At 37.4% G+C, this 60,948-nt stretch overlaps 1 protein-coding gene and 1 pseudogene across 3 annotated transcripts; one reads left to right on the forward strand and one right to left on the reverse strand.

The window, feature by feature from the left end:
* Nucleotides 1-7,861: 7,861 nt before the first annotated feature.
* Nucleotides 7,862-8,051, reverse strand: LOC125086665 (ATP synthase subunit ATP5MJ, mitochondrial-like; annotated as a pseudogene).
* A 3,841-nt stretch (nt 8,052-11,892) lies between these two features.
* On the forward strand, nt 11,893-60,528 carry DHX40 (DEAH-box helicase 40). Of its 3 annotated transcripts, XM_047708027.1 has the most exons (19): nt 11,936-12,076; nt 12,409-12,544; nt 12,943-13,110; nt 14,110-14,255; nt 16,303-16,422; nt 16,617-16,844; nt 17,053-17,119; nt 18,274-18,405; nt 26,997-27,096; nt 28,906-28,992; nt 29,120-29,302; nt 34,404-34,484; nt 35,471-35,628; nt 50,985-51,099; nt 51,934-52,042; nt 53,188-53,282; nt 56,012-56,081; nt 56,583-56,811; nt 59,215-60,528. In XM_047708027.1, the coding sequence occupies exons 2-19, from the start codon at nt 12,427-12,429 to the stop codon at nt 59,352-59,354; spliced, it is 2,346 nt and encodes a 781-aa protein (XP_047563983.1). In that variant the 5' UTR covers nt 11,936-12,076; nt 12,409-12,426; the 3' UTR covers nt 59,355-60,528. The 3 variants fall into 3 exon arrangements, with proteins under 3 accessions (XP_047563984.1, XP_047563983.1, XP_047563985.1); XM_047708028.1 differs by lacking the exon at nt 12,409-12,544 and having other exon boundaries at nt 11,893-12,076; XM_047708029.1 differs by lacking the exon at nt 34,404-34,484.
* The last annotated feature ends 420 nt before the right edge of the window (nt 60,529-60,948 follow it).

Here is a 60,948-nt window from a genome sequence, read left to right on the forward strand (position 1 = left end):
TGGTATGAGGTGGTATCTCATTGTGGTTTTGATTTGTATTTCCGTTTTGGGAATTTTTAATGTAGCATCAATATTTCAGATATACAGAAAAGCATAAAAAATAACACAGTAACCATCTATGTATTCAATAGCAAATCTTAACATGTTGTCATATTTTTTCAGATTCTTTTAAGAGAAACACAAATTATTAATGTATTTGAAACAACCCTCCTTCATTCCCTTCCTACTTACCATAGGTAACTAGTATCCAGAAGTTAGATATTTTACTTCTTTGTAAATTTTACTTTGTAGGTATAGACCCATAAGCAATGCTATTATTTTTTGTGTTTAAATTTTTATTTAAATGATATCATGTCATAAATATGCTTTTGCAATTTTACTAATACAGTAGAATTTATTCTACTATCTTATTTTATGTTTTCCATTTACCACGCTTTTTCTTTATTTCCTTTTCTATACCTTCCTGCCATCTACTGAGTTATTGAGTTGTTTATCTCTCATCTCTACTGCCTTGGATGTTATACTAATATGTATTAATATTTAAAATAAATATTAAAATAAATATTAATATTTAAAAATATTAACCTTTATTTACTATGGGATTAAAAGGAGTTTCTCTGGTAAACAGTTGCATTTTCGGGTTTATTTACAGGAAAATTTATCTGACATAGAAAAAGTATCAGAAAACAAAACTTGCTATTTTCTTATAGGCTTATACAATTTTAAGATTGGTCTTTTCTTCATCATAATTTATATAGTCTTTAAACTTTTTTTTTTTTTTTGGTTGGTTGGTTTTATCCATTTTCCTTGGTACTTTCTATTTGTTGAGAAGTTCATGGTTGTCAAGTATATATTCTTTCTTTCTTTTTTTAGAAAGATTTAATTTATTGGGGCACCTGGGTGGCTCAGTGGGTTAACCCTCTGCCTTTGGCTCAGGTCATGTTCTGAGGGTCCTGTGATTGAGCCCCACATCTCACTCTCTGCTCTGCATGGAGCCTGCTTCCCTCTGCCTGCCTCTCTGCCTACTTGTAATCGCTCTCTCTGTCAAATAAATAAATAAATAATCTTCCAAAAAAGGATTTAATTAATTAATTAATTTTTAAATTTTTTAAAAAGATTTTATTTATCTGTTTGACGGAGTGAGAGATCACAAATAGGCAGAGAGGGAGGCAGAGAGAGAGCCGGAAGCGGCTCTCCGCTGAGCAGAGAGCCTGATGCGGGGCTCTATCCCAGGACCCTGGGATCATGACCTGAGCTGAAGGCAGAGGCTTTAACCCACTGAGCCACCCAGGCGCCCCAAGATTTAATTTATTTATTTAAGAGAGAGAAAAAAAATAAGGGGGGAGGGGCAGAGGCAGGTTCCTGGCTCTATCCCTGGAAGGGAGACATTTAACAGACTTTGCCACCCCAGGGTGCCTAGTATATTTTCCTTACAGTGTAAAATCAACAACTTACTTTGCTTCTTTTTTACATTTATGAAAACAATACACACTTTCATTTTATTTATTCAATATTTACCTTTAAATTTATAACATGCACATTCAACTGGGTCTAAGATATTGTTAGCCTCTTTTGAACAATACACAGTATTAGAAGATTTGCCCTCTCATTATTTGTTATAATATTTTGGTTTCACCTTTCAAAAATCTTCTCATCTTAGAAGTATTTATCAATTTTGCTTTTTAAAACTCAACATTAATTTATATTTACCAGTATTTTTACTAAGTTTTCTGTTCACAATTCATACTTAGAGAAAAATCCTTTTTCCTGGGTTCAATTTCCCTTATCTTGAAGAACACGCTTGAGTGTTTTTTTAGGCAATGATTTATTATTAGTAAACTATTTTAGTATTTGTCTGAAAATATCTTGATTTCAGTCTCACTCTTTTTTTTTTTAAAGATTTTATTTATTTATGACAGAGAGAGAGATCACAAGTAGGCAGAGAGGCAGGCAGAGAGAGAGAGGAGGAAGCAGACTCCCTGCTGAGCAGAGAGCCCGATGTGGGGCTTGATCCCAGGACCCTGAGATCCTGACCTGAGCCAAAGGCAGCGGCTTAATCCACTGAGCCACCCAGGCGCCCCTTCAGTCTCACTCTTGAGTGACAGTTTTGAGTATAGACTTCTTGATTATTTTCCATTAACAATGTGGTGATTTCTACTATTCTATTGTCTTTTCTCCTCAATTTTTGTTGATAAGAAATTTGATAATGTATTATTGTTCCTTCATAGGAAATCTTTTTTATCTTGTTGCTTTTAAGATTTTCTTTCTTTCTCTTGTGTTCTCTTTCTATTGTGTTTTACTTTGTTTAGGTGTATATGATTTTTATTTTTTCCTTTATAGGGCCCAGAGATTCTTAACTCAAATATTATTTTTTTCCTCATCTATTCCATCACTCTGGAACTCCATTTAAACATATAGTGGGCCTTTTTATTCTATTTTCCATATCTCTTATTTTCTTTTTCATATTTCCCATCTCTTCATAGTTAAGTGCTACATTCTAGGTGATTTCCTCAGCTTGGTCTTCTACTTCATTACTTTCTCTTCATTTGTTTAAACTCCATTGAGTCTTCAAATTCAATGAATTTTCTAAAATTTTTGAATGTTTAATTTTATTATTTTTAAAATCTATTTATTTTTATAATGTTCTCTTGTTTCATTATAGTTTCTATTCTTTCATCTTTTTAATATTTTAAAACACTCATTTTATAGTTTCCTTGGGATGTTCTTATTATTTCTAGTTCTTGGGGTACAGATTTCCTGTTTGCTGGGCTCCTGATCTCTCTTAACGATGGTTTATTTCTTCATGTGATGTGCACTTTTTGTTGTTGTGAACTCATCTTCAGTAGGGCATGCTTACTCTATGGAAGTTATATTGCACTCTGAAAAGAATCCTCACAGGAGGCTGTCCCAACATAATAGTTTTTAATTTTCCTATAGATTTGCATTTCCTATCTGTTTCTGTTATCTAGGGATTTCTTTTTCTTATGTTTTATCAAACATATATATGTTTTTGTTGCATAAGGCAAGACTGGACCACTCAGATTTAATTCACCAGCTTGCTGAAAGTCCCATGTAGTGAAAAAGATGAATTTTCTAATTTACAATTGAATGAAGAAGCATAGCTAACTTAATGTAAAGTAAAAACTATGTTTAAGTGTAAGTCTTAGAAATATCGACGACAATGTCAGCATTTTAATAATCCTTAGATTACCAAATTATATTTGTTTCCTTAGTCTAGATTATGTTTTTTGTGTGTGTGAGATTTGTAAACACAGATTTTTCTGTGATGAGATTTGTAAACATGGTGGCACTGGATAAGTCTTGGCAGTATTTTGTAAGAAGTGGGTTTAATTTTCCTTAGACAAATTTCATGTACTGGATGGAAAAGCACTGAAAATGAAATTTTAGATAAAAGCCTACTGTTGCTGCAAATATCCACATTTAATATGTAGGAATAAAACTAGTGACACATTTCATAAGGGGACCACACACAGTTGGCAGAAAGAGCAATGGCCTAGAGATTTGGAAAGCTGTACCCTGGGCTTTGCTCTGCTTCTTTCTAGTTGTATGACCTTGGGCAACTCACTGAAGATCTTTGAGTCTGTTTCCCCATCTCTAAAAAAAGGGGCACTGGACTTTAAAATCCCATAATTCTAGACAGTGCAGAGACAGATAGTGTCATTTGAAAATGCCTTAGAATCCTACCACTGCCAAATAAAATAAAATAAGAGGCAGAGAAACCCTGACACAAATTGTTCTTTTTAAAAATAGAGTGTAATATTTGGAAAATAAAGGGTGCCTGGGTGACTCAGTCGGTTAGGTGTCTGCCTTTGGCTCAGGTCATGATCTCGGAGGCCTGGGATCAAGCCCTGCATTGGTGAGGGAGGGTCCCTGCTCAGCAGGAAGCCTGCTTCTCCCTTCCCCCCCTCGCCTCTCCCCCAACCCCAACAGATAGTGGTTGGCTCTATCTCTATCTCTCTGGCTTTATCTGTCTCTCAAATAAATAAACCAAATCTGGCTCTATCTGTCTGTCAAATAAATAAACCAAATCTTCAAAAACAAAAAGAAGATTTTCTCTTTGGATGACATAATTAAGAAGACAAGCCATAGACTAGGCCAAAATATTTGCAAAGCACCTACCTGATACAGGGCTTGAGTCCAGAATCTATAAGTAATTCTCAAAACTAAATACTGAGAAAATAAGCAATCCTTCCCTCTCTAACGCAAGCGGACAAAAGACTTGAATAGACGCTTCATCAAAGATACACGGACTACAAGTAAATACATAAAACGATCAACATCTTTGCCATAGAGATATGCAGATTAAAACCATAATGACATACCACTACTACCTATTTGAATGGGTAAAACAAAACAAACAAAAACCTGATAATACCAAGTCCTAGGAAAAGTGCTGGGCAACTGGAATTCTCATACATGGCTGGTAAAAGTGCAATGCTTTGGTCCCTTTGAAAAAACAGTTTTGCAGTTTCTTATAAACCTTCATTTATCTGTCATTTAACCCAGCAATTCTACTTCTAGGTATATACCCAAGAGAGATGAAAATGTATAATCACTCAAAAACCTGTATATCAATGTTTGTAGTGACTTTCTGCATGATCACCAAAAACTGGAAACCACATAAATGTCCTTAACTAATGAGTTGATAAACAAATTGTGGAATACTAGTCAGACAAAAAGGATTGAACTATTGATATATATTACAACTTATTCAATTCTAGATGAAACTCAAGGTAATTATGCTGAATGAAAGAAAAAGCCAGACTTAAAAAGAATACATATTATATGAGTCCATTCATATGAAATTTTGGAAGAAGCAAAACAATAGAGACAGAAAACAAGTCAGCGGTTTCCAGGGCCTAGAGGTGAAGAAGGAGGCCGACCCCAAAGGAGCACAAGGATATTTGTCAAAATGATGGAATGTTTTATATCTTTATGATAGCAGTGGTTACAAACCGTATGAACTTGTCAAAATTCATAAAACTCTCAACTATACACTAAAAAAAAAGGATGAGTTTTATCATTTGGAAATTATGCCTCAATAAACCTAACTACTCTCAAAAGATTTATAAACAGGGGCACCTGGGTGGCTCAGTGGGTTAAAGCCTCTGCCTTCTGCTCAGGTCATGATCCCAGGGTCCTGGGATGGAGCCCCACATCGGGCTCTCTGCTCTGCAGGGAGCCTGCTTCCTCCTCTCTCTCTCTCTGCCTGCCTCTCTGCCTACTTGTGATCCTGTCTGTCAAATAAATAAATAAAATCTTAAAAAAAAAAAGATTTATAAACAATGTTGATCACAGATTTTAATGTTAATACTTAAAAGTGTAAGCTCTTTTTAGGGGCACCTCACTGGCTCAGTTGGAGGAGTGTGTGAATTTGATCTCAGGGTCATGAGTTTGAGACCCACTTTGGGTGAGAGATTACTTAAAATAAATAAACTTAAACAAGTATAGTCTCTTTTTTCTTATTTTTTTCAAATGAAAAAGTTGTACCATAACTGAGAAATTAATAAGGAAAATAAAATATTAAAGTATAAAATATCTAAGTATCTAAATTAAAAATCAAGATATCTAAAATATATGGCCTTAAAGTAAGTAATACTAGGGGTGCCTGGCTGGCTCAGTTGGAGGAGCATATGACTCTTGATGTTGGGTTTTGAGTTCAAGCCCCACAATGGTTGTAAAGATTAGTTAAAAAGAGTCTTAAAAGTATCTAAATATATACAGATTTTAATATAATAATATAATGTTAGTAAGTAATGTTAAGATTAGTAATTTTTTATCTTTTTTTCACTTTTTGGTTTTAGAGTTAAATTGTCAATGAAAAATTGTTTTTCAGAGAAATACTGTTTCATTTTTCTTTCAAATAATATTGATTCTAAAGTTTCAAATAAACCCAGCTTGCCACCTTCAGGCAAGTGAAAGATTTACAGAGACTATGACTGGTAATAGAACATTAATTTTGTAGATTTCTCAATAACCCATAATTAACTATATCTTGATCACTCCGTTATTAATGCCTTTGTGAGATTTCCTCTATATGGGATCTTTCCCTGGCATTTACTGGAATATTACCAAATTTCAAATCTCAGTTCAAATGCCACTAACTCCAAGAAGGCTTCCCCTGATTATTCTAGCTAGTTTTTCCTCCTCTAAATATTTTATCTCCTTGAATACATGTAATGTCATTGAAGGTAGGGATCATGTCTTACACATATTTTTATGCTTCTGTATGGCTATTAAAAAGGATACATATAAGAGTTGTGTATTCTGATATTTATTGAATGAATACAAAAATGAATGAATATGAAGTTAGAGTAATCATTGAGCCTTCCTTTGAAAGAGGCATTATTTTACTAATACAATAATGGAATTCTACACTTTTATTTAAGATTATATGCATACGTGTAAAGCATCACTTTTCATTGACAATGGTGTGAAGTGTCTCAATCCTTACTGATTTCTCAATTGAATTATATCACTGATGAATGATTTCATGACTGCGTGGTGAGAGGCTCTGTGATACTAACTCAGATCTTAGTATCTGGACACCAGAAACATGAGATTAAAAAGATAAGGAAGTGTGATGATTTCTCTTATTATTATTATTTTTTAAAATATTTTTCTTATTTATTAGAGAGAGAGAGAGCATGAGATGAGAGAGGTCAGCGAGAGAAGCAGACTCCCTGCCGGGCAGGGATCCCGATGTGGGATTCGATCCCGGGACTCCAGGATCATGACCTGAGCTTAAGGCAGTCGCCCAACAAACTGAGTCACCCCAGGCACCCTCTCTTATTATTTTTTATATAAGATGGACTTAGACCTCTATTTCTTTTTTTTTTTTTAATGTATTCAATTGAGAGAGAGAGAGAAAGAGGAAGTGTGAGTGGGAGAGTGGGGAGGGACAGAGAGAGAGGGACAAGCAGACTCCCTGCTGAATAGGGAGACTGATGCAGGGCTTGATCCCAGGACCTGGAGATCTGATCTGAGCCATAGCAGGCACTTAACGGAGATGCCCCTCCCCACCCGACCCCACCGCCCTTTTTAAAAGATTTTGTTTATTTACAACAGAGAAAGAGAGAGGAGAGAGAGAGTGTGCAGGTATGCACGAGCAGGGGGAGGGGCAGAGGGAGAAGCAGACTCCCAGCTGAGCAGGGGAGAAGTGCGATGATTTCTTTTACCTTGAACTGAAAGGTGGATACTTCTCTAAGTTCTATTATATGTCCATCTATTATTTTCCTCCAAATCTCCAAATTTCTAACATCTTTACAGGCATATTAATAGAATATATAACAGTGGCATTGGGTCTACCAGCACATTCCTCATAGAAAAATTCCCAATTGTTTCTGTCTAGCTCTACCTAGTTTAGGGAGTGAGGTTCTTCACACTTCCTTCCTTCCAGGATGTACAATGTATCAAGACTGTTAAACAACAAACTGGTAACAGGTTTTGGTTGTTTTCTTTCTTTCTTTCTTTCCTTCTTTTTTTTTTTTTTTTTTTTTTTTGTGGTGCCCCTCAATTACATTTATTCATGCCACAAAGGAAACAACGTGGGGTGCCTGGGTGGCTCAGTGGGTTAAGGCCTCTGCCTTTGGCTCATGTCATGACTCAGGGTCCTGGGATCGAGCCCCACTTTGGGTTCTCTGCTTGGTCCAGAGCCTGCTTCCCCCCCACCACCCGGGCCACCTGCCTCTCTACTTACTTGTGATGTCTCTGTCGAATAAATAAATAAAATCTTAAAACAAACAAAGGAAGCAACGTGTCTACAATTGTAAGTCTTCCCATCTAACAGACTTGCTGAGATTTATAGCCAGACTGAGGTTCCATCTGAGGTGTACTCCAAGTAAAGCTGGTTAATGACCTGGAGCAGGTGCAGGACTCAAAGCTTTCAAAACTTTACTTCTCTTATCAGCAATCCTGATTTTACAAATGAGGAAGCCCCTCAACCACATTCCTACCCAAATCTCCTTGTAAACCTGGGTATACTAGGGCCTCATTGGGATGCAAACATTTTTCACAAGGCTTTGAAGCATCTAAACACAGGACCCCTGGCTAATTCCCACATGGCCAACAACTTGGAAAGGTCACTTTGATTTATTTACTTTAAAGATTGATTATTTATTTATTTATTTATTTGAGAGAGAGCATGCGTGTACACATGTGGTGGGGAGGGGCAAAGGGAAAGGGCCAAGCAGACTCTGTACTGAGCAGGGAAACTGAAACAGAGCTACATCTGAGATCTCAGGACCCCAAGGTCATGACCTGAGCCGAAGGTAGATGCTTTACCACTTAACCAACTGAGCCACCCTCACCTGGGTTTATTTTTAAAGGAGGAGGGTTCCACGTTTGAGGATGGTTCATTTTTCTGAATTCCTTCCATAAGAATGTTCAAGCCTTTTTCTCTTGCCCACTTTGAGGGCTCTATTCCTTCTCTTATTCCTCCCTTCTCATTACATTCTTCCTTCTCCCTTCTTTCTTTCTAGATCCAGTCCTCACAGTCTTGAGAGAAAAAAATAATAGTTCTTCATGCACAGGAGGCTCTGGTCTTGGCCCTTAGGTCAGCAGTGTCCTTGGATCTCTGTTTCTGCTCTGGTGAGGGCTGGAGAGGAAGAAAGGCCCTTGGGTTACAAGTAAGATAGAAATAGGGAAGGTAAATACAGAGAATCAATCAGATTCATATTCTGAGATACAAATATGCCACAAATGCTGATTTATAATGCTGCCTTAACCCAAAGTTTTTGCTGTCTCTTCCAACCCTGCATCCTTTCTCAAAATGTGAACTTTTCCTCCTTCATCAGTACCTCTGTGTTTCAACTCTCACAAACACACTTTCTGATTGTGCCTCAATGATTTCATGACCACGTCTCTTTAAAATTATCATACATACACTGTAGCAGTGGCATCTTGTTCTGGCTATTCTTTTCTTTCCCTTTTACTTACCTTGGTTCATTCCAACCAAACATCTCCAAATACATTGCACATATTTTCAATTTGCTCTCTAATTCTCTTCTCACCCACTTGCAATCTGGCTTCTCTCTGCCTTTCTTTACCAAGACAAATATTGGTTTGGTCAAATTCACGAATTAAAAAAAAAAAAATGCATGTACTTTGACATTACCGCTCATTCTCCTTCTGTGACTTCCTGTTATGATTAGCTTTCTACAGATCACCACTTGTCTGGTGTTTGTAACTTTCTGGGTTTTATTGTATTAATATGTTTGATAATTTTTCTTATGCTCCATTAATTTAAGTTGTAACATTGATTCTATAGTCTTTCTTTCCTGAAGATGATTTTAAAATTCTATTCCATTTTTGTAAATCTCCAATATTGAGCCTCCTTCCTGTCTTTTGGAGGATCAGAAACAAATTGCTTGGATTCAAGAACATTTTGAAAGGCTACCTATGAAATAGCAGCAGAGTGCAATTTGTACTTCTCACACTTCCTTAAATATCACTTCTTTCAGGTTTTTCTTGTGACCCAAAAATAACAGGAAATTGATTTAATGTTGCTGCACTACTAAAATTTCTTAGATTCAATGCATTCCCCCCTCCCCTGTTTTTACTGTCTATTTGTTATCTTCTTCGCCATTGTAATTTGTAAACTCACTGGGCAGGAAATAATTGTTGATCTTTTAATCTGGAGTAGCCTGGAGTACATGGCTATTAATGGTAACATGTTTTGAATGTCCTTGGTTTTAAAATCAACAATGTTAAACAACATTTGAGCTTTTCACTTTTACTTTTCCTCATTCTCGGTTTGAGGTTTTTTTCATGGATACTCTCATTAGGTGATTCTTAATCAAGAATGGAGCCATTCTACAATAGGTGACTTGCAAACATTGAAATAAAATATATTAGGCACCAAGATATAGATAACTTAGATAATTCCATCTCCCATTACAGTATAGTGTTGTTCATGTGGCAAATCCTGGTCCTATTGCTTGTTTTGTTGTCTTGAGTGAATTTGTGAGCCTTGATTCTCTCGTGTGAAAATTAAGTGTAATAATAACCTACCTGAGTTTTTGTGAGGAATAAATGAAAAAATTCATATTAGATGTTTGTATATTAAGTGCTCAATAAACATTAACTAATTGGTCTGAAATTATTCTATTCATTTCTTATAAAGCGACCTCAACAGAACTGCCATGTACCAAATAACTTGCTGGGTACTTACCAATACTATGCCTGTACTACAAATATTTTTTGCTTTTTTATTTTTTTGGTTTGTTTTTCTGATTTGTAATATTTCAAATTTCTGACAGAATCCAGAAGGTTGGGAGATTCCTTTAATGGATGAGAAAAATCTGAGATGTACTCCTATTGCCAGGTTTATTCCTGTAGCCCCCAGGTTTTGGAGATAAAGAGCTGTTAGCTGCATTTCATTTGGTATCATTCAAAACCCAACAAACTTGGATTTTAGGAGATGCTAATCAGTCCCACATAAAATCAATTGATACTTTTTTTAAAATTTTAAAGATTTTATTTAATTATTTGTCACAGACAGAGATCACAAGTAGGCAGAGAGGCAGGCAGAGAGAGAGGGGGAAGCAGGCTCCCCGCAGAGCAGAGAGCCCGATGCAGGACTCGATCCCAGGACCCTGAGATCATGACCCGAGCTGAAGGCAGAGGCCCAATTCATTGAGCCACCCAGGCGCACCGATACATTTTTTTTTTTTAAAGATTTCACTCGTTTATTATTTGACAGAAATCACAAGTAGGCAGAGAGACAGGCAGAGAGAGAGGGGGAAGCAGGCTCCCCGCTGAGCAGAGAGCCCAATGCGGGGCTCGATCCCAGGACCCTGAGATGATGACCAGAGCAGAAGGCAGAGGCCCAACCCACTGAGCCACCCAGGCGCCCCTGGTTGGTACATTTTTAATGAGCCCAGAAAAATCTTGGGGAGTCCAATGACATCTTTTAAGCGGGGTTGAATAGGAGCATGCTGGCCTTTAATTAATGGTGAAGGGACAACTTCGAGTTGTCTCCTTTGGCACTAAGTGTTGGTTAATCCTAATAGTAGGGTTGGGTTGAAAAGACCAAGAAACAATCTTCTAGGATTGATTTTGTTACAATTGACACTATATACAAAATTAGAAGGTTCTACAATAAGATCTGTCCCCTCAAAGTACCTTTTCTGAAAACGCCGCCCCACCTCTGACTGTTGCATATTTAACTTTTCTGCTGTAGTGGTTTCCAAAAAATCCATATCCATCAAGTGAGCTGGTTTCCTCTGAAGATCAATAATTCACTCACCGTCCAGAAAGTTCAACAGGTATTGATGGCCCATTCAGAGTCACATTGCAGGGCTGAGTGTACCGTGGTTTTCTAAAGTTCCTGCTCTAGCTGGGGCAAAGGGGAATAAAATAAAATAACTTGAAATGCAGGGCCCTATGGAGGAAATGAAGAGCTGTGGGACGTAAGCTTTGGGCACTACATAACTAGAAGTTCAGCTCTGCAACTCAGTAGTTCTGAAATGAACAGGTCATTTCAGAAGGAGCAAGGTGAGAATGTTTTGTGGAACGATGCACTCCAGGAAGGTTCCAGCTCCTGGCGAAGGGTCACATCACGTTAGGTGTGTGAGGGCAGAACGGGGTTACGGTGACCAGAGTTTAGTCGAGGAGGGTGACCTTCCTCTTCTGCGCACAAGGTAAGTAGGGAGGGATCCTTCTGGACCTTGGGCATGGCGTCAACGCCCTAGGTGCAGCGCATACCTGCGAAGGTAGGAAACCCTCGGGGCTGGGCCCTTGGCTGGTGGCCTTGCCGAGCCACGCCGGTGGTGAAAGCTTTCCGGCGGCCGCGCGCCACGTCACCTAACAGCTCCCCCTCCCCTTGTTCCAAGTCGCACGCGCGGAAGTAAACACCTAGACGTCATCAGGGCGCGTCTTCGCCTTTCCCCTCCCATCTCCCCTGATCGGTGGACGTGCTCACCTCTGCTCCGGGCCAGGTCTATGTCCCGGTTTCCCGCCGTCGCGGGCAGGGCGCCAAGGCGGCAGGAGGAGGGTGAGCGGTCAATAGACCTTCAGGAAGAGCGGCCTCCGGCTGTTTCCATCGCTGATAGAGGTGCGGTCCGCGGGACGCTGCGGAGGCCCGCGGGAGTTTCGGCATGGGGGTTTTGGGGGGATAAAAGTCCGCCTTTGGCGGGCAGAGAAAAGTGAAGAGGAGACCGCAGCGTTCTCCTCGCCCTCCAAGCCGGAGGAGAACTTTGCGTCCAATGAGCACTTTGGTCTAGAGGGGGGCGGTCCCAGATCCAAGTTGGGTGAAGACCTTGCTGGGGGACAAAAAGTGAACCCCAACGCCTAGACGCGTTCTTCTCTTAAGGAGGCTCATAAAGCCTTTGTTCTCTACCCATCCATCCCTCCCCCCGACCCCCCCGCCACTCGTCGGGCCGCCAGCCTGCCTTTGGGTACGGTATGAAGGGAGCCAGTTTCCAGGAGCCAGTTTCCATGGTTACCCACCACTTGGCCTTCTGGGATATCAGTCACTCTGAACAGGGACCTAACTTGAACCATGAATCAGAAGCAAACACAGGTGGCTTTTTTTTTTTTTTTTTTTTTTTTTTTTTTTTTTTAAATTCAGCTGAGAGTCTCCTGCTGTGTTCTAGTTTTTGGTCTATAGTTTAATAAAATTGGGTTTTGTGCTTCTCTACAGGTATGCTTGCATATACATTGCCTTGTGCTAGGCTTACTTCGTCAAGTACTCTGAATCGCATCAGCAAATGCTCATGTTGTTAGATTTTACCAAAAAGTTGTTCTGGGCTTGTGAACCCTCACATACAAATTGGACATAGATGATATATCTGAGAAGTAATGGACTGATCTCTTCCAGTCCTAAAATTCTATTGTCTTTTTCTGTTCAGTTCTGGGAAATTGAGTCAGAGATAGCTTGACAGTCCTTTTAATTGCAAAATTGTTTCTCTCTTATTACAGAAGAGAAAGGATGCACATCACAGGAAGGAGGAACTACTCCAACTTTTCCTATTCAAAAACAAAGAAAAAAGCTTATTCAAGCTGTGCGGGACAATTCGTTCCTTATTGTTACTGGAAATACAGGAAGTGGTAAAACAACTCAACTCCCAAAATATCTATATGAAGCAGGTAATTTTATTCTGGGATAATATTGGGAGTATTTAAGAATAAATCCTCTTAAAAGCTAATAGGACTAATGTATTGCACAGATACCCACCATTTGTTCTACAGTCCCAATTCTTCTCTTGGTATAGCCCTTCTACATCTTCCCTGCTTTTTTATGGTCTTATTTCATGTTCGGGAATTAACTCAGATAACAATTTTTCCATTTTTAATTACCATAATCTTAATTATAGGTAGATATTGATTCTTTGCTATAGAATGAGGTTGACTTGCAGTAGACTGTTAACCATTGGGTATTGAAATAATTTACAGAAATATGGTGATACCTCTTGCTGACATTAGTATTTCTTGGTTCTTTTTCCAAGTATTATCAGGTAAATATTTATTCCCTGACTCCATAACCCAAGTCAGCTAACAAATTATCCCTAAAGTGTCTTTTCCTTCTATATGGTAAACTTTCTATCATAAGGGTGGTATAGAGCAAAATTATATTGGATGTTATTCATTTAAAAAATAAAAATTTCTTAGCGGATACTCAGTCTCATGCATCAGATCTAATGTGCCATTTATTAAGACATACCACTATTTTACGTACTATTGATAAAGGAAAGAAATACCATCAACTGTAAGACACATCTTACAGAGACTAAAGTGGTAAAAAATGGATCTGTGAAAGGTGGTATATTTAAACTGGGGGGAAAAGTAAATCCTTAGGAAGTCTATGAAATTTTATGGATTTCTAGGAATTAAACATTTTGGATTACTCTTTCAAATAACTCTTTAGACTGAAACTGGGAAAACCTAATAAAAACATATATATTTTGAGTGGAAAATATGTATTCTTGTTTTTTATTACCACTTAGATTTCCATGGTCATGTTGTTAATTTGGAGAGGTTTTTTTTGCAAACACTTGAAACAGTTTGTGTTGATTGGTCTGAAAGAATTTAGCTCCAATTGGAAGCAATTGTTAATAATTTTGTGTTTTTTTTCTCTGGTTTTGGTAGGGTTTTCACAACATGGTATGATTGGTGTGACTCAACCACGAAAAGTAGCTGCTATATCAGTTGCTCAGAGGGTTGCTGAAGAAATGAAATGCACTTTGGGATCCAAAGTAGGGTACCAAGTTCGTTTCGATGATTGCAGCTCTAAGGTATAAAAGTTTTATTGCTGTTCAAGTCCTGTAAACTTATAGAAAGATTGGAGAAAGTTATGAAAGATTTTAACTTCAAATTTGCATTTATATTTTAAAGAAACAAAGCCCCAGATTAGGATTAATTTTTGTTGTTCATTGTTAAATGATTTAGCTTGGAAGTGTTTAATAGTTTTACTATTTTCTCCCTTCTCAACTAGTTTATAAGTGACAGTTATTAAGGATTCTCTTGTGTTTTTTAGCTGTAAGACTCCTGGACCTGCAACTTAGATTTATAATATTTAAAACAATCTTTAATTGTACTAAAATACATATAACGTAAAATTTACCATTTCAACCATTTTTAGGTGTTACATTTCATTGGCATGAAATACAGTTACAATGTGTATCCATCAACACTGTATTTTCAGAATGTTGTATCATCTCAAACAGAAACTATATCTGCTAAACATTAACTCCCCCATTCCCTCCTCCCTCCAGCCTGCAGTAACTTCTGTTCTACTTTCTGACTTTACAAATTTGCCTTTTCGGTGCTCCTGGGTGACTCAGTCGTTAAGTGTCTGCCTTTTGCTCAGGTCCTGGGATAGAGCCCCACATTGGGCTCCCTGCTGGGTAGGAAGCCTGCTTCTCCCTCTCCCACTCCCCCTGCTTGTGTTCCCTCTCTCGCTCTCTCTCTGTCAAATAAATAAATAAAATCTTTAAAAAAAAATCAACCAAACAAATTTGCCTTTCCTAAGTACCTCAAATAAGTTGAATCGTACAGTATTTGGTCCTTTGTGTCTGGATTGGTTCATTTAGCATAATGTTTTCAAGGTTCATCCATATTATATATTTGTATTCTTTTTTTTTTTTTTTTAAGATTTTATTTACCCATTTGACAGAGAGATAGATCACAAGTAGGCAGAGAGGCAGTCAGAGAGAGAGGAGGAAGCAGGCTCCCCGCCGAGCAGAGAGCCTGATGCGGGCCTTGATCCCAGGACTCTGGGACCATGACCCGAGCCGAAGGCAGAGGCTTTAACCCACTGAGCCACCCAGGCGCCCTATATATTTGTATTCTTGAAGTCAGTTGAAAATAGACAACTCAGCAAAGTCAGTAAGCAAATATTTATTGAGTATCTTCTATATTCAGGGCACCAAAAAATTTAAAATTGTTTTCTTTTTAATAGTTAATGGTTATAATTTATATTCCTTCAGGATTTTTTAATCCTATACCAAATACAGAACAATTCCTAATTAAATACTGTCCCTAATAGGAATGGCCATCAATTATAGCACATAGTTACTCCCCAAAATACTATGTTTGCATTCCCAGTGGTTACTGCTGGGGAGTTTTTCTTTTTTCTTCCTTTGTTTTCTGTGTGTACTGTTGTTAACTTTTAGCTTTTGGACCTTATTCTCACCTTGTTTTAATGTGAGGCAATAGACACAATTTTTTTAAGATTTTATTTATTTGTCAGGGGAAGAGAGAGCTCACAAACAGGGGGAACAGCAGGCAGAGGGAGAAGCAGGCTCCTTACTGAGCAAGGAGCCCCATGTGGGCCTTGATCCCACGACCTTGCAGACGTTTAGCCAACTAAACCACCCAGGCATCCCTGACAGACACAACTTTTAAAACAAGCAAATAGGGAAGAAGAGAGTGATAGGAAATTGTGCACCTATTTCCTCTGCCTTTTCTTCTGAGTCCTCTAAAACAGTGGCTGAGACAGGGAGATGGATCCCATTTCATTGTTTCTCACAACTTGATCATGGGAATCCACCACATTATCTTACCACTTTCTCCAGACTACTTTATATCTCATTGTCCCGTTCTATTGCTTTATCCTGGAACATCCACCTTAGTTCCTTATCTCTGTCCCTGTATAGATCACAAGTTTTATAATTTATCATCCTTGTTATTAGACTAATTTATGTACTTTTTTATTTAGTCAGATTAGGTGAATCACTTAATGTCTGCACATTTTGGGGGGAATTAAGTCTGCGAAGCAGGGGTGAATTTCTGTAACACTGTATATATATAAGTTGATTCACTCTGCTGTTTGAACATTAGGAAACCGCAATCAAATATATGACTGATGGATGTTTACTGAAACATATTCTGGGAGATCCAAATCTTACCAAGTTCAGTGTCATCATTTTAGATGAAGCCCATGAGAGAACTCTAACTACAGTGAGTATTTTAATATGCTGGTTGTTACTAGTTTACTTATTTGGGGTAGCTTTTACCCTGTAGAGAATTTCCTGGTCTTACTTACATTTTAATCTATTGACATAAGAATTCTTTAGTTAGGAAAGCAAAATATTTAAAATAAATTGGTTGGTAGGTATACTTGTCACTTATTAGAAATTTACTTTTTTTTTCAGGACATCTTGTTTGGTTTATTGAAGAAGTTATTTCAGGAGAAGTCTCCTAATAGAAAGGAACATTTGAAGGTTGTGGTGATGTCAGCAACCATGGAATTAGCCAAGCTCTCTGCATTCTTTGGAAATTGTCCAATATTTGATATACCTGGAAGGCTTTATCCAGTCAGAGAAAAATTCTGCAATTTGATTGGCCCACAAGACAGAGAAAATACTGCATATATTCAAGCGGTATTACTTGGCATCCTTTTTATGTCTTTTTATATTTATGGTTCCAGTTGATTGAGTAGTTTAGTAATTCATTTGTTCCCTTTTATTTTAATGGCAGCCCTTATAGGTCATATAACTTTTGAGAACCAAATTTAATTTTTCTGTGGAATAAAGGGAGTGGGGCGACTGTATCTCCATCAACATATTATGCTTGTGTTTCTTGCTTTAGATTGTGAAAGTGACCATGGATATCCATTTGAATGAAATGGCTGGAGACATCTTGGTTTTTCTGACTGGTAAGTATTCAATATCAGTTTTAAGAATTTTACTATTTATATAAGAGCAGAATGTGGCACCACAATAGAGTGTTACTTTTGTTGGGAAATCTGGGCTTTAACTCATATTGCCTTACTTTTGTATGATTATCTAAAAGTTTTAGATATTCTATCTTATATAAGATACAGAAGATAATTCTATACTGCCATAAAAACTGCCAGTCTCATGGGGAAATATATGTAACACACTGACTTTTTAGTAAAAAGATATTAAATGGTAGAGTATTAATGTTTTTATTAGTCTACCTTATATAGAGCTGTTACCACACTAAACAGTTCTGGATCTGAATGACTCATTTCATTATTTCAAAAGACATCCTATTAGTTCATTTCTTCTTTGAGTGGTGGGATGGTACTGTGTTATAGCAGTACATGAGGTGTTGAATCCATGTCTTATAGGCCTTTTTTGGAAGTAAAAAATAGATTAATTAAATCCTAAACTAGTGTGATTCTTCAATTAGCAGCATCCTACTAACAGAAATGAGTCATTTCATCACTCACCTCCTACTCTGCCTTGTACTGATGTCAGAAGTGAGACATGGTCTCTGCCTTTTTCAGGTTACTTAAGTATTTTGAACTACACCTAAATGCCGTATCTCTTGGACTAGATTCTTCTATATTAATGATTAACTTTACTGCGTCTTCCTCAAATACTGTGTTAACAAGATGATAAGCTTGAAAATTATAAACATTTTTATTTCCGTAGAGGTTTAAATTCCTTGGGAACTGGTGTTTTTTTTTTTAAAGATTTTTATTTATTTGACAGACAGATCACAAGTAGGCAGAGAGGCAGGCAGAGAGAGAGAGAGAGAGGAGGAGGAGGCAGGCTCCCTGCGGAGCAGAGAGCCCGATGTGAGGCTCGATCCCAGGACCCTGGGATCATGACCTGAGCCGAAGGCAGAGGCTTTAACCACTGAGCCACCCAGGCGCCCCTGGTGTTTTATTTTTAATTCTGTTTTTGAGATTTGGTTCAACTTAGGAGTTCATCTTCTTTAGATCAAATGAGATTTAAAGTAGCTATTGTGCAAAAATAATTTTAATCTAGAAGGCTTATTTTTTTTCATTCTTAAATTAATTTTGCTGTTGCTGACGTTATTTTCCCTCCCTCATTTCAGGTCAGTTTGAAATTGAAAAAAGTTGTGAGTTACTTTTTCAGATGGCAGAGTCTGTTGATTATGATTATGATGTTCAAGATACAACTCTGGATGGTTTGTTAATATTGCCATGTTATGGATCTATGACAACAGGTAAGTCCTCACTAGAATAGAAAATTTGACTAATTTTAAAAAATTATTGAATAATCTCATATGTACAGAGTAGTGTATTTAAAGCGTTTAGTCAATTAATTTTACAAACAACTAATTTTTTTTAAAGATTTTATTTATTTGTTTGACAGAGATCACAAGTAGGCAGAGAAGCAGGCAGAAAGAGGTGCGGGGGCAGGCTCCCTGCTGAGCAGAGAGCCCAATGTGGGGCTTGATCCCAGGACCCTGAGATCATGACCTGAGCCAAGGGCAGAGGCCCAACCCACTGAGCCACCCAGGCACCCCCACAAACAACTAATTTTTGTAACCAACACCCAAATTATGAAGTAAAACTTTAAGGGAACCAACATTCCTTGAGAGAAGTGATTTTTTTTTCCTCAAAGTCTTTTCATACTCACTTTTTCAGGAGCCTTGGACACTCGCCCACACACACCTTGATATTGTTTAAGAGTGGGCTCTGTCCTCTCAGCAGAACAGAGATAGTGTTGGTAATTTTTTGAAATTAGTACTATAATTTCTTGATAGTAGTACCATAAGTCAAACCTAATTTAGTATTGCCAGAGAATTTCTAGAAATCATATATATCCAGGTACATCTGAGACTAAACACAGTGGATTATTTTCTTTTGAAGTAGCACACAGTCTACTTTTCAAGAATGATGCTGTTCTTTTGTAATTTCAAACAGCAAATGCAAACTCTTATTCTAATATTTGTTCATAATGTTGAATTAGGTTTAAAATTTGTTTAGTAAAATTACTTTATTATGGAACTTGATATGTAAAATTAAAGGGGATTTATTTAGAGTTTGTGGTTAGCATTTAATGTAGTGTAAAAAGCATTTGAATGTTTTTATATTTTATATGTATTGTTGTTTTTGTTGAGTAGGTGGTTGTTAATCTTGTGTTAACAAAAAAGGTTTACGAATATGTGTTTTGGTAAATAACCATAGACCTCGTGCTATTTTAGAAATCTCTTTTGTGATGATATTAGGCCCTTGCCCTCCGTATGGATATCTATTTTTAGGTTTTTGTATTTTTAAGGGAATTTTTAGGGTCATTATTAGATATTTAAGGTTCTCATTGTTTTCTGGAGATTTGATATGCTGGCTCCTTTAAAAGTTACTTTGTTTAGGGCGCCTGGGTGGCTCAGTTGGTTAAGCGACTGCCTTCAGCTCAGGTCATGATCCTGGAGTCCCGGGATCGAGTCCCACATCAGACTCCCAGCTCCACGGGGAGTCTGCTTCTCCCTCTGACCTTCTCCTCGCTCATGCTCTCTCTCACTGTCTCTCTCTTCTCTCAAATAAATAAATAAAATGTTTAAAAAAAAAGTTACTTTGTTTAATGCTGAGGTAATTCAGAACTCATTACGGTTGTTTTGTTATTGACCATTAACAATATAAATGTATTTTTCTATATAAGTAATTTTATTCTTTCCTTTATTATTGTCACAATGAAAATAACCTGCTGAGTCTGCTATTGTGTCTTGTTTAATGGCCTGAAAAACAGTTTTTATACTATTAAAGGTTGCAAATGACCTCCTCTTTCTCAAATCTCATAGTTGGTTTTTTTTTTTTCATTAGTTTGTATTCTGATTTTGTGATAATAATGCCTCCTTGAAATTCTGTCATCTGGGGTAATATTTAATTGCCTGGTTGTCCCGACCACTCTTTCTCTAAGTGTGCTGCCCTCCCACCCTTCCCAGACTTTTTTCTTCTCTAATGTGACTATTTTTTAAGGTTTTATCCTTAGCTTTCTGTTTTCCTAGAATTCTCTGTTTCGGAGAGGTTGACTATCTCTAGTTAAGTCTCACTCCTGCATTCTAGAACTTCTGGATCTCCTCCCAGGGCTTTCTAGTCTGTGCGTCATATCATCCTAGATCATTTAGTCCAAATAAGTGATAACTCCTACAGGTAGTTTTTTTTGTTTTTGGTTTTGGTTTTTGTGTGTGTTTTGTTTGTTGTTTGTTTGCTTTTGTCTTATCCAAATCATTCATTCTTCTTTTTCATTTTTCATTGTCATTGTTAGAGTTGGGATCCTCAATTTGCTTTCCTGAGTTGTTAACATAACCTGTTAACCTGTTTTCCCTGATGTAATTTACCATCCTACCTTGCAGTGGTAAGCATCATCTTTCAAAAGCACGGATCTGATTGTGTCAGTTTCCTGTTGGGTATCTCAGCCATTCCCTGTTACCAGCTGAATTAAAATGCTAACTTAATAACTTGGCATTCATTATTCTTCCAGTGTGATCTCAGCCTGCTTTCAGCCTTAATTCCCAGTGTATGAGATTTTCTGTGTTGGCGTATATGTGAGAATGGTAAAGATGTAGAGCTGGCTGTCAGTAGAGGCATTACTAAGGAAGGTTTTGCTTGTTTATTTTAGTTTCCCTTTGGTTCCAAGGGCTCTAGAAGGGTGAGCTATTGGTGATCCATTATGAGCATAATAATATTTATGAGAGCAATTTCTAACAATGCAAAGAGGCATTCAAATGGAGCTGATGAGATACTGAGTAATGGATGAAGTTGAGAGTAGCAGGTTCCTGGGATCTTAGGCTTTTTTTTTTTTGTAAGTGTGACTAATACAAATCAGCACGTACTTTCTTTATTATTGCTACTTCGGGTGGTGGGGAGAAACACTATTATAAAATTATTATGTCTTAGGAACATAAAGCTTATACTTGGGAGTGAGGAAAGGAAAGAAGGGTTTCCTGCTTGTAGCCTTTTGTGAAGAGGGCTCAAAAATGACTCAGATCTAGGTTTAGTAAATAAGTGAAGATTATGAGGTGGATATGTTGTATTTGCTTTTATTTCTGGGCTAGTCATGACGGTGGCCGACTATTTTAAAGGGACATCTTAAGGTATCTCCCTAATTGACATAAAAAAAAATTCTCAACTGTCAGATGTGAAGAAGTACTATGGTATCCCTTCTAATGCCAAGATTATGTGATCCCACTCCCTGGGCTGAACTCCTAACCCGCATCCTTTGAGGTGTTTCTCTCAAGCTGAAAGTGTAGGCAGTTTTTTTTATTCCATTTCCTTCCCCATCTTTTTGGTGACAGCATTTGATATTTCCTTAACTTGAATCCTCCTTTCCCTTTTATTCTCTCCTCTTACTGGCTGAAATCCTGCTGTTTTGTTTCATAAGTACAACCACCTCAATGAAAACCTTCCCTGATTTCCCACCTCACAACTGGCTTTGATCTCTTTATTTAAACCTCATGGTGCTTTGCTACACCTCTTGTGGCCCTTAACACATTCTACCTTGTGTTATGGTTGCCTCATCTCCTTTCTGAAATTGTGAACTACTTGAATATTATGTGTTAAAAAGTCCTGATTAGATGTTTGTTAAACTGAGTTCCAGATTTTTCGCTTTCTGCTAGACATTCTGTTATGTCTTGTAGCAAAACACTGGCTGTATCTAGACCCCTATTCTTGTTTCCCTCAAACTGTTTTGCTCTAGGAAACCTGGGTGGCTCAGTTGGTTAAGCAACTGCCTTTGGCTTAGGTCATGATCCTGGAGGCCCCGGTATTGAGTCCTGCATCAGGCTCCCTGCTCAGCGGGGAGTCTGCTTCTCCCTCTGACCTCTCCCCTCTGATGCTCTCTCATTCTTTCTCTCTCAAATAAATAAATAAATAAAATCTTGAAATAACAACAACAACAACAAAAAAACCCATTTTTGCTTCTGAATTTCGTCTTTTGTTCAAGATTTTGCAATTCTTCAATTTTACTGAAATATATCTATTACTTTATAAGCAACAAATATTTGTATGGAATTTGACTATTTTAGCACTAAAAGTAATTATCTGAATTCAGTGCTTCTTAACCTTTTTAGAGGGTGGAGTCTGAGATTCTTTTTAAAAGATAATGAAAGCCATGGTTTCTTTCTCTCGAAAAATACACATATACCTGTAAATATTTTTCTTAGATAATCAGACTTCTTTATTGAACAGATAGAGACTAAGTGATGTTCCTGAGGTCACATGGGAAACCTGCATTTGGTAACTGGTTATTCAGTAAGGGGTGAAAAAATAGTACCTGTGTTTTCAGAATACATGAAGAAAAAGAAAGGAGCTTTACCTTGGATAGCGTGTATTTTAAAAGAGGAAAACTGCACATTTAGTTGATTGCATTAATCCAAAAGTAGTTTTCTTTCTTTCTTCTTCCTGCAAAACAAAGACATCTCATTTTGGCAAGTGCCTAGAATTTGGCTTTGTTGGTGGTAATTTCCTTAAACGTTAAGATTAAAGATGAGGGGAGAATAAGGCTAGTGAGCTTCACATAAAAACTTTCACTGTACCCTCTCCAAATGCGAAAATTTTTCCTTTGGCTTACAAAGCATACATAGTTGTAAAGAATACATAGTTGTGGAGTATGTAGTTGTAAAATATAATCAGAAAAGGAAGAAACATAATTAAACTTAGAGCTCAGCAACACACTATTAATATTCTGAGGTATATTGTTCTAAGCTTTTTTAATGTATTTAAATATATTTTTATTGTTTAGCTTTCTCTAACAAAAAAATGACATTTTGTTTTATGTGTTCTTACTGTTTTTCTCTTTAGCCCTTTGTAGAAATTTTTAAAGTGTAGAAAAGTACAAAAACAATTCATTTCCCACTGTGCAGAATTAACACACTCTTAATGTCTCTGCATTTTTGCTCGTTTTCCTTTAAGAAAAATCATTCAGTTAAGGAAAAGTGATATAGTTTCATTATAAAGAATTCAAGCAGTGTCCAAAGTTACAAAGGTAAAAATAATCACCTCAAGTTCCTCCATTCAAAAATAACCAGATGTAGGGGCGCCTGGGTGGCTCAGTGGGTTAAAGCCTCTGCCTTCGGCTCAGGTCATGATCTCAGGGTCCTGGGATCGAGCCCCGCATCGGGCTCTCTGCTCAGCAGGGAGCCTGCTTCCTCCTCTCTCTCTGCCTGCCTCTCTGCCTGCTTGTGATCTCTGTCTGTCAAATAAATAAATAAATAAAATCTTTAAAAAAAAAAAAAAAAAAAAGAAAGATAAGGACTTAAGTACTTTGACTCTTCTGTATCTTTCCATTCTGATTTTTGTTAGTTATTTTTACATTGTTTAGATGTTTATCATCAATATTTTTACCATGCTTTTTCCATTCTTAAGTTACTTTTGGTTAATTTTCGATTGCCTGGGTTTTGTTAACTTTTTTTTTTTTTTTAATAGAAGGGCTCTTGAGTGCTGCTTTTTGTTATTACTCTTTTATGTTTGAGAATGTCTTGCTTTTGCCTTTACACTTGAGCGGCATCGTGGCTGGGTTTTATGTTCTTGGGTCACACTTTCTTTTCCTTAGAAGTTGGTAGATGTTGTCCACTTGGCTTCTGGCATTGAATGTTGCTGTGGAGAAGTTAGAGGCCAGCCTGGTTTTTTGCTTTTTTTTTCCCCCTTCCTTGTGATTTGCTTTTTCTGTCTGATTGCGTGAAAAAATTATTTTTAATTTCTTTGATTTTTAAAGTTAAGTGGTTTTAATTAGGATATTTTGTGGTGTTGAATATTTTATATTAAAATTTCTTGAATTTGATGTGCTTTTTTTAAAAAATCAACTTTGTTGGGGTATAGTTTACATACAATAAACTATGCTTGTTTTAAGTGTAGTGTTCAATGAATTTTGACAGTGTACACACCCGTGTAAAGACTACCACAAACAAGATGATCTTTTATGTGTTGTTTATTTTTTTTTTTTTTAGATTTTTGTTTATTTATTTGACAGAGCCACAGCGAGAGAGGGAACACAAGCAGGGGGATTGGGAGAGGGAGAAGCAGACTTCCCGCTGAGCAGGGAGCCCAATGCAGGGCTCGATCCCAGGACCCCGAGATCATGACCTGAGCCTAAGGCAGGCGCTTAATGACTGAGCCACCCAGGTTCCCCTATGATGTGTTCTTTGGATCTGCAAATTAAGTTTTTATTTCAGGGAAACTCTTTGGTGTTATATCTTTGAATATAATTTTTATGTATTTATTGGTTTATGTACTTCAGGGATACCAATTATTCTTATGTTGGATTACCTGTCTTCCATATTTTTTAGCTTCCTTCTAGTTACTTTTTTAGTTGCATTTACTGATTATTCAAGCATTTTCTCTGTGTCAGGAATTTCATTTTCAGCTGTGTTACTGAGAATTCTCAAGATATTTTGACTCACCCAAAAATAACTTCTTGGGGGCGGAGGGGTGCAGTTTGAGCCAAGCCTTGTTGTACTTCTTTCTTTTGCTCCAGAACTGTCATCTTTTTCCCCCTTTGGTTGACAGTTTCTGTTTATTACTTTAAGTTGTGTTCTTTTTCTTCTCTTTCTCTTTCCCTCTCTTTCAGAAATAGTTCTGCTTTGGAGTCTCTTGGGGGGACTTTGGGACAAGATATTCTATGAGGAAGTTTCATTGGCCTTAACATATAATATGTCATATGCATAGATCTAGGATTTTTCCTTCATTTTGAGTGTTAAGTGGTCTCTCAATATCCTTATTTCTTGGTAGACTTTGGACATCTTTTTTGCCTCTTTGCCAATTCCCCACCCTCCCCATTAATAACAGCCTGGGGACCTTACTGCATCGTAATGGAAGTATTCCACTTCCTCTTTCCTTCCTGGAGAGAGAGAATGTGCTTTAGGATATAATTAACTTTTTTTTTCAAACCTTTATAAACAAACATAAAACTGGTACGTGTTGGAGCCCCTAGTTGGCTCGGTCAGGAGAGCATGCAGCTCTTGATCTCAGGGTTGTGAGTTTGACCCTCACATTGGGTTTAGAAATTACTAAAAAAAATAAACTGGTGTATGTTTGTACTTGGGGAATATGGTATTAAAGTGTGTGGGTGAAATGGAAATGAAATAAACGTGAGTCTTGTCAAAACAGCAGTTTCAAGACTTTCTAATTGATTATAGTGAACAAAATGGTAAATGAAACTGAAATTTTTCTTGAACTGAACATTTAAAATATTAGGTATTTTTAGAAATGGATTGATTGAAAAACAGACTTGATTATAGGTAAACATGTTCAGAAAGGACATTTTTAATTTATGTAAATTTTTAGGGTAATGTGGTAGAAAGGATGTTAGCTTACTATTTATATAATGCATTTTTTATTTATCAATTCATTGAACTCTATTGAACACTTTCTGTGGTCCAGACATTGTTCTAGGTAGTGGGGATATGTCTTGAAAAAAAGAAAATCCTTGTTTCATGGAGCTACATTATAGTAGAACAAGTAGATCATAAATAATGTATAAGCATAATTTGAACTACAAAGTAGTATAAAACTCCTTTGAACCATCTGGAAGAAATGAGCTACCTAAGTCTAATATCTAAAAAATAATTCTTAGTCAAAGTTAACTACAAATCCTGTTTTTGCCAGATACTCTACCGTTTGTAATTTAACAATTTTCAGAATGCATTGACACTGTCCTTTATCAGCCTTCACTTACCTTCTTTCACCCATACCATAATCATTTCCTTGCAAGCATTCTTTTTTTTTTTTTTAAAGATTTTTTATTTATTTATTTGACAGAGAGAGAGATCACAAGTAGATGGAGAGGCAGGCAGAGAGAGAGAGAGAGGGAAGCAGGCTTCTTGCTGAGCAGAGAGCCCGATGTGGGACTCGATCCCAGGACCCTGAGATCATGACCTGAGCCGAAGGCAGCGGCTTAACCCACTGAGCCACCCAGGCGCCCCCTTGCAAGCATTCTTAACTCTCTTGCCTTATTTTGTGCTTAACCTGGCAGGAGAGCAAATCTGGCCAAATCTGTCTTACTACTTAATTTCCACCCAGTCCCCTCAAAGCTTGGGAAGAGCCAGGAGCCCAGAAATATTGTCTTAACTTTCATGGCTAATTCATTATTTTCTTTTTAGACTTTCCTTCATGTACTTTAACCACTTCCTTGTGGTTCACAAGTTCATTTTTCTTCTTTGCAAGAGACTAGCCTAATCAAATAGAGCATCTCTTGGACCTTATTCCAAATTCCAGGAGATTGCCCCAGCCTGGGGGAGATGTTTATCTTTGGTGCCATAAACTATGGCTGGAGCAACAAGGTATAGTACAAGCATTGCTGCTGGGGTTCACTCTTCAGAATCTGTGGTTAGGGGAAATTAGTGTGATGTTACTTGCATAGAGAGGTAGCCATCAGAAAGATACCCCAAAAAGTGAAAACCACTTAGCTGGTCAATCTTTAAGGTATGTAGAGGTCTTTAATTGTAGTTCATGGATGGGCTACGGTGAGTTCCTGAATACCCTGAAATTGTTTGAAATGTGTGTGTGTGTGTGTGTGTGTGTACATATGTGCCTTTTAATGGAGAAGAGGGCTACAGTTTTTAAATATTCTCAAAGGGAGCTGTGACCTACATAAAGGATTCTTCTATAGGATTTATTTTAGCAATAATCTCTGATTTAATGGATCTAGAAATGTTAGCAGTTAAAAGGTGAGGCAAACATGAGTTTCGCTATTTTGAATTTAAGATAATTAAAGAGGTGGAGGAAGCATGACTTTTAATGAAAAGAAGTTAGTTTTTCAAAAGTGGAGTTTGACAAATGCATGTTGTAAATTAACATTTTCTCTTGACATGTATTTTAGATCAACAGAGAAGAATATTTTTGCCACCTCCACCTGGAATTAGAAAATGTGTCATATCCACCAATATTTCTGCAACGTCTTTGACAATAGATGGAATTAGGTACAACTTTCAAAGTTTCTTTTAAAGCCAAGGAAGCCACTTAGCTTTGAGTTTGTTCCTCTGTGTCCTCCAGTAATTTCCTTGTCACCTACTTGTAATCACCTACTATTTTTTTATAATTATCGTTTATATGATTAGGAAATGGAGTAGGAAGTACACATAATATTCCTGATTATACTTTTTAACTACTTTTATTTGGTAATTTGTAGCTTTGTCTTCCCAAATTTAAGATTATGTGTAATGCTTCATGGGTTTCATTTTTTATTATTCATTAACTAGACAGGCAGAGCTGTTTTTGTATACTCATTATCAGGATATATCTAGAATAATAAGATACTCCCTTCTCATCTGGCACCTCCACTTGGTGGAGTTGTGTGTCCAAGTGTTGTAAGTCCAAGTGTTTAGCTGAAGGTACTGTTTCTCACTTTTCACCTTTTTGTGAAATGAACTATGCTATGAGTCTCTTATTTTTAAAGTAATCAATGGTGCCATCAATTTTTGAGTAAATTAAGTGGAGAAACCCTGGGAAATTTTAAGTCTAGACTGATGGTTAATGTGAAGTTCTTTTCGTCTTTTGTCCACAGCCCTTTTGGATTTTTATCTTTTATCCAGTATATTTTATGTCCTTAACTAAAAATCTGTTTGCCACGGGAAGGCTGGATCTGAATCTCAAAGATCCTATGTCATTCTTTTGTGTAAAATGATCACCCAGATCTAAGAGAAAGTTTAATTTCTTTTGGTTTTCTCTTTTACTTTAAAAATAATTATTTCAGTAAGGGCTTTCACTTCTTTGGAGTAAGTCTTCCTCTGTAATTTTCTTTTTCCAGCAAAGGCAGAAGTCATTAAATAATATGTTTTGGAATGTTCCCTTAGTGAATGATGGACTTACTATAATTCCTAACTTAGTTTTTTACCTGACCTGTTCTCTGTTTAGTTGACTTAAATGGTGTTGTTAAAGGCTACCTTGAATTAAATTCTAAACCTGTTGGAGTGGTCTAGAGGTGACTTTCAAGTTTGTTCTTTTAGAGGAGAAATTCACATAATATAAAATTAACATTTAAAAGTGAACAATTAATATTTAGTACCTTTACAGTGTTGTACAAACACTAACACTACCTCTGCCTACTTCTAAAACATTTTTATTACCCTAAAATAAAACCCTGTACCCTTTTAGCAGTTATTCCCTATGCCCCCCTCCATTCTAGCCTTTGGGAACCACCAGCCTATTTTCCGTTTTTATGGAGATTCTGTTCTGAGTGTTTCATATAAATGGTTGAACAATGTGTGACCTTTTGTGTCTGGCTTCTCTCACTCATCGTGCTGTCCAGGTTCATCCACATTGCAGCATGTATCAGCACTTCCATTCATTTTTGTGGCTGAATAATATTCTGTTATATGTATATACCATAATTTGTTTATCCATGTATCCCTTAATGGTTAATGGGCATTTAGGTTATTTCTGCCTTTTGGCTCTTATGAATAGTGCTTCTATAAAAATATGTCTACAAGTATTAGCTGAGTACTTCTTTCAGTTCTTTTGGGTATGCACTGAATAATGTAATTTCTGGGTCATGTGATAATTCTGTGTTTAACATTTAGAGGAACCTTCAAACCTTTTGCACATTGGCTTAACCATTTTACATTTCCATTAGTAATGCACAGGGGTTCTAATTTCTTGACTTTCAGCTTTTACGTTTAATATAAAAGGCATCATATAGTTGCTAGTTTGGTAGAAAAGGAGAATCCGAATTGGCTAAAAATGAACAAGTCTTATATTCTAGAAACTTAACTGGTTTTCATTCTTCTTAGATATGTGGTAGATGGTGGCTTTGTGAAGCAGTTAAATCACAATCCCAGATTAGGGTTGGACATCCTGGAGGTGGTTCCAATTTCAAAGTAAGTCTCTATGTCAAGCTTTTTGTTCAAAGAACAGCTTATTAGGTCGTTTTTAATGGGTTAGGACCTATGATGTTAACTACTTAGTACATTTTGGGGACTTCTTTTTTTTCTTCTTCTTCTTAAGGAGTGAGGCGTTACAGCGAAGTGGCCGAGCTGGCAGGACTTCCTCAGGAAAATGCTTTCGGATCTATAGTAAAGATTTTTGGAACCAGTGTATGCCTGACCATGTGATCCCTGAGATTAAGAGAACTAGTTTGACATCTGTAGTTCTGACCTTAAAGTGCCTTGCCATACATGATGTTATAAGGTATGTAGAAAATTTGAAGAGAGAAAAATTTGTTAGGATGGAGCCAGGTTATTCCTCAGAATTCTTTTGAGGTATTTGACTCCTACATCCCCTTCATTTAGAGGTTTAGCTAAACCCAAATAAAAGGTTTCTTTGCAGTGCTTTCCTGTGATTTGATTCCTTGCTCCTGTTTTAACCTTGGCCTAATGGGGTGCTCCATGCTGATGTTTATTTGGATCATTTAGTGACCACTGCTTATCTGTAATGAAAGGTATATAATGACCCTTATTCCAACCAGAAAGTGGTTTTCTGGTAGCATCTTTTGTGTGACCAGCATTGTAGCAAGTACTGTGAGAGATAGAGTAATACTCTGATAGTATTTCGCTTTCACTAAACTTAAATCGTATTAAGGAAACAAGATTCAGACACATGAAAGAAAGAATGGAACAGCTGTTAAGTTCCTCAAATGTTAAACTATATAATTAGTTGGCATAGGATAGAATAATGTTGTAGGGGCTTGAAATTATACACGATAGAGGAAATAATGAAGGAAAATTCTGTTCTTGGTCTTAATTTTAGTCTAAATTGTCTGCAGAAGTGTCAGAAACTGTGGGAGAAGGTGACTGTGTGTTCATAAGAAGGGAAATAATTACTAGGTATATCCAAATATGTATTGTATACTCTTGGAAAGCCAATTAAAATATTTTCTGGATAGTTTAAAACTAGAGATTTTCTTTTTTCTTTTTTTTTTTTAAATTTTTTATTTTTTCAGCATAACAGTATTCATTATTTTTGCACCACACCCAGTGCTCCATGCAATCCGTGCCCTCTACAATACCCACCACCTGGTGCCCCCAACCTCCCACCCCCCACCCCTTCAAAATTCTCAGATCGTTTTTTCAGAGTCCATAGTCTCTCATGGTTCACCTCCCCTTCCAATTTCCCTCAACTCCCTTCTCCTCTCCATCTCCCCTTGTCCTCCATGTTATTTGTAAAACTAGAGATTTTCTAAATGAGAATATACACCTTAGAAAGAGAAAAGCATATAATATATGAAATTCTCACTGTAATCATGAACGACACCAATGAGAAAGAAGAACCATTTAAATAAATCTAAATGGCTGAACAGAAAGCTTTCAGATGAACCCAGATTTTAAAATAATAATCATAATATGATTTTTGTAAATAATATATAATTACAAAGCAACATATAATCAAGAATAAATATGTATTAGAAAAATAGGAATAATATTAAGAGTGGCATATAATTAAGAATATTTATATTAGAGAAGTAGGAATAATAATTACTTAATATCATCATCTGCACTGAGTTAATTTTTCCATCTTAAGTTTTAAGACTTAGGGGCGCCTGGGTGGCTCAGTGGGTTTAGCCGCTGCCTTCGGCTCAGGTCATGATCTCAGGGTCCTGGGATCGAGTCCCGCATTGGGCTCTCTGCTCAGCAGGGAGCCTGCTTCCCTTCCTCTCTCTCTGCCTGCCTCTCTGCCTACTTGTGATCTCTGTCTGTCAAAGAAATAAATAAAATCTTTAAAAAAAAAAAAAAGTTTTAAGACTTAGAATGTACTAAAAGTCCTTAAGATGCTAAAGCCAAAAAACAAAAAAATTCTCCTCTCTCTCTTTCTCCTTCTCTCTTTTTAGGATTTTATTTTTAAGTAATCTCTACACCCATTGTGGGGCTCGAACTCAGAACCCCGAAATCAAGAGTCACATGCTCCACCAACTGAACCAGCTGGATGTCCCTCTCCTCTCTCTTTTTGTTTATTTATTTATTTATCCCCCCCTTTCTCTTTTTAATATGTGTGTAGAATAAGGAGAAATAGAGCCAGTATTAACTTGCAGATTTTGGGTTATATAAGAGAAATTATGCAGAACAGGTTGCCAGAAAATTGTAAGAAATACAAATGTTTTGACTTTGTCATTCAGGAAAAGGAAAAGGTCAGAATCTGAAAACTACTGCCCAGTATGCTTGGAATTGATCTTCAGCAAATTCTAGCAGAGTTTTTTTAGAAAAAAATGGTTTTGGAGAATGTAATGGTGATTTATAGTAATCCACATAAATCAAAATGGTTCACAAAAAGACTATGTCATAATAAACCATTTCCTTTTTAGTTTGAAGATAGGACTGTCCATATAACAGGTGCACCTTAAGAATTTATTGAATGATAATCTAATGTCTCTTGTTTTCTACACACCATATGATAAGATTATATCTACCTATTATATATCTGTTTTATCTATCTTATTCATCTTTGTGAATAAGGTGACAGGACTGTTGAATATAGTTGCCAAATAGCCAAATCCAGAATGTATTGATTAATTGCTTAGCATAGCCTACATGGAGGTTTTGCTGATAGTGTGCTGAACTTTGCTCTTTCCTCATGAGCATTTTCAGTGAAAATATTAAAGATATTGAAGTCATGGTTATATATTGCTGGAAAATGTCTTGATGTCTAATCAGTAGATGATTAAAACTGCAAGATTTAGAATGATCTTAATAGGCAAAAATCAACAAGGCCAAAGTCTGAAAGGTTACATCTTACAGCCTTTGTTTGGGTTATATATTAAGGAAATACACATGAAAAAGATCTGAAATTATCAGATCACCACAACTTAGTATGAGCTTGCAATTATTATTCTGTTTAGAAAACAACAAAAATTCTTACTGGCGGGATGCCTGGGTGGATCAGCTGGTTGGCCTTTGGCTCGGGTCATGATCCCCAGATCCTGGGATGGAGTCCCACATGGCAGTGGGGCCCGGTGGGGGGAGGGAGGGGGAAATCCCTGATCAGCGGGGAGCCTGCTTCTCCCTCTGCCTGCCACTCACCCTGCTTGTGCTCTCTTTTTCTGGCAAATAAATAAAATCTTTTAAAAAATAAAGAGTTTTTAAAAAAATTCCTACTGGCATAGACTTTAGTTATGTTAATAAACTGCAATGTCCAAATGACTGGAATTATAGCATTCCTGTTATGTGTTGGTCACTCTACATTTGGAGTTCAGTTATGGATATCATCACATTTTATGAGGATTTTGACAAGCTAGAGTGTTTCTGAAAGATGGTAATTAGGTATGCGTGGGTCTCTTAGAAAGCAAATAATACGGAGTGCTTGACAGAATTCAGTAATTGGTATAATCAAGGGAGAAAAATAATGGTAGTTTTTACAAATCTGGAAGGGCACTCATGTAAAAGAAGAACCTGACTAATTTTGTATCTCTCTAGGACAGGGGTCAAAAACCATGTTCCAGGGGCGCCTGGGTGGCTCAGTGGGTTAAGCCGCTGCCTTCGGCTCAGGTCATGATCTCAGAGTCCTGGGATCGAGTCCCGCATCGGGCTCTCTGCTCAGCGGGGAGGCTGCTTCCTCCTGTCTCTCTGCCTGCCTCTCTGCCTGCTTGTGATCTCTCTCTGTCAAATAAATAAATAAAATCTTTAAAAAAAAAACATGTTCCAGGCTCACTGCCTGTTTTTGTAAATAAAATTTTATTGGAACAGAGCCATGCATATTCATTCATGTATGGTTGCTTTTGCTGTAACAGCAGAGTTGAATAATTGTGACAGAGACCATACGGCCTACAAAACCTAAAATATTTACTATCTGGCCTTTACAGAAAGTGTTTGCTGACTCTTGCTCTAGAAGATACCAGGACTTGTTGGTACAAGTTGTAGGAAAACTGTAGTACAAAGATTTTTTTTTTTTTTTTCAGTTTACAAGATTTTTGTTTATTTGTTTTTAAATAGAGCAGTGAATCCTGGAGTGGACTTTTATGTAAGGTATTGGGCCTTTTGTCCTTTGTTGGACTTTTTCAAGGTGAGAAATTGGAGTAGATGATTAACCATCTCAAGACTTATGGCGGAAAAAGTGATCCAGTGCCAATAGTATTAAGTAATTATTAGTAAGACAATATGTATATATATATATATTCAGGCTTGGTTATATGCCACCCTTTGTGAATATTTTTGTCTAATGTTCATTAATAGTATTGTGGTTATGTAAGAATGCCTTTATTTTCCAAGATTTTATTTATTTTTCATGTATTTAAGAGAGAATGAGGGTGCACGTGAGCAGGGGGAAGGACACAGTGGGAGGAAGAGGAAGAGGGAAAGAATCCCAAGTGGACTCCGTGCTGATTGTGGAGCTCAATGTGGGCCCCATCTCAGGACTCTGAGATCATGACCTGAGCTAAAACCAGGAGTGGGACATTCAACTGACTCAGCCACCTAGGCACCCCTAAGCTGTCTTTATTTTCAGAGGATGCATGCTGAAATATTTTGGGGGGTGAATTGGCATTGTATTTACAACTTGTTTTCAGATAGTTCAGGAGAAAATAAGAATATACATAAAGCAAATATGGTAAAATTAATCAAATATACTTATGATTTTATTAAAAACCATATTGAATTAATGTTGATCAACTTGTAATATTTGCCCACTGTCAATTTTTCTCCACTGTTTTATAAAATTGTAATAAAAATTGTGGGCTACAGAACAGAGTAGTTTTGACATTGAAGAATGTCAAAATGTCTATGAAGAATGGGACAGGAATAAGATAGAGAAAAGAATGGTGAGTGTTCCAGCTAAGGGGGATCAAAAAGAAGTGCTTTTTGAATTAAACAGAGGAGTGTGATTCAGCACTTAGTTCTCCTCCTGAAACCAACATTGCATGGTATGTTAACTAACTACAATTTAAATAAAAATTTAGAAAGGAAAAAAAGAGTGTGATTCAGAAAAAATAATTTCCTACCTTGCTGAATGCTGATCATGATCATAAAGTGCTTAAGGAGGGACACCTGGGTGGCTCAGTTAAGCGTCTGCCTTCAGCTCAGGTCAAAATCACAGTGTCCTGGGATCAAGCCCCATATTGGGTTTCTTGGGTTTCAGCTTTTCCCTCTGCCTGCTGCTCCCCCTCCTTGTGTTCCTTCTCTCACTATCTCTTTCTGTCATAAATAAATAAAATCTTAAAAAAAAAAAAAAGAATGCTTGGGTGAAAAAAAGAGGGAGAGGAGGCTTGAAAAAAAGAAGTAAAACCTTTAAAGAAATTGTCAAGTCTGTGTAAAATCTTACAATGGTCAAGGAATGGAATCTTAACTCATATCTCATTTAAACCCAGGTTTCCCTATTTGGATCCACCTAATGAGAGACTCATTTTGGAAGCTCTTAAACAACTTTACCAATGTGATGCTATTGACAGGTAAAACAACAACAACAACAACAAAAACCCAACCACAACAGATGTTAATCTCTTTCTGTTTCATTTTATTATTTTTAAAAATTTTTATTTTTATTTTAAGTAAACTCTGTGTCACACATGGGGCTTGAACTCATGACCACAAGATCAAGAGTCACATGCTCTACCAACTGAGCCAATCAGGCACCCCAGTCTCTCTTTTATTTTATTTACTTATTATTTATTTATTTGAGAGAGAGAGAGGGAGAGAGAGAATTATGTGGGGGAGCAGAGGGAAGGAAGGACAGGCGGACTCCACACTGAGTACAGAGCCTGATGCATCACTTGATCCCATGATTCTGAGATCATGACCTGAACCAAAATCAAGAATTGGATGCTTACCTGACTTGAGCTCCTCAGGTGCCCCCCCATCTCTTTTTCAAATAGGGTTCTTAATAGTTTCCTTTATCAGTAGAAAATGATTTGTTTGAATTGAATGGATTTATTTATCTGAAATAAGACTTTGTCCTCAGTTTTTCTTTGCCACAATTCTGAATTTTAAAATTACAAAATAAAACTGTATTTGTATTTGGTATTATTTAACAAGTAATCTTTGAGTATCATTTCAGTACCAGGCTTTAAGTTGGGCATATGAAATAATAAGAGAGCCAGACCTTGTTCTTATGATTGTGTGTTGGGGAAAGATTTGGTAATTATCATTCTCTTACTTTTTCAAGGACATCCTCTATGCTTCTGAAACATTTTGTGTCTTTTATTATAGTACTTTATTCTGCCTCATTGTTTAGTTTTTTGGATGTATTGGCCCTTGAAAACAGGGAATATATCAGCTTTATGTTTTATCAATGATCAGTGTGTCGTGTTTTTTATATTGAATTTATGGAGTTGACTTAAGGTAATATAAACTATATCTGACTTATTTTAAATGATGAACATTTCATTTGTACTCTCCCAAGATAGAAAGAACTTAAGAACCTTATCTTTCTATTAAGGAGTGGCCATGTGACCAGGTTGGGTTTGTCTATGGTGGAATTTCCTCTCCCTCCACATCTGACATGTGCAGTAATAAAGGCTGCTTCTCTGGATTGTGAAGATCTACTACTTCCAATAGCAGCAATGTTGTCTGTGGAAAATGTCTTCATTAGACCGGGTAAGAAGTTTATTGATGATTTTTAAAAAAATTAATAGACTTTATTTTTTAGAGCAGTTTTAGCTTTAAAGAAAAGTTGAGGATAAGTACAGACACACACAGTTACCTCATAGTTAACATCTTTTGTTAGTGTGGTACTTTTGTTATTATTGATGAGCCAGTATTGATACATGATGATTAACTAAGGATCACTGTATTGTATATTTGGGTTTTGACAAAACCTTGTATCTGTAGTAACACATTTCCACCATTACAGTAATATACTAAAAAATTGCACTCCCCTAAACATCTCCTTGTTGTCCACCTATTCATCCCTACATCCCTTCCGCCAAGATAGCTTGGCAAAGCACATTTAAGGTTCCTTGTTGTCTTTTTATAGCATAATAGTTCTTTTCTTTCTATTGTATAGGATTTGTTTATATTTTCTCATTTGAAGGACATCTTGGTTGCTTTCAAGTTTTGGCAATTATGAATAAAGCTGCTGTAATCCATGTACAGGTTTTTGTGTGGACATAGGATTTCAACTCACTGCTGAGTTATAATATAACAATAGGTTTATATTTGTAAGAAACTGCTAAACTATCTTCCAAAGTGTCTGCACAGTTTTGTGTTCTCACCTGCATTGAGTCTGAGAATTCCTGTTGCTCTACATCCTCACCAGCATTTGGTGTTGCCATTGTTTTAGATTTTGACCATTCTAGTAAGTGTGTAGCATTTGTTAGTAACTTGTTTTAACATGCAGATCCCTGATGACATGTGATGTTAACCATCTTTTTATATGCTTATTTGTCATCTGTGGTTTATTTATTTATTTATTTATTTAATTTTTGAGGTGTCCATTCAGGTCTTTTTATTATATTATTTTATTTTATTTAAAGATTTCATTTTTAAGTAATCCCTGTACTCAGCGTGGGGCTCAAACTTGTAACCCTGAGATCGAGTTGCATGTTCTACCAACCAAGCCAGCCAGGCACCCCCAGATCTTTTTAAATTGGGTAGTTTTCTTATTGTTGAGTTTTAGGAGTCCTTTGTATATTTCAGATAACAGTCCTTTATCAGGTATGTCTTTTGCAAATATTTTTTCCAAGCCTATGGTTTGTCTTCTCATTTTTTTGACATTATCTTTCACAGAGCAGAAGTTTTAAATTTTAATGAAGTCCGGTTTTTAGTTACTTCTTTCATGGGTCATGCATTTGGTGTTATATTTGAAAAGTCATCACCATACCCAACATCCTCTAGGTTTTCTCCTATGTTATCTTCTAGGAGTTGGATGTCCATTTGTTCTAACCCCATTTGTTCAAAAGGCTATCCTTCTTCCATTGAAATACCTTTCCCCCTTGTTAAAGATCATTTAACTATATTTGTGTGGGTCTGTTTCTGAGCCCTGTATTCTGTTCCATTGACCTCTTTTCCTACTCTTCTGTCAATATCACACTGTCTTGAATATTAGAGCTTTATAGTAACTCTTGAAGTTGAGTAGGGTTAGTTTTCTGACTTTGCCCTTCCCCTTCAATTAGGGATTATGTCAAATCTGTAGATCAGGCTGGAAGGAATTGATATCTTGACAGTATTGAGCCTTTCTATCCATGTACATGAAATATTTCTCTGTTTATTTAGATTCTCCAGTAATTCACTGGATTATTACCATATATCTAGCCCTATGAGACATGAAACTGAGGATCAAAGAATTTTAAATTTTGTTATTCTTTAACTAAGTTGTTTGAAATAGAGAGTTTATAATGTTCCTGGCTAAGAGTTAATTTCCTTTCACTGGTAAAGGAAGATAGTATGGTGGACTTTTGCCCTGTTACAGTACATTAGTAATATATTAACTTTTCTTCCCTAGACTCAAAAGAAATGAAAGTTCAGCACCTGTATCCTAAGAGAATTATTTTGAGGTTCAGACTTCTGCTTCTTTCCTTTCTTGGTGTGTCTGTATGGGACACAACTTAGTTCTTCTCATAGCAGCTTTACTTTCTTCTAATGGGGTGGGGGTGGGGTCATAATGTTTGTTTGTTTGTTTGTTTGTTTGTTTTTTTAAAGAGCTTCTGGGAGAGCCTGGATGGCTTAGTCAGTTTAACTTCTGACTCTTGATTTTGGCTCAGGTCATGATCTCAGGGTTGTGAGATCAAGCCCCTGTGATGGGTATGGAGCCTGCTTAAGGTTTTCTCTTGCCCTCTCCCTTCTGCCCCTCCCCCCTTGAATGAATGAATATATATAAAAATAAATTAAAAAAATAAATAAATAAAAGACCTTCTGAATAGACAGTGTTTCTTGCCTGCAGCCAAGACTAAAAATAGTGTGTGCTACCATACTGGCCATATCCCTCTATAAGCTGTGAGTGTGTGTCCAGATTGGTTTATTTATTGCCAAGATTGTAATGGAGGATACATTTTTCTGTATAAGTACTCTGGTTTAATCAGTGTGCTGCTTATCCCAAAATAATTGTAGTCTTTTTTTTCCTCTTCCCCCTAAATTGTAGTCTTAAGTGTCAGAATTTTGGTTCTAGTAAAACCCCGAATTACAATTGTTCTTTTCTAGTAAAGAGTAATATGCAGGGGCGCTTAGGTGGCTCAGTCTGTTAAGTGTCAGTCTTTGGGTCAGGTCCTGATCCCTGATCAGGGTCCTAGGATCCAGCCCCACCTCTGGCTCCTCAGCGGGGAGTCTGCTTCTTCCTCTGACCCTCCCCCCTCCTGCTCTCTCTCTCAAATAAATAAATAAAATCTTAAAAAAAAAAGACTCTATACGGTAAATAAGGTTGGCTGGGTGGTAGGTAGGGGATGGGTGAAATAGGTGAAGGGAATTAAGAAAAACAAACTTCAATTATAAAATAAATAAGTCATGGAGATGAAAGCATAGTATAGAGAATGCGGTCAATAGTGTTGAACTAATGTTTTATAGTAACTATGCTTACTGTGGTGAGCGTTGAGTAATGTATAGAATTGTTAAATCACTATGTTGTACAACTGAACCTAATGTAGCATTGTATGTCAGCCATCCTTGAATGATAACCTTTAAGTAAATAAGTCTAGCTGGGTTTCTAAGCTAAAAATACTCTAAAAACTATTAAAGAGTATTGAGGTGAGAGTCAAGAGATCAGGGTTCTAACCTGACTCCACTGCAACCTAATTATCTGACTATTGACCTAGTTTTTCTGGACTTCATTTTTCATTTGTAAAATCAGGGAGTTAGATTAGATTAAGGTGATACAATCTTATAGTCTTATAAGGGCAGAAAAAGGAACTGGTTTTCCTCATTGGAATTTTTAAACAGATAAAACCACTCTGGTGTTAGCTCTTTTTTTTTTTTTTTAATTACCTTTTTATTGGAATACAATTTCAAAGTTACAGAAATGTTGAAAGTATAGTAAAGAATTTCCTTTATACCTTTTACCTAGTTTCATCAGTTTTTAACTTTTTTCTGTATTTGCTTTACTATTCTTTTTCTCTTTCTCTGTCTCTCTATGTATATATGTATGCATTTTATGTATTTTTTAGAGTCACTTAGGAACGTTACACTCCCTTACCACAAAGTATTGATAACGCATATTTACTAAGAATAAGGGCAATCTCTTACTTAACCATAGTACATTTATCAAAATTAAGAAATTTAGTATTGACACAATACTATTATCTAGTCCAGAGTCCATATTCAAATTGTCCTTTGTCCCTAGAATATACAGAAGTAGCTTTAGAATTCCTAAGATACACCACTGACTGCTTACAGTTTTTATTTATTTATTTTTAATTATTTTTTAAAGATTTTATTTATTTATTTGAGAGAGAGAGACAGAGCTAGTGAGAGCACCAGTGGGGGTGGGGGAAGGCAGAGGCAGAGGGAGAGGGAGAAACAGACTCCCTGCTGAGTAGGAAGCCTGACTCTGGGTTCAATCCCAGGACCCTGAGATCATGACCTAAGCCAAAGGGAGATGCACAGCCAACTGAGCCACTCAGGTGCTCCCACAGTTTTTATTTTTGAGGTAAAATGTACATGTAGTGAAATGTATAAATCTTAGGTATATAATTCAATTAATTTTGCGAAGTGCACACATCTGTATAACTCATACCCCTGTCAAGATATGGAACAGTTTTATCACTCGGTAAATTTCTTCAGTGCCCCTTCGCAGTCATAATCTAGCTCTCCCACCTCTCCACAGTCAGTCATTTTTCTTTTTTTTTTAGGTTTGGCTTTTCTGAAATTTCTTGTGAATAGACTTAATGTACTTTTTTGTGTTTGGCTTTTTTTGGTCAACATAGTGGGTGAGATTTATCCAGTTCCACTGTATGAACATACTACAGTTAGGTTTTTTTCCATTACCCTATTGATAAACATTTGAATTGTTTCTTGTTTGGTGCTGTTTATAAATATGGCTGTTAAGTGGCACCTGGGGGGCACCATCCATTAAGCGTTGGACTCTTGGTTTCAGCTTAGGTTGTGATCTCAGGGTCCTGAGATTGAGTTCGTGTTGGGCTCCAGGCTCAGCACAGAGTCTGCTTGTCCCCTCTCCTTGCCCCTCTCCTCCTCCCACCCCGCCCTCTTAAAAATACACACACACTCTCTCTCTCTCTCAAATAAGTAAATTAAAAAAAAAAAAAGAATAGCTGTTTTGAACATTCCTGTGTAGGTCTTTTGTAGATGTACATTTTCATTTCTCTTAGGTAACTACCTAGGAAACAAATTGTTGCATTATTGACTAAGCATGTGTTTAAGAAATTGCCAGCCTGGGGCACCTGGGTGGCTCAGTGGGTTAAAGCCTCTGCCTTCGACTCAAGTCATGATCCCAGGGTGCTGGGATCGAGCCCCAAGTCAGGCTATCTGCTCAGCGGGGAGCCTGCTTCCTCCTCTCGCTCTCTCTGCCTGCCTCTCTGCCTACTTGTGATCTCTGTCTGTCAAATAAATAAATAAAATCTTAAAAAAAAAAAAGAAATTGCCAACCTTTGGGGTGCCTAGGTGGCTCAGTAGGTTAAGCATCCCATTCCTTCTTGTACTGGGATCAAACCCTCCTCCCCCCACCGCTCCATGCAGCCCTATATCAGGCCCCACCCTCAATGGGGAGTTTGCGTGGGATTGGGATTCTGTCTCTCCCTCTGCCCCTCCCCCTGCTCACATCTCTTTTGCACTCTCTCAAATAAATAAATCTTTGTTTTTTTAAAGGATTTTATTAATTTATTTGACAGAGATCACAAGTAGGTAGAGAGGCAGGTGGGGAGGGGCAGGCTCCCTGCTGAGCAGAGAGCCCAATGTCGGGCTAAGATCCCTGGACCCTGAGATCAATGACCTGAGCCGAAGGCAGAAGCTTTAACCCACTGAGCCACACAGGCACCCCTCAAATAAATAAATCTTAAAGAAAGAAATTGCCAACCCTTTTCCCCAAATGGCTATACCATTTTAAAATTCCATCAGCAATGTTTGCACCACATGTCTTCCTCAACATTTGGTGTTGCCTGTCATGTTATTTTACACATTCTATTATGTATTGGTGATCTCTCCTTATGGTTTCATTTGCATTTTCCTGCTGACTAATATTTTTGTGCATTCATGTGATTATTGGCCATTTATCTGTCTTCTTTGTGAATTGTCTGTTAAAATCTTTTATTCAGGTTTTAAATTTATAAAAAAAATTATGGAATCTCAGAGATTTCAATTTATTCTGGATACAGGTTATTTGGTAGGTAATGAGTTGCATGTAGTTGTTCCCACTCTGGGCTTTTCTGTTTACTTTCTGAACAGTGGCTTTTGATGACGGGGGCTTTTGAATTTTGGTAAGTTTAATACATTAGTTACTATTGTTGTGGTTACTCTCTGAATGCTAAAAGATCTTTGCCTGCCCCAGAATCATGAAAATATACTTCCCTCTCATATTTCTATTGATACTTTCCTACAAGCTTTACATTATTGAGCTTTTTTTTTTTTAAAAGATTTTATTTATTTATTTGACAGAGAGATCACAAGTAGGCAGAGAGGCAGGCAGAGAGAGAGAAGGGGGGAAGCAGGCTCCCCGCAGAGCAGAGAGCCTGATGCGGGGCTCGATCCCAGGACCCTGAGATCATGACCCGAGCCGAAGGCAGAGGCTTAACCCACTGAGCCACCCAGGCACCCCCATTATTGAGCTTTTAATATAGTACAGTGATCCATCTGAACTTAAGCTTTGTATATGGTATGAGGTAGAGGTCTAGGTTACTTTTTTTCTCTGTGATCATCCACTTATTCCAGCACATTTTTTTTAAGATTTTTTTTAATTAATTAATTTATTTATTTATTTTTAGATTTTTATTTATTTATTTGACAGAGATCACAAGTAGGCAGAGAGGCAGGCAGAGAAAGAGGAAAGGAAGCAGGCTCCCCGCCGAGCAGAGAGCCGGACGCGGGGCTCGATCCCAGGACCCTGAGATAATGACCTGAGCCGAAGGCAGAGGCTTTAAACCACTGAGCCACCCAGGCGCCCTATTCCAGCACATTTACGGAAAAGATTTTTTCCCCCACTGAATTGCATTGATACCTTTTTAGAAAATCTAGGGACTATATATGTGTGACTGTTATTTCTGGACTTTATTTCATTGATCTGTTTATCCTATGTCAGTGCCACTTAGTGTTGATTACACAGCTTTATCGTAAATTTTGAAATCAGGTATTGTAAGTCTTTCAACATTGTGTTCCTTTTTTTTCTTTTTTAAACTTTTTTTTTAATTGACAGAAATCACAAGTAGGCAGAGAGGCAGGCAGAAAGAGAAGGGGAAGCAGGCTCCCCGCCAAGCAGAGAGCCCGATGCGGGGCTCGATCCCAGGACCCTGGGATCATGACCTGAGCAGAAGGCAGAGGCTTTAACCCACTGAGCCACCCAGGTGCCCCTGTGTTCCTTTTTTGATACTCTTGTGGTTATTCCATATTCCTTGCATTTTTATATAAATTTTAGAATCAGTATACCAGTTTTTTTTTCAGGAAAAAGCCTGCTAGAATTTTGATAAGGATTGTGTTAAAGCCTTTATTCTTGTTGCTGTTGCTTAACATGTCCTTGCTGTAGGGCTGATAATATACATCTTTAATCACAGTTTACTCAATGAATATTTTATTGCTTCATGTAAAATACAGGAAAGCTTGCAACAATTTAGTTCCATTCACTCCTCCATCATGTGTGCTACTGTTGTAATATATATTACATTTACATATGTTATGAACTTCAAATACAGTATTATAATATTTCCTTTAAACCTTCTTACGTCTTTGAAAGAAGTTGAGAAGAAATGAAAAATTAAGTCCATTTCAGTACTGGAAGTAGAAGGTCAGGTATTGGTTTAAACATTTTTTTTTTCTTTTGAAGAGTTTATTTATTTATTTTAGGGAGGGATAGTGCACGTTGTGCCTGCCTACATGAACAGAGGGGAGGGGCAGAGAGAAAGGTAGGGAGAGAGAATCTCAAGCAATCTATGCTCTGAGCATGAAGGCTGAGGCCATTGTGGGGCTCAATCCCATCTCCCTGAGATCATGAACCAAGCCAAAACCCAGCGTTGGTTGCTCAACCAGCCAAGCCACCCAGGCACCCCTGGTTTTAAAATTTTTGTTTAGAATCTTCTCTCTGTGGATGGATAGTTGACTCAACTTTTTAGCTTTTTAGGTTGTTCAGGTCTTAGGTTTTTTTTTTTTTTTTTCTTTTTTTAAATTTTATTTATTTATTTATTTATTTATTTATTTATTTATTTGAGAGAGAGAGAAAGAGAGCATGAGAGGGGAGAGGTCAGAAGTAAAAAGCAGACTTCCTGTCAAGCAGAGAGCCAGATCCTGGGACTCCAGGATCATGGCCTGAGCCAAAGGCTCAACCAACTGAGCCACACAGGTGTTTGTTTGTTTTTAAGATTTTATCAGAGAGTACAAGCAGTGGGGAGGAGGAGAGAGAGAGGGAGAAACAGACTCCCTGGTGAGCAGGGAGCCTGATACAGGGCTCTACCCAGAACCCCGGGATCATGACCTGAGCCAAAGGCAGACACTTAATCAACTGAGCCACCCAGGTGCCCTGGTCTTAGGTTTTAATTATGTGGTGTTGTTGTTTTTTAAGATTTTATTTATTTATTTGTCAGAGAGAGAGAGAGAGAGCACAAGCAGGGAGAGAGGAAAGTAGAGGGAGAAGCAGGCTCCCTGTTGAGCAAGGAGCCCTACTCAAACTCTGGGATTATGACCTTAGCCAAAGGCAGCCCTTAACTGACTGAGTCACTCAGGCATCCCTGTTCTTTGTTTTTCTTTTAATTAAGTTCTAGAGTTGCTTTTGATATCTTGAAGGCCTTTTTTTGGGACCTAACTTTAGGAAAATATTATTTGAAAGTGACCTATATTTGAAGGCACTCAAGGAAAAGGGAGACTTCCCTTTGTTAGCTTAATACTTGGCTTTAGATATCTGTGGACTCTAGAATATTCAGATAATATAGCCAATAAGAATATGTATTTTTTCTGTGCTTTGATTTGGTGAGTTGGTTTATTTTTTCTTAAGATTTTATTTATTTGAGAGGGAGGGAGAGTGAGAGGGAGAAGCAAATTCTCCGCTCAGCAGAGAGCCCAACGCAGGGCTCTTTCCCAGACCTGGAAATCATGAACTGAGCTGAAAGCAGATGCTTAACCTACCCTGAGCCACCCAAGATTAAGTCTTGCCTTTGTGAAGCACTTGATGTCAATCATGTTAATGGATCTGAAACATGAATTACCCCCAAAGCACTAAGGTAGCTCAGAGATTCAGTGTTTGTAGATTCCACAGAATAAAAATGCAACTGTGAAATAGTTATGGCCTTTTCTATTGTTATGTCAGAGACAGGATTAAGTTTTTTTTTCCCCTTAGATACTGACCTAGGCTTCTTTTTTTAAAAATAGGTAGTATCTAGGTCCCTGGGTGGCTCTGTTGGTTAAGCATCTGCGTTTGACTCAGGTCATGATCCCAGGGTCCTGGGATTAAGCCCCACATCAGGCTCCCTACTGGGTGGGGAGGCTTTTTCTCCCTCTCCCTTTGCCCCTCTCCCTGCTCATGTGCTTTCTCGCTCGCTCTCAAATAAATAAATAAAATCTTTAAAAAAAACATAGGTAACACATGAGGTGTTATTGTCAAATATATTACATTTCTATGTTAATAGGCCCAACAACACAATTTTATAGATAGTGTTTCATGCGATTTGTTTTTAAATCACAGAAGGGGACATAATAGAAGAGATAGTTATACTCTCTTATTTACCAACATATTTACTTTTACCAGTATTCTTTTTCAGTGTCATTCAGATTGCTCTCTGGTGTCACTTCCTTTCAGCCTGAATAACTTCCTTTATTATTTCCTGTAAGTCAGGTATGCCAGCAATGAATTCTTTTAGGTTTTGTTATCTGGGAATGTCTTTATTTTTCCTTCATTTTGAAAGATCATTTTGTTGGATATAGGATTCTTAGGTAATAGTTTCTTTTAACACTAAATAAATATATTATCCCACAGTCTTTCAGCATCCATCATGTCTAATGAGAAGTCATTTGTTAATTTTATTGGCATTCTCTTGTACATAATAAGTCATTTTCCTTTTGCTGCTTTCAGTATTTTGGCTATTGTGAATCTGTGGGTCTTTTTGCTTTTATCTTCCTGGAGTTCTTTAAGCTTCCTCTAATCAAAACTTAGATTAATGTTTTTCATCAAATTTTGGAATTTTTCTTCAACCATTATTTCCTTAAAATTTTTTCTACCTCTTCCTCTTCTTTCCTTCTGGCAGTCCCATTACACAAGGTTTGTGTGCTTAATGGTGTCCCACATTTCTCTGACACTGCTCATTTTTCATCATTCTTTTTTTTTTCCCCTCTGTTCTTTGGATTGTGTAATCTTTTTTGATCTATATTTTGCTGATTCTTTTTTCTTCCAGCCCAAATCTACTACTGAGTCCCACTTAGTGAAGTTTTCATATTTTTTATGGCACATTTCAGTTCCAGCAGTCAGCAGCTACTGGTTGGTTGCAGGTCATACTTAATACCTTCAAGCTAGTGATGTTTTCACCCTTTACTGTTCAATCTGTGTTGTGTGGTTTGGAGACTGTTTTCATAGTTTAGAGTTTATGAGTTTGTCCTGTATTCAGCCATGGACCAGAGGCTCAGGTGTTCCCTTTCCTTTTGTACCCTCCTCAGAAGGTACAACCTTGGAGGTCTACATAGTCTCTTGGAACATTGGGACAACTATGGGTTTAGTTGGTTTCTCTGATCTTTCTGTTAAGTTTTTGGCTGGCTTTACTTTCTTGCTGGCCTGCCTCTGTTGGTAACAGATTAAGTTGTTAGTCTCCACTGATTGCTAGCTGATGGCTCTGTTGTTTTTGACAGTGCCCTAGGGGCATAAATTACTCTGTAGTTTGATCTAGATAAAGTTGGGCAAAGTGTTGCTGGTTTCTAGTAGTGCTTGCCTCTGTGCTTTCCTGGGAAAAACCTCTGTGCTATGGAGCAGGAGCTGGGAGTTGATTGGGAGTGGGCTCTTCACGGGCTGCCCCACCCAGATCTCCCGTCCCAGCAGAAGCTTAAAGTGGGAGGAGGTGGGAACTGGTGCTTTGGTTACCACCACTGCCCAGTATACAATTTCCTTAGCATAAAGCTTGGTGAGACGGCATCTGTAGATGTTCACCGGCTGCCAAAAACAAAAACCAAAACCTGATATAGGAAACTGGGAGTAGTGGGAGCTACCACTCTGCTGCTGAACTCACTAGAACAGCTTTTCTGCAATACAGACCTGTAAGGGAATGGAAAGCTGTAATTCATGATCTTTAGCTGTTCCCCCATTTATTAGCTGTTCGGCCTTGATCTTCCTTACAGAGTAGGAGCTGGAGGTGAGGGAAAGGCTGCCGCTTTCAGGCTGCTGAGCCCTCTGGAATAGTTCTTCCACACACAAAGCTATGGGGGTGTTGAGCATAGTTCCTACTTGAACGTGATCCTTCCTTCAGTTCTTACTGAAGTCCATAGATTCAGTCAATCTCCAGAGACTTTGAATGATTGTTTTCAGTAATTTTGAGCTTAACAGATGTCTGTTTGGGAGAGAGGTTTCACCTAACTCCTTACATCACCATTTCCGATATATGTACATAGTTAACAATTCAAACACTGCACAAAGAATTAAGTGAAAAGTCTTCCTCTCCTAAAGATGTCCTTAGGTCCGATTTGTAGAGGCAACAATTGCTACCATATATCTCAGTTCATAACTTAGAGAGAGATTATGGCCTATATATAAATACATAATTAATTTTTAAACCTGGATCATGAAGAACTTCAGCTGCTGCAAAATGCAGCTTCAGCTTTTGAGCATGTGACTTGCTAAGATCTTGTTACACCCAAAATGTGTATTAGCTTTCCAGATGCTTCTCTATGCATTTGTAGTCTTTATAGGTTTAGCAATCCTTTCTGGCTTGGGTTCTGTAGATCACCTAATTTAGTTTATCATATACTTACTGGTAAAACTGGGTAGTATTCTCACATCTAACATTAAATTAAGATTATAAACATCAAGATGATCATACTGTCAACATTTTTAGTGATCTGCCTTTTGCTGTAGTAAACTGTGTACAGGGTCCACTAGTATAGATATTATTTTAGAAGTCAGACAATAGGGCACCTGGGTGGCTCAGTCGTTAAACATCTGCCTTCTGCTCAGGTCATGATCCTGGGTTCCTGGGATTGAGCCCTGCATCGGGCTCTCTGCTAAGTGGGGAGCCTATTTCGCCCTCTCTCTCTGCCTGCCTCTCTGCCGACTTGTGATCTCTGTCTGTCAAATAAATAAATAAAATCTTAAAAAAATATATTATAGAAGTCAGACAATAGAGTGAGAGCTGTTAAATATTTTTTAGGTGGTGAAAAACATTGCCTTGAAATGGAACAAATTTAAAATAAACATTGGGTTGGTTCTGAAGTCTTTAATTATGTTAATTGTGACATTTTTAGAACTAAAGGGCATTTTATATGTATGTGACACTTGTGGCTTTATTCCTCTGTTTCGGCTCTGAGGATTGTTATTATTACTGAAATCCCCTGTAAAATAGTTTTGTTTTCTGTTCAATTGCTATATAGAAAAGTATTGAATTATCTTCCCAAATGGAGAAGTTCAGCTGAGACAACTTGTTTTGCTGCTTCACCTTGTCACTTACAGTTCTTGTTTTAGAAGATCTACCTATTTGCAAGACATAAAACTGATAATAACATTTCATCAGGGGAAAGATAATAAATTAAAGATAGTGACAAGTCTACTGGAAAGTAATTAAAGGTGGATAGTCAGACCGTTGTTTAGAGGGTAAAATTGCTGAGATTGTAGGAATTGTGTGATATGGGTTTTGACTTTCCCATACATATCCTGAATTTACTATGGGACTTCAGCCTGTTTTAATTTTAATTAATTAGGTTTTTTTGCAGGGGGGATTTCAGAGAAAAGAAACAAAAAAATGTTATCTGTTCTCTTGACTTTGAGAATAATGGAGGAAGAAAGACAGAGAGACGGTAGCAATGTGGAATGGACAGCCAGGGAAGCAATATGCTCTCTGCATTTTTAAAAATGTGAGCAGGCAGCGGGGAGCCTGCTTCCTCCTCTCTCTCTGCCTGCCTCTCTGCCTACTTGTGATCTCTTTCTGTCAAATAAATAAATAAAATCTTTAAAAAAAATAAAAATAAAAAAAAATGTGAGCAGGTAGCCACTCTAAACAACAGGGATCCAATACTAACCGGCAGAATTGATTTTCAGAAAAAATGAGCTGAGCTTAAAATTGTAATCTATGCTAAAAGTTGTTGCCGTTATACTGACATTTTAATAAGAGATGGTAAGCCACCTGTGTAAATTATGCTTGTAGGTGTCATAGCCAAATCGAATGGCTGGCTAGAGGCAGAGAAAGGAAGAACTGAGCCAAGGTAGGAAGCTTCTTTGAGGCTTTATAGCCAGGGGTCCAAGGCAGCTGGTGCTCTACATTGCTATAGCAGGAAACACAATTCAGGGATCCCGGAGCTCCTGCCTGATAGGCTTGTCTCCTGGTGTTGGGAGCCAGGACAGGGTGATGCTCAAGTCTGGTGCAATTTGACTTTTGGCATAATACCTTTTGGGCAGTGGTGATTCAGTGCTTGAAATTAAATGTCTTGGTTTAAAAATCAGTTTCCCTATGTGGTTCAGGAGATGAGAATTGTATTCTCACCTTGGCAGGGCTGTTTGTATTACAGGCAGGGCCTGTAATTAATCATATTCTCTCTCCTTTTGTCTCTAGGTAACAACTGCTTCCTTCAGTTGTTACCTAGGTAACAAAGGTGGAAGCTACTTAAAGCCTGAGATGAAAGACTTTTTATCTTCATGGGTGTTTTCTTTGATCAGATTGCTTTCCTCCTAATACCAGGAACTGCTGCTTTGCAGATTCACATTGTAGTCTATATATGCTGCTCTCTAGTATCAGGCATCATACTGCCTATGCTAACTCGAGTTGTGATGGGTGTACTGAAGGAATAGGAATTGTAGTATGATGTGGTAGAATGAAGAAGCACTAGGAAATTTTGGAAAAAAAAAAAACAGTGGGACTTGGAAAGGAATTTAGCTTGGGTAAAGTACTATTTGGAGAACTTGGTTGATCAGAGAGCATATCAATCCTGAGTGGGACTGGGTCAAAGTCAATAACAGATAAATCTCAAAAACATCAGATACATGAAGTACATTTATACAAAATTTAGAAACAGGCAAAACCCTTCTGTGGGGTTAGAAGTCAGGATATGGTTACCCTTGTGGAGGGGAACAGATAGTTATTGGGTATTTTGGTAGGTTGTTTTTGTTAACATTGAGCTGTACAGTTACAACCTGGTAGTTTTCTACATGCATGTTTTACTTCAATAAAAAGTTAGAAAAAGGAAAGAAGAACTTATAGTAGTTCAGTTCTTCTTATATGGTAGTCCTGTCTAATTGCCCTTAATTAGGAACTGGATAAATAGGGACTGATTAAATTGTGTTATGTTCTTTTACCCCTGGGGATACAATATAGCTATTTTGAGAATGAATAATTCTACATGTACTGACATGAAGCCATTATTAAGTAAAGGAAGTTTCAAAACATATAACCCATTTTTATAAAAAATAAACCATCATATACAGACACTGGTATATACATAGAAAATATCTTGAAGGCATCAGGGAAATACAAATCAAAACCACAATGAGATACCACCTCATACCAGTCAGAATGGCTAAAATTAACAAGTCAGGAAACAACAGATGTCGGCGAGGATGTGGAGAAAGGGGAACCCTCCTACACTGTTGGTGGGAATGCAAGCTGGTGCAGCCACTCTGGGAAACAGTATGAAGGTTCCTCAAAAAGTTGAAAATAGAGCTCCCCTACTACCCAGCAATTGCACTACTGGGTATTTACCCCAAAGATACAAATGTAGTGATCCAAAGGGGCACCTGCACCCCAGTGCTTATAGCAGCGATGTCCACAATAGCCAAACTGTGGAAAGAACCTAGATGTCCATTGACAGATGAATGGATAAAGAAGACATGATACGCGTGTGCATACACACACACAGTATGGAATATTACACAGCCTCAGAAAAATGAAATCTTGCCATTTCCAACAATGTGGATGGAACTAGAGGGTATTGTGCTAAGCAAAATAAGTCAGTCAGAGAAAGACAGTTATAATATGATCTCACTAATATGTGGAATTTAAGAATAAGGCAGAGGATCATAGGGAAAAAATGAAAGAAGATGAAACCAGAGAGGGAGATAAACCATAAGAGACTCTTATTCTCAGGAAACAGGTTGCTGGAGGGGAGGGGATGGGGGAACGGGGTGACTGGGTGATGGACACTGGGGAGAGTATGTGTTGGGGTGAGTGCTATGTATTGTATAAGACTGGTGAATCATAGGCTGTACCCCTGAAACAAATAATACATTATATGTTAATGATTTAAAAAATTTTAAATTTAAAAAACAAAATATCTTGAAGGACACACATTCAATAATTAACAATGGTTAGCCTTGAGGATTGGTTTGTGGGTAATGTGACCAAGTGGGGAATGTTAAACTTTTATATAATGTTTTTATTGTGAAGGTGGGTTATTCTTATGATCAAAACAAACTTAAAAAATTCTAAATACTATTTTAAAGGCAAATGTATTGGGAGAATTATTGTTGCTATTCTAGTTAAATCTCCAACATGTGGTTAAAAGAAATAAAAGAGTTGTGGGAGTAATTAGAGCCCCCCATCCCCCCAGAAGATTTAATATAGTTCCACCTTATTCCACTGTAGATGATGAGGCAGATTTCTAATGATCTCGAGTAAACAAAATGAATGTAGGCATTTGATGGTAAAGTATAACTAAATTGCCTCTCTGCCTCTCTAAAATTGTCATTTTAGTTGATCCGGAGTATCAGAAGGAAGCAGAACAAAGACATCGAGAATTGGCAGCTAAAGCTGGAGGATTTAATGACTTTGCAACTTTAGCTGTCATCTTTGAACAGTGCAAATCAAGGTATGTGGAATAGTTCTGTGTACTAGAAAGTTGTCAGTTTGAATTATCGCTCCAGTATGTATTTATTCCGTAACTTTAGACAATAAAATTCAGTGGGGGAACTACTGACCTCAAGGTATTTTTGTGAACATTAGTGAGATTTATCTATGCCAGATGACTGTTACTAAGTGGGCATTTATTATTTAGTATTAGTTCTCTTCTTTCTTCTCTCCCTAAACCTTTCCAGAAGATGACCTTATTGAATTTTGGGTTCTGTAGAAGTAGCTTAGATGAGAAAATGACTTGATATATTTGTTAAAAAGAAGAAATTCATTTGTTAGTTATTTTTTAATTCCCTCAGGGGCACCTACCTTAGTTTTTTCAAATTCCTTGAAGTGCTTTCTCTGTAATTGGACAGGTCTCATAAAAGAACTGACTGTTGCTTATTTGTTTCTAGTTTTGTAATGGAAAATGAGAGTATTAGACTGTCTTTTCTTTTTTTAAGGATTTTTTTTATTTACTTGAGAAAGAGAGAGAGTAAGAGAGAAAGCATGAGAGGGAAGAGGGTCAGAGGGAGAAGCAGACTCCCTGCTGAGCAGAGAGCCCGATGTGGGACTCCATCCCAGGACTCCAGGATCATGACCTGAGCCGAAGGCAGTTGCCCAACCAACTGAGCCACCCAGGCACCCTGTCTTTTTTTTTTTAAGTAAACTCTGTGCCCCAACATGGGGCTTAATCCCATAACCCTGAGATCAGTAGTCACATGCTTTACTGAGTGAGGCAGCCAGGCGCCCCTGTTAGACTGTCTTTCACTTAGAGAAGTTATTTCAGGAAACCAATATTTTTGTTTTGCAGTGGAGCTCCAGCTTCATGGTGCCAAAAACACTGGATTCACTGGAGATGCTTATTTTCTGCATTTCGTGTTGAAGCTCAACTTCGAGAACTAATCAGGAAGCTTAAACAGGTAATTACTACAATGATACTTTTCTTGAGTAGCATTTTGGCAAGATTCTCTGAGTACTGTCTTCCAAACTATGGAAATTATGAGGTGTTCTGATCTGTGGTTTGTAGGAATAGGCCCCATTCCTAAATGTGTGTGAGTACCAAGCACTGTTACCTCTTTATCCTTTCGGGAGGTTTTTTTCCTGGTCTTTGGTAATTTCCTCACATTTATATGCTAACCAGTGCTCAGCTAAACACTTGTGGAGGCTCTTCTGCAAATCTTTGGAGTTCTGACTCTGTCAAATTCTCTTCTCTCCTGAATTCTTGGCATCTTAGTCTTGCTGGACTTGCAGTTCTTTCTCTTTATGTTTTGTAAATTCTTAAAATTTTTAAAGATTTTATTTATTTATTTGACAGAGAGAGAGATCACAAGCAGGGGGAGCGGCAGAGGGAGAGGGAGAAGCAGACTCCCCACTGAGCAGGTCCCGGATGTAGGGCTTGATCCCAGGATCCTGAGATCATGACCTGAGCAGAAGACAGACGCATAGCCAACTGAGCCATCCAGGTGCCCCAGCTCTGTCTCTTTAGCTCAGGGAGTTCTCCAGGTTCTACTTGGGTTTTTCCTTCCTTGAGCCTTCTTCCAGAATCTCTTTCAAAGTTGACTGTAAGCTGGGGCAGTTGGGCTTACTTCATTTATTTCCTATACTTCATTTATTTCTGAGAGATCACTGTCCTTTATTGCTTGATAATTCATTGTTTTGAAAATCATTACTTCATGTATTTTGTACATTTTTGGTTGTTTCAAGGAGAAGAGTAAGTCTGATCTCTCTCTCTTCTTTAAGATTTTATTATTTATTTATTTATTAGAGAAAGAGAGGGAACACGCGTGCAGTCGAGGGGAGGAGCAAAGGGAAAGGGACAAGCAGACTCTGAGCTGAGTATGGAGCCTGTCATGCAGCTCGATTCTACGACCCTTGATATCATGACCTGAGCTGAAATCATGAGTCAGATGCTTAAACGACTGAGCCACCCAGGCGCCCCAAATCTGATCCCTCTTACTTCATATTGGCCAGAAACAGAAATCTCTAGAAATCTGTAGTTTTCAAAATAAAAGATTATTTCACATTATTCTGTGATATTACCACTGTGTATATATTATTTCTATAGCAAAGTGATTTCCCAAGAGAGACCTTTGAAGGCCCGAAACATGAAGTACTACGAAGATGTCTTTGTGCAGGCTATTTCAAAAATGTAGCTCGAAGGTAAGCAATGTGAGCTTGAGAAATGGATAAGAAATACTACTGTATTTGATTGACTACAATGTTGAACTATTTAATGTTAAAGATTGATGATTTATTTAAGCTCTGTGATGATGATGACATCAATTGCAATGACTCCATAATTGTCACTTGTGGAGGGGGAGCTGCAGTGGCTCAGAGTGGGATATTGGAGCTCAAGTTCGGTAAGAGGGAGTTTGTAGGACAGCTGTCTAACATGGGATATCAGCACCTTAGTTGAGTGACAAGGGCTTTCTTGCAGAGGGGTGGCTCTGTGTGGAATATGAAAGACAAACATGTTGAGCATGGCATCTCTGAGCAAGAATAGCTTGGTGTGGAGTGTCAGCGATTAAGCAGGTTGGGGGAGGCACTCATATGGGAGGTGTTTGGTGTTGAGTTTAGAGTCCGAGTGCAGTGAGGGAGGGCATCTTCTTAGGGAAAGGGGTAACAATGGTGATGATGAGAGACTCATTATATACAAAGGAATTGATCAAATAATTAAATAAATTTAGGAATGGTAAAGGGAGTACTAGAAATACTGAAAGGGAAAAAATGAGAATGAGCCCTGTGGTGTTGGATTGGAATTTCAGGTATCATTGTGAACTTACGGTTTTTAATATCGTTACATGGATGGATAGACAGATTTGGGAATAAAAATAGATGTTACTGTGTGTATTTATAATATGTATTTGTAAGTGTGTAAATATTTATATACAAATATACCCTAGCTCTGAGATGGACTGGGAGCAATAACACCATAATAGCAATGAATATACTTAGTTCCTGGATCTTGACTTGAAACAACCATCTGCTGCATAAAAGACTTAGAGCTGTTTGGAGAAATAGGGGTGGGAAAGTACAAGATGAGCCCAGAACATCATATTTTGCCAGCAAACAAGAAGTGATCGATTAGGTTTGAGGCCATGTTAGAAGTACACTGGAGCTAGCTTGAATAGGCCCCAGCTGATCCAATATAGGACATTCTAAGCATCAAAATAAATAATGATAGTAATGGATTATGTAGCCCATTAAATAAAATGTGAAATCATGGGTCTATAGTCATATAAATTAATAAATGAGTAAATTAAAAGTTTAATGACAAATAGAATTAGTTGAGCACCTCTCCACAAAAGTCTTATTAATTACAAAGGGAAAGGGGAAAAGTAACTTTTCATAGAGAAGCCTTGCAGATGCTACCCAAATGAAGCCATCAAAGTGAACACCATCAGTAATGCAACAAATTGAAATCATGTTCTTCCTGATAGGATATAATGAAAATACAGCTTCACTTCTGTGATGTTCTTGCCAAAGATGCATAACCTAAATCTAATCGTCCTGAAACAAACAAACTCAAATTGAGGGGCACACTACAAAATTACTATTCAAAAAGCTGTGAAGATCATGAAGGTAGAAGACTGGGGGAGTATGCCAGATGAAGGAGACTAAGGGGACATGAAAAATAAAATTAATACCTGATTGTGAATTGAATTCTTTTGCTATAAAGGATATTATTAGGACATTTGGATAAAACTTTATTGGGGTCTGAGGATTAGATGTTAGTCATGTATCAGCATTAATTCCCTGGTTTTGATGGTTGTATTATGTATTATGGTCATGTAGTAGAATATCCTTGATTATAGAAAATATACATTCAGATATTTGTGGATGATGGGGCATAAGGTTGGCAACTAACTCAAGTGGTTCAAGTAAAAATTTCTGTACTGTACAGTATATAAACAATTATAATGCAGTCTGATCTGAGTTATAATGGAAATGTTTATAAAGTATTATAGGAAATCATCTGTGGTGATGATTGAACTACTGCTAATATTTTGACAAGTTTTTGGAATAACATGTATATAAGGAAGTATAAAAAAGGATAGGAATATTTTTTAAAAGATTTTATTTATTTATTTGAGAGAGAAAAAGAGCATGGGGGTGGGGTGTGGGAAGAGGTAAGGGGAAAGAGAGAAGCAGGCTCCTTGATGAGCAGGGAGCCCAACATGGGGCTCAATCCCAGGACCCTGGGATCATGACCTGAGCTGAAGGCAGATGCTTAACCTACTGAGCCACCCAGGTACCCCAGATGGTGCCTGGATGGCTCAGTCGGTGAGTTCGAATTGAATTTGAAGTTAAGAACGTGAATTAGAGAAATGTTAGATGCAATGTTCTAATTATCAGATTTTAGAATAATGAAAATTATCCCTTTAAAAAGAGTTGTAGCATACTATAAAGAACACTGTATTTAAGTCAGAAGACCTATGTTTGGGACTTGCTTCCACCATACATTAACTCTGTGATCTTTAGAAGGCTAGTTGGTTTATTTGAATCTCAGTTTTGACTTCTTAATAAAAGTGACTTGCTCACAGAACTCACAGGTTGTTTTGAGACTTTATTATAAAATCATTTTGGAAACTTTAAAGCACAAATATAATATTACTGTTAATATTCCTACTTATTAACCAGAAATATTTGTACTTAAATGAAATGACTGTTTAGGTTGTATGTAATGAGAAGTTGTATCATTATTTAAGAGGAGTTGATAGAAAAGTTATAGTGACATTTGAAAAAGTTTAAACTTATGCTTGTAACACTCTGTGGTGAAACATATTATAATTGTTTATTGTTAGATTTGGTGCTCTACTTATTTCATTGTTTTCTGTTCTTGTCTTTATCCTTTGGGTTTTTTTTTTTTTGTTGTTATTGTTGTTTAGATCTGTTGGAAGAACATTTTGCACAATGGATGGGCGTGGAAGCCCAGTTCACATTCATCCTTCCTCAGCAGTAAGTGCCTTATTATTATTAAAGGGTCCTATTTTTTTTTTAAAGATTTTATTTATTTATTTATTTGAGAGAGAGACAGTTAGAGAGAGCATGAACAAGGAGAAGGTCAGAGGGAGAAGCAGACTCCCCACGGAGCTGGGAGCCCGATGTGGGACTCGATCCCAGGACCCCGGGATCATGACCTGAGCCGAAGGCAGTCGTCTAACCAACTGAGCCACCCAGGCGTCCCTAAAGGGTCCTATTTTTAATAAAGGAAAGAAATTTGTAAAGATGTAGGATTAAGTCATGCATAAATGTCTTCTACTTTTCACTTTGAGGTTAAATTTAGCATATATCTTTATTACATAAAGCTGTAAAGGTACTGGTTGGTCCATGCCCTCTGTTTGATTGAAGAATATAGGAATTAATTCAGAAGAGTTTGAGCTGTTAGTATGTGGCTGGTCAGATGTGGAATGAGACAAGTTACTTAGTTATCATCCTTAAATGAATTCTTTTGTATAGCTTCATGAACAAGAAACCAAACTTGAATGGATCATTTTTCATGAGGTATTAGTTACCACCAAAGTCTACGCAAGAATTGTGTGTCCAATCCGTTATGAATGGGTGAGAGACTTATTACCCAAGTTACATGAATTTAATGCACATGATTTGAGCAGTGTGGCCCGACGTGAAGTGAGAGAAGATGCAAGAAGGAGATGGACAAATAAGGAAAACGTAAAGCATCTAAAGGGTGAGTCAGCCACTTGTTCTAGTGATATAAGTCCAAGGAGCATAAATGTCCAAATTCTCATATAATTTTAGAAATACTATTACAGAGCGTAGACTCTGGCTCTGTCTCTTTAGAAAGCAAAGAGTTGTCATGAGACTCAGACTTTGTTACTTTGACTTCCTTCTTTTCTTCCAGTTAATCATGTTTTCCTTAACCCCTCTGTCCAACAACATTATTAGTAACAGTATCTGTTGAACTTTTACCATGTGCTAACAACTGGTATTACCCCGTTGAGTTTTCACAATAACCCTATGAGGTAAGTACATATCCCAACTTTATAGATGAGGAAATACTTAGCAGTTACAATAATTTGCTGAAAATCCTGTAGCTAATAATTCGTGAGTCTGGATTTTTGAATCCAAGGAAACTGACTTGATGGCCTATACTCTTTTTTTTTTTCCTTAAGATTATTTATTTATTTGAGAGAGAGAACACAAGCAGCGGGAGTGGCAGAGGCAGAGGGAGAAGCAGGCTCCCTGCTCAGCAGGGAGCCCAATGCAGGACTCCATCCTAGGACCCCAGGATCATGACCTGAGCCATAGGCAGATGCTCACCGACTGAGCCATCCAGGCACCCCTTGGTGGCTTATACTCTTAATCATAATACCATACGGCTTCTCAGTACTCCTTTGCTATTTTTATTTTGTTTATAAAATTTTGTGAACTGTGGGCATCTGGGTGGCTCAGTCGTTAAGCATCTGCCTTTGGCTTAGGTCATGATCCCAGGGTCCTGGGATCAAGCCCAGCATTGAGCTCCCTGCTCAGTGGGAAGCCTTCTTCTCACTCTCCCACTCCCCCTGTTTGTGGTCCCTCTCTCACTGTCTCTCTTACTTTGTCAAATAAGTAAATACAATCTTTAAAAAAATTAATTTTTGTGAACTATTACCTCAGAACATCTTTTTTTTCCTAGGGGATTTTCTGTGAAATGTTAGGTCCCAGTTGGGAGGTATAAACAGTTATACTGAACTAGGACAGAATTAATTTTAATTAATTTAATTAAGCTAGGACAGCTTAATTTTCAGCTCACAAATACAAAAAGCTTTTCAGTAAAGTTTTCTGGGGCTGATTTTTTAATAAAATCTTATTTATTTATTTATTTATTTTATTTGGGTGGGGCACACGGTGGGAAGAGAGGGGCGGGCATAAGGAGAAAGAGAATCTCAAACCGACTCCATGCTAATCTAGGGCTTGATCTCTCAACCCTGAGATCATGACCTGAGCCAAAATCAAGAGTCAGGCACTTAACCCACTGAGCTTCCCAGGTGCCCCTACGATTTTATAATAAAGGTCAACTTGGGGTAGAAAGACCAATGCCTTTTAAAAAATAGATCTGTTGAAATCAGTGGTTGTCAGGAACTGGGAGTGAGAACAGAGGTTGACTACAAAGGGACAGGAGGGAATTTGGGGGGTTGAGGATTCTCTCTCTCGATTTTGGTCACAAACTGACTATAATGTACTTGTGAAAATTTGTAGAACTGTACACTAAAAAAGGTATATTTTACTGTTGATAAATTATACATTAATTTTTTAAATGAAAAAAAGAAAATATATAAACTATGTAGCCACATACCAAAAAATTAAGATATATAAAAGATAGGAAAATGTAAATATAGATATCTCCCGACACATTTTCATCAGCATTACCATTCCCCTCACAATATATATTGTCATGAAGACCTAACAATATACAACTGGCCAGAAAAAATGAGGGTCATGTCCTCTGCATTTAGTAACATTTATTCATGCCCTCAGCTGGAATTAGGTCTAGTTCTAAGAACCCATGTTAATTCTCATTACCAATGCAAAAACTTGAGTCTAAGGCAGTGAGGCTCAGTTGGTTAAAGCATGGAACTCTTGATTTCGGCTCAGGTGATGATCTCAGGGTTGTAAGATCAAGCCCCAAGGTTGTAAGATGAAGGCCCGCATTGACTCCACAATGAGCCTGGAGCCTGCTTGGGATTCTCTCTTCCTCTTCTGAAGCTGATTGGGAGCAAATTGTATTATCCTTTTTTAACATCATGAGAAATAGAGTGGTAAGAAATTTTGCCCAAGATCTGGAAGAGTCTTCAGAATTGTAGTGTTTTTTCGCAGTGTATAACTGTACTACATGTTTGAATTAGGGTCAGTTATTCTAACATTCAGGCCTTCATATTTGCATTTCTTTCTCTCTTCCTTTTCTTCCCCTTCCCTCTCTTTCTTTCTTATTTTTTAACTATAGACTACTTGTTTCTTTTGAAAGGACAAACTTTAATTTCCCTTTTTTCCCCCGTGTAACATTGAAAAATCAGGGCTTCTCCTCTCTTAACATTTCTTGTATTGAGTTTCACAATTAAAGTTTCACTGGACTAATTTGTAACATTTTCAGATGGAATCTCAAAAGAAGTCCTAAAGAAAATGCAGAGAAGAAATGATGATAAATCCATATCAGATGCACGTGCTCGTTTCCTTGAGCGAAAGCAGCAGAGGTCCCAGGATCACAGTGACACACGGAAGGAAACAGGCTAAGCAGTGAACCCTGCAATTCAGGAAGTAGGAAAAGCAGCCAGGAAATGTGCTTCTACTTTGCCATTTATATCAGACAGCAGTACCAAGAGGAAGTGGTCAGTAGCTGTTATTAGCACATAAGCTAAAAGCAAATCAAAGTTCATCAGTACCAATAAATGGAATTTTCAAAGAAAAGATTGAGTTGCCATTGTCATAGGCAATAATATATGAAACCAATGAAAGACAATACATGTGATATTTTCCTCACTTCAATTTTGCTGGCCTTAACTGGTATCAAGTGCTGTCATTGAGATATTTTCAAAGAACATTGAATTGTATTTAATCAGCGTGTATTCCATTTGCATTTGAAGCATTAAAAATTATTTTCCTTAAATCTCTTTAAGGCCTTCTTGTTGCTATTAGAATAGTATTATTTCAGGTTATCAGGTATATGACCAATTCCTTCAGAAGGCTGAATACAAGAGGTTTTTACTCAGCAATACTTAGATGTCTAACTGTTTAATTGCTACAGAGCTTTATAGATATTTAGAAAAAAGATTTAATCAATTAGTAAATAAGAAAATTGCCTATGGCAAGTTTCTTTGTTGAATTAATATTAATCCTTAAATTGATTTTTCTGGGATTATACAAATTCCTTTTTATATAAAAACATATTGTTTAAAACAGTAGCTATAGCCATTAACCAAAGGACAGATGATATATGTGGGTTTTTTTTTTTTTTTTTTTTTTTTTTTTTTTTAGCTGTCCCTACATACTTGTATCAGCACCACGTATGTAGGTGTGACAGTGTTTCAAATAGCCCCTCCACCTGGCCTGCTCTCTTGCCTCCAGCTGCTTGGGTAGGACCCTTTAAACATCTGTTACACTGATATTGAGATAGGAGTTTTTCAAAGCAGCCAACACTACGTCACCAGTGTTTCAGATTGGAACCTTGAGGCTAGTTAGTATCACACTCAGGCCACACTCAGCACTTGCCCACTCTGTTGTTTACTGCCTTGTATTCTAGTTATTTGTGTATTTGTCTGTCTCCCCCCACTAGATTATACGCTCCTTGTGGGCAGGGACTATGTCTTTCTCATCTTTGTATCTTTCATGGCACCTAGCACAGTGCTTTGCACATAGTAGTCACTCAACGTTTGTTAAATAAAGCTATTAGTGTCATTAAAATTCAAAAGGTAGTATAATGTGTGTTTTTAGATATTTTTTGTAAAAATTCAGAATCTAAAATTTTCATAGTTAACTAACCCTTTTACAGTTATTTCCTTTGGTGTCTAAACAGTTTCCCATTCAGTATTAGAAACTTGAGCCTTTATTGAAAATCACTTAAGGACCCAAATCTGTATGTTTGTTCTTAAAGTAAGGTGAGTGATGATGGTTCCTCTAACATTCCCAGCATTGTTGCTTTGTCCGTTGTAATCTTCAGTGTTCTCGACACTGTTTCAGCACATTCATTTTATTAGGTTCTCTTCTCAAGTGTGTGTATCAGTATATTTCCTTAGATGTGGAAGGGGTGTATGTGGATTCTTAGAATAAATGCTCTTTCATTTCAGTAAATATTAACCACACATTCTATATCTATAGTCCATAATCACAT

Source organism: Lutra lutra, chromosome 16, assembly GCF_902655055.1.
Source record: "Lutra lutra chromosome 16, mLutLut1.2, whole genome shotgun sequence".
In the NCBI taxonomy this organism is placed as follows: Eukaryota; Metazoa; Chordata; class Mammalia; order Carnivora; family Mustelidae; genus Lutra; species Lutra lutra.

Coding starts and splice junctions, on each gene's coding strand:
- DHX40 (XM_047708027.1), top strand. CDS start 12,427: ATGAAGGGAGCCAGTTTCCAGGAGCCAGTTTCCATGGTTACCCACCAC. Junction 34,485..35,470: donor CAATGTGATGCTATTGACAG/GTAAAACAACAA, acceptor CTTTCTATTAAG/GAGTGGCCATGTGACCAGGT. Junction 56,812..59,214: donor AAACGTAAAGCATCTAAAGG/GTGAGTCAGCCA, acceptor TAACATTTTCAG/ATGGAATCTCAAAAGAAGTC.